The sequence below is a fragment of the Mus musculus genome, chromosome 13 (genome assembly GCF_000001635.26).
Source record: "Mus musculus strain C57BL/6J chromosome 13, GRCm38.p6 C57BL/6J".
In the NCBI taxonomy this organism is placed as follows: Eukaryota; Metazoa; Chordata; class Mammalia; order Rodentia; family Muridae; genus Mus; species Mus musculus.
The window spans coordinates 21,362,481-21,421,012 of NC_000079.6; the positions used below are offsets into that span (position 1 = coordinate 21,362,481).

At 42.2% G+C, this 58,532-nt stretch overlaps 2 protein-coding genes and 1 non-coding gene across 10 annotated transcripts; 1 reads left to right on the forward strand and 2 right to left on the reverse strand.

The window, feature by feature from the left end:
• Window positions 1-339: 339 nt before the first annotated feature.
• On the forward strand, window positions 340-9,822 carry Zscan12 (zinc finger and SCAN domain containing 12). 3 transcript variants are annotated; one of them, NM_016684.2, is made up of 4 exons: window positions 340-392; window positions 1,100-1,571; window positions 4,135-4,276; window positions 6,072-9,822. In NM_016684.2, exons 2-4 carry the CDS (start codon window positions 1,170-1,172, stop codon window positions 7,031-7,033), a joined length of 1,506 nt encoding a protein of 501 aa, NP_057893.2. In that variant the 5' UTR covers window positions 340-392; window positions 1,100-1,169; the 3' UTR covers window positions 7,034-9,822. The 3 variants fall into 3 exon arrangements, with proteins under 3 accessions (NP_057893.2, XP_030103106.1, XP_006516723.1); XM_030247246.1 differs by having other exon boundaries at window positions 366-695; window positions 6,072-9,808; XM_006516660.3 differs by lacking the exon at window positions 340-392 and adding an exon at window positions 400-890 and having other exon boundaries at window positions 6,072-9,808.
• Window positions 9,823-24,523: 14,701 nt separating this feature from the next.
• Zkscan3 (zinc finger with KRAB and SCAN domains 3) lies at window positions 24,524-40,275 on the reverse strand. 6 transcript variants are annotated; one of them, NM_023685.5, is made up of 6 exons: window positions 40,192-40,275; window positions 33,620-34,094; window positions 32,279-32,426; window positions 32,037-32,101; window positions 31,482-31,605; window positions 24,524-26,226 (listed from the first exon to the last, which is right to left on the reverse strand). In NM_023685.5, exons 2-6 carry the CDS (start codon window positions 34,034-34,036, stop codon window positions 25,319-25,321), a joined length of 1,662 nt encoding a protein of 553 aa, NP_076174.3. In that variant the 5' UTR covers window positions 34,037-34,094; window positions 40,192-40,275; the 3' UTR covers window positions 24,524-25,318. The 6 variants fall into 6 exon arrangements, with proteins under 6 accessions (NP_076174.3, NP_001139250.1, XP_006516853.1 ...); NM_001145778.2 differs by having other exon boundaries at window positions 33,620-34,097; XM_006516790.4 differs by having other exon boundaries at window positions 39,912-40,249.
• Window positions 34,098-34,158, reverse strand: Mir6942 (microRNA 6942). The gene has a single exon (NR_105907.1). It is a non-coding gene; the product is annotated as a microRNA 6942 (primary transcript).
• Window positions 40,276-58,532: the final 18,257 nt, after the last annotated feature.

The window sequence follows — 58,532 nt, forward strand, 5'->3', positions numbered from 1 at the left end:
CTGTTGCTTTTGTAGCTGTGGTCTTTTCATTCACACTCGTACTTATGAAGGCTGATTTTAGTGTTCATAATATCCTGTTAACTTACTAAATTATCCTTTTAATACATTTTTTCCCATTGACCAGAAGAATGTCTCTTTGAGACATCACTAATCTCAGTGATACTGAAACACAAACGCGAAACCGGATAAGGACCGGCATGCTCACTATGATTAGACAGAAAATCCCAACTTCTTTTGCCAGAGTAAGGACAAACCACTGAGTGGAACTCCGTGGCTCCCTAGAGTGGCTCTGGGAGCAACAGGGCTCCACCGCTTCCGGCCTTTGTGGGAGTCCGCGATGACTTCCGGTTCCTGGGAGGGCTGGATTCCCTTCCCTGCGCAGGAGCGACGCGGTGAGCGAGCTCGTGCTCCAGGCGGGGGGAGGGTGCTCCCTGCTACCTAGACTCTCGGCCTTAGAAAGATGCTTGGAACCGGGGGAAAGGCCACCCGGGCTGCGCTGCGGCTGCCTATGGGTCCCCCTGGGGCGCGGAGCTGGCCCGGACCTAGGCACGCTGCAGAACTTTAAGTTAGAGTCACAGAACTGGAGGGGCAGGAGAAAAGCAGAGCACCCTCCCCAACTTCTAACCTTTATGAGTGGTTAAGTTCCAACTAAAGCCAGTTGGGAGACTGTACTATGTATATGTGATTTGTGCCAGGTACGCAGAAAAAAAAATCAAAAGCAGCAAGGCAGGCGTACCCTACTCTTGTACTCTTTCCGTTATTTTTGGTGGTACTGTTAGTTGAACTTCCCACCCGCCAGGCAGCGGTTGCCCTTCCCCAACGCTATCTGCTAATTCCAAAATTTTTTGTTTATTTCAGTTAGTTGTTGTTCACTTTAGGAGTAAGTGGAGGTAAGTTTCTTCCCAAGCTTTACTCCCTGAAGTCCTGAAACAATTTGACATCTTTTTCACTTTTGTCTATTTTTGTGAAAGTCCACGTACAATCCAGTCAATACAGTAGATTAACCGGAGGGCAGCTTTTCAACTCTCCCACTTAACTCTTAGAATAGGCGGTATTTGCTTATTGTAGTTCGTGTTAGTAACGATGACTTATCCCTTAGGTCCACTGGGTAAGAAGATTTACCAAGGAGTTATTACTTGAAAGATTGATACATCTTTTATCTAGCTACGATGACATCTACTAGTGATACCAAGGTCTGTAAGAACCAGGGTGGACTTTTGGAAATAAAAATGGAGGAAGAATGTAAGTATACCACCAGACAAGATAGGAACCTACAAAAGAACACTTATAACAGAGACGTCTTCCGAAAATACTTCAGACAGTTTTGCTACCAGGAAACTTCTGGACCCCGGGAGGCTCTGAGCCGGCTGCGCGAGCTCTGCAGACAGTGGCTGCGGCCGGACTTGAACAGCAAGGAGCAGATCCTGGAGCTGCTGGTGCTGGAGCAGTTCCTGACCATCCTGCCAGGGGAGCTGCAGGCCTGGGTGCAGGAGCAGAATCCGGAGAGTGTGGAGGAGGTGGTGACTGTGCTGGAGGATTTAGAGAGAGAGCTTGATGAACTAGGATACCGGGTAAGAAAAAGGGGGGAGGGGTCCTCTTTCCTAAGCGCGACTGAATTTGTAGGCCAAAGTGAAGTATACCACTATTTTACAAAGCATATTGACATTTAGTTGGATCCAAAGGGGACTTTAAGTGTCATGGGAATTTGGAGTTGAACTTGTACGTTGTACATCCTAGCCTTGGGCTTGTAATCTTCCTGTCTCATATCCTTGGTGCTGAGATTACAGGTATGTACGTCCACTCCTGTCTGGTCTTAGTTTAATTATTCCTTTTCATCAGTGGGGTTGTTTTATTTCTGTGCTAAGCTACAAAGTTCTATCTGATGCTTAGTTCAGACACACAAGGCATATACTACGAGCGAAGATACTAGAAGAAGAGGAAGAAGAAGAAGGTATTAGATGGTGGTAATAGGGTGCGAAACAGCCTCTTGTAAAGACTATTATGTAATATAAACAAGTAATTGAGAAATGGGTGTTGAGCTGGGTAGGAGCACATGCCTGTCAACTAGCACTCAGATGATGGAAGCACATAGATTGGGGTTTGAGAACAATATGGGCTATACTGCAAGTCCCTGTCCAAAAAATAACAAGATTGGGGATATGTTTCAGTGCTAGAGGACTTGCTTAGTATGTGCAAGGTCCTGTGTTTAATCCACGGTGCTATGTGTTTAATCCAGTGATAGCTATGTACACAGTTATGGAGCTGTTAATACTCCCAAGTAGAAACACTGGTGGAGGATACCAGCTGTTAATCCCTCTTTGTCCAGATCTGTTGGTGGACAGCAAGACTTCAGTGGTGTGAATTTGATGGATTCTTCACCAGTGCTAGGGTGGGACTTGCCACCTGGTGTCTTAAGAAACCTCTCACTTGTGCTATAAGCAAGCTCAAGGAACTCTTGGTTGGCCAAGCTAGACTTAGCTGGGATCTTTATTTGGTTGGTCAGTGCCCTATCTGGAGTGAAAAGAAGCTTTCTCACATCTCTCCAGGAAAAACATATATCCACTGCCCTGATTTCTGTAGTAAACAGTTAAAAGATGGAGGTGGAGGTCACTATCCTGAATGAGTGAGATATGGGAGCAGAATGGAGAGTTAGATGGGAGGGTCCGTGTGGGGGATACATGCTTGAGGGATAGAAAGCCCATTTGTGTTGGAAACGAGAACTTTTGAGTAGGAAAGTTGAGATACAGTTTATGACATTGACCATAAACCCCTCAGTTTGAATTTTCTTCTAGTACAAAAGCTCTAAATCTTTTCTCTATAGTCTAAATAAGCTATAAAAAATTACATAAAAGAGGCAGAAAAAAGAATCATTTATAACCCTTTTTATCTTTGTCTTAACTGTGACAAGGCTGGTTTTCAACCAGTGGTAATTCCGAGCCAAAGAGGACGTTTGTCAGTTTCTTAGAGAAATTTGGTTGTTATAATTGATGAGCACAGGATGATTCTACACATGTTACAACACACAAGCCAGCTTCAGACACCAATCAATGCATTTGCCATGAGCATGTGAGAAGAGCTAAACTTAGGACATCACAGTACAAAGAGGATGAACCTGTGAAATAAAAGAAGTGCAACCTGGCATCCAGGTATAAAATAAAAGGGAGAGAGAAAAGGAGCCAAAAAGTTTAAAATAGTCAATGAATTCACAGTTACATGTAAGAGAACTGATAATATCATTCTTGACAGAGTTAAGGGCTGTAGGTGGCCATTCTGCAGGGGCTTTTTTTGAATGCACCAGTGAACATCATATACAAGCTACTCCGTAGATTCTAGTCTACTGAGAAGAGATAGAGGAAAAAAGATGTCAGATGTTGATATCAAAAGCACAGAGAAAGGGGTAGTAAAGTACTGAGGGTCACACCATTCAACAGACAGGTCATATCACAGGCCTTAAGTGTTACCAGGATGTACAGGGTAGAGGGAAATTTGTAGAGAAGATGAAAGAATTAAAGAACTTATATATAGACTTAGAGACCATTATAGAGATATTAGATTTTGGCAAATGGAAAGTCAGTGTCTAGCTTTGAGCAGAAAAGAAATATAAAGTAAATTTTAAAATAATCACTCTAGTTGTTATATTGGGTAAATTCTACATGGTGGTGAGGAGACCTGTAGGTCAAAAGTTGAGTTAATGGAAATCATTTTAGGAAGTTGTACCTATTAACTAGAGATGCAGTCAGTTGTAAATCGCCCAGTGTGGATGCTGGAGACCCTGTATTCTAGAAGAGCAGCAAATGTTCTTACCTACTGTTCTTCAGCTCCTTCCTCTAGAATTCCTTTTTCCTCCTCTCTGCTTTCTTTCCATCTTTCCCTTCACCTCTTTTCCATCTCCAATTTTTGAGCACTAGGCAAAGATGTGAAAATAACAGGAGAGCAACAAAATATAGCAGTATCAGGGAAAAGAAGGTTCCCTGGATTGAGTGACATTTTCAAATGACCTTGAAAAATGAGTGCGATCGAGACATGCTGATTGCTGTGAAAAAAGCCATCCGGGCTTGAGCAGGCAGGAGCCTGTGTGAACACTGTACTCTTTCTTGTTTGCTGCTCTTAGAGTGCTTCTCCCATTTCCCCCAGGCCTCAGTCCAAACTGAAGAACAGGTAACGTTTCAGGAGGTGAAGCCTTTGGCAACAGAGCAGAAACCCAGCGTGTCCCTTCAGTTTGTCAAAGCCAAGCCTGGGTGTGAACTTGCAGGCCGTGAAGCCCAGGAGGAGCAAGGTAAAGAAGGGGAAACAGGCTGATAGGACCCCAGGGCTTGTTGGGTGCTTCCTGCTGTTTCTCGTTAAAAGTGAGAGGGCTGCCCAGAAATCTGATGCTCACGTGTTGACATGCATGTGTTGTGGTTTGTCACCCTTTAGTCATCTACCCTCACCCCACCCCCCTTCTTTCTTTAAACCCAGAACCTCATGCATGCTAGAAAAGCACTGTATCTCTCTAAGGTGCATCCGCAGCCCCCTTTTCTTCTTACAAAATTAGCAGTTTTCTAAATTCTGGCTTTATTTTGTTTAGGTTTACTTAGTTTCATTCTTCTGATAGTTATAATCCCTTATTCTGACCTCTCTGCTACTTGTAGACTTTGATCTAATAAACAGTATTTTTGTCTTCCACTTGGACAGAAATAGTTCTTTTAGTAAATAAGTTTTTGTTACATGATGTCTGCAGCTTCCTAGTAGTCTGAGAAAAAAGAAATATTTACCTGACTGAAGGACAGTACAATGAACATGGTACTGGTAATGGTCAAGGTGGTGACCAGGTGGGGACTCACTGTCTTCCTCATTTCTTCTAACTCTGATTTTTAATTTTTTAATAGGTAGACTGTTCTATGGTTTAAAAGAAGGATTTATAAAAGTTATCCAGTGAAGAATTTCTGTGCCATTTAATTCATCTATTTTCCCCACTCCCAACTCTGAAGTATATTGTCACTTTTTAAATTTTTTCATGTGTCCTTCTAGAGATTTTTTTTTAAGTAAACATTTTCTTTTCCTTCACACTAAGATGGTGGACTTGTGTCCCTTCTATTTCTTAACAGCTGCTTAGCATTAAAAAGTATAGACAAGGGGCTGGCGAGATGGCTCTGTGGTTAAGAGCACTGACTGCTCTTCCAGAGGTCCTCAATTCAACTCCCAGCAACCACATGGTGGCTCACAACCATCTGTAATGGGATCTGATGCCCTCTTCTGGTGTGTCTGAGGAGAGTGGCAGTGTGCTCATATAAATCAATCAATCAATCAATCAATCTTTAGGAAAAAGAATAGACAAAAGGACAAGGAAGGTTAGGCAGCTGCTCCTGATGACATTTATCTTTGTTGTGTTCTCATAACAAATAGTGCTGCAATAACTAACAGTATAAATTCCTACCTGTACTTGCCGAAAGTTGTGTACTGTATAATGTTAATAGTTATTGTGAAATTGCTTTCCATTAACGATTTGGATAAATTCACACCAGCAATTTGAGATATCCATTTTGTGAGTACAGTGTAGTACCAAACTAATTAGGTAAATACAGTGAGTGAAAAATTATACCTTATGCTGGCAAGATGGCTCAGCATGTTAAAGTACGTGCTTTACAAAGCCAGCAACCTGAATTTATCTCCAGAATCCACAGTAGGAGAAAATAAACTTCTAAAAGTTGTCCTCTGATTTCCAACCATGTGCCATGACATGTGCACACTCAAACAGAATAATAAAAGAATTTAAAAATTATATGTGCTATTTAGCTCATTTTTGCCTGATAATGGAGTAGTGTCTCTCTTGTGATAAGCATTGCGTGTTTCCTTTCTTGGAAATCACATAGTTCCCCTCTGCCCAGTTTTCTCTTGCTTTATTATCTCTTTATTCATTTTGGGGGTGCATTATATATTTATTTCATCTTGTATCCTAGTGTAGTTTTGTAGTTTGTAGTAGAAACTCTGAGATCTTATGTAATTTTCATTTGAATACTTTTATGTTACTGATATCATAAGCTTCCATTTACTCCCTGGGGAGTGGGTAACCTGCAGGCTGCTTTTTGTAGTTTCAGGTGTTGAGACTGGCAATGAGCCCAGGAATGTCACTCTAAAGCAAGGCCTCTGGGAAGGGACGGAAGCAGAACAGAATCCTGCTAGCAGATTAGCAAAGGATGCACTTGAGTGTGAAGAAGCTCACAACCCTGGAGAAGAGTCTTCTGGTATTTCCCATGAAGACAGCCAGCCTCTGCGTAATGAAAATGGTGTAAATTCTCCTGCGAACTCAGAGTACGCTAAACACCAGAGCATCTGTCCAGGGAGAAAAGTGCATGGGTGTGATGAGTGTGGAAAGAGTTTTACTCAGCACTCGCGCCTCATAGAGCACAAGAGAGTCCACACTGGAGACAGGCCCTACAAATGTGAAGTATGTGGGAAAACTTTCCGATGGAGGACTGTTCTTATTCGACACAAGGTGGTCCACACTGGAGAGAAACCGTATAAATGTAATGAATGTGGCAGGGCTTTTGGCCAGTGGTCAGCACTTAACCAACATCAGAGACTTCACTCGGGAGAAAAGCACTACCACTGTAACGAATGTGGCAAAGCCTTTTGCCAGAAAGCAGGCCTCTTTCACCATCTCAAGAGCCATAGAAGAAACAGACCTTATCAATGTCTTCAGTGTAATAAAAGTTTTAATCGCCGTTCTACACTTTCTCAGCATCAAGGAGTTCACACTGGAGCAAAACCCTACGAATGCAACGATTGTGGGAAAGCTTTTGTTTATAACTCATCTCTTGCTACCCATCAGGAAACCCATCACAAGGAGAAACCCTTCACTCAAAGTGGTCCTATTCAGCAGCAGAGGAACCACACCAAGGAGAAGCCCTACAAATGCAGTGTATGTGGAAAAGCATTTATTCAAAAAATAAGTCTTATAGAACACGAACAAATTCATACCGGAGAGAGACCGTATAAATGTGCTGAGGGCGGGAAGGCCTTTATTCAGATGTCAGAACTCACAGAACATTAGGGAACCCACACTGGGAAGGCCCTACAAGTGTGATGAATGTGGCAAGACCTTCAGACAGGAGTCAGAGCTTGCTGAGCACTAGAGAATTCATTATAGAAGTGGTCCCTAAAAGTGTAATGGGCGTGGGGAATTGTTCACGTAGAACTCAGCTCTTACTCATCATCAGACTAGTCACAAAAGAGCAAGTACTCTGTGTGATGACTACAGGGAAGCTACCTCACGGTGTCGGCTGATGAAGAGTATTGTATTTGTAATGCTTTGTGGTGACATTTCAGCCTTTGCTGTTACGAGACCATAAATATTTGATGAGCTCCCTCTGTATACTGTCCTTTGTGTGTGGCTGTGGAGGAAGTCTAACTCCAGATTTCTTAGAACATTTACAACTAAGCCAGAGATGTGGAAGTCTACCATAGTTAAAGAGAAGGGCAGTGGAATTGATGCTCAGCGTGCTTTAGAATTAAAGTAGTAGAAAATATTTTTGAAGGACCAACTCCTTGTACACCTGCTCAGGAAAGATTTCTGAAATTATTTTTATTGAAAATAAGTGTTTGGTGGGTAGATCTGGAAGAGAAAAGGGAGAACACTTTTGGTGAAATAGGTGAGCAGAAGCAAGAGTGCAGGTAGTTTGGAAGCCAGCCTACTAGAGAGTTGTTTTAAGTGTTGAGCTGATGGGCATTAAATGGAAATAGCTTGAGGACAGAGTAGGAGGATGGTCTAGGAATGCTAGCCAATCAATGCTTGTGGTGCACTGACAGAGCACTCTTCTCCTTTGTCTCTAAAATATCTCTAAGTATACATGTATTGTAGAAGCGATATGGTCATTCATACTTGTTTATCACAGCATATCTCAAGATGCTGAAGCAGGAGGATTAGGAGTTCAAGGCCTGCCTGAGCTACATGAAACCTAAAGAAAAAGAAAGCAGGATGCAGGAGGCTGGAGAGATGGCTCAGCAGTTAAGAGCACTTGTTGCTCTTGTAGATAACCCGGGTTTGGTTTCTATCACCCACATGGTGATGGCTCAAAGCCATCTATAACTGGTTCTAGGGCATCTGATTCCTTCTTCTGATCTGTAGGCATGAGGGACAAGTGTGTATGTACATGCAGGCAAACCACTCCTACACATAAATAGTGCAGATGACAGCTGTTATACCACAGCGAGGAAGACCAGAAACCAAGTTCTTGTATCTGGCTTCCAATCCAGTCTGTGACATCCACTATACCCCAACATGGGCAAACATCAACATCACCTGTGGTGTCGTGTATTTAAAATGTCTGTGTGCACTGAATGAGGTCCTGGGTTCAATCTCAAAGCCTTGAAGGTTTACCTGGTCATGGAAGTATTGTAGTCCCAGCCTCTCAGAAGACTGAGACAGGATGTCTTGCCAGCCTTGATAAAACACAGTAAAAACCTGTCTCTGAGTAAGTGTTCCTGTCCCACTCAACATGCTCAGTATGTCTGAGGTGTCATTGTGACTCTTGATGAACAGGAACCACTACAGATTCCTAGAACATTTGTCCCCAGCTCCACAAGGTGAACACCATTAGGGCCAAACACTAGAATTTTGGTGTGGTCTTTCCGTTATTTCGCGTCTTAAGTATTTTATGGCTGGGGAAAGGGCTGGAGAGATGGCTCAGTGGTAGTTAAGACCACTGGTTGCTCATCCTGAAGATGTGAGTTCATTTCCCAGCACCCACGCGGCAGCTCAGACCTGTCCATAACTAGTTCCAGGGCTCTGATACCCTACACAGACATGTATCCAGGTAGAACGTCAACATAAAAATAAATTGTAAAAACAAAAAAAAAAACCCCACATATCTTAAGGTCTTTTTGTCCTAGTTCTGTTGATAACTGGGTTCTATATTCTTGAGATTCGGTGTAGCCTTTTGGTTTACATACTTTACTGAGTGCCTAAAAGATGTTGCTGCTCTCCAGTAGGAGGCTGCCACTCACCACCCTTGTGTTGTTGAGTCAGAACAACTGCTTTGGTTGAGAGCCTCTGGTGATTTAATTAGTGAGTGTTTGAAGTCTCAGGATACTAGAACTGTTGAGAAAAAGGTCTGGCTTCCTTCTTTGGTAAAAGGAAAGTTGGGTTTATTTGGGAGACGTGATGTGATTCACCTAACATTGGGTTGTAGACACAGGACAAAGAATCTACTGAACAGATTAATGTGAGCAGATTAATCCGTGGGCACCTTTGTCCATTCATTGGTTAGGACAATGTGATAGGACCGACTTCCATGACTAAATTCATGGAACATGCTTGCATGGATGTTATGCAGGTGCCTAGCGCTGAGCTCCACTCCCGCTCCTTGTGTTCTTTAAACAAAAGTTGCTGCCATCAACTTATTTCTACCATTCTTTTCACTGTCGCTTATGTGAGATTGTCTAAGATAGGAGATTTATAGGAGAGGTTATAGTCTGTCTCTGAGGCTTTATTAACCATTAGATAGTAATAGACTCTAACAGCCAGGTTCCATGTCATTGCCTTTATCTCAGGATGATGATGATGGAACAAGAAATGTTGTACACATAGTACCTCAGAATCAAACTTTCCATATCCAAATGACGACCCTGCCACAGACTAGCTCTCAGTGGTTAAGAGCACTTCTTGCTCTTTTCTTGCAGAAAACTGGCACCCACATGGAGGCTCACAACAGCCTGTTTGTAACTTGGTTTTGGGGAGATCATATGCCCTTTGCTAGAATTCTAGTGTGTCTTTGCAGTGTGAACATTCTCTGTATGGATAAAGTAAAATAAATCTTTTTTTAAGTTTCTAGTTTCTCATAATTATGGTAATTGGCTAATCTACAAAGTATGTGCATCTTTAAACATACTGGTTTGCATTTTTTTTCCACATTAAAAACTCTCTTATGTGGTAGCTTAGACCTATAATCTCAGATGCAGGAGAGTTGTGTGAATTTAAGGGTAGCCTAGGCTACATAGGAAGCATCTTTGAAATACTGTGCCTACAATATTATGATTATTTAATAACTATCCTGCTACTTTATTGATTAGGAAAATATATAAAAATCCAGTCATTCTTATCAGCAATTATATGACCCCAGCAAGGACTTACTGACCACCTTATTGAATTCATATCATTTCAGCAGCCAGAGTAAATTATCTATTCACTCATTAAGTAAATATCTCAGGAATCAGATATGTCGTAGGTATTCCATGGTAGAAATGGTGCACAGCCAGCCAGCTCTTGACAACATGAAACAGACACATTTCTGTTTCTACCACTAGTACAGCCAGATGCCCTAACGGTTTGATGTAAAACAAGGAAATTCTGAAAGTTGGAGGGAAGAAGGCAGATGAGAGACTCCAAAAAACATGAGTGGGTTGAGAGTTTTGTTTTTGCCACATTCATCATGTAGTATTGGTGCAGATCATAGAAGTGCTACATAAGCTGGGAGTTCCAGATCTTACAGCTGAGTTAACCCAGTTACTATATTTAAAAATGTTTTATGCATATAAGCGTTTGCCTATATATATATCTCTGTAGCCAAATGTGTGCTGATGCTGTAGAAATCAGAAACAAGCATTTGATCTCCTGGAACTAGAATTATAAGTTGTTTATGAACTGCCCTGTGAGTGCTGGAAACTAAATCCTAGTCCTCTGCAAGCCATCTCTTCTGGGTTTGGCTACTGTATTTTTAATATGAATGATTTTTAAAGTGGGGGTGGGGAGTGCTTACGTGCGTGTGAGCATGAGTAAATGTATATGTATATTTGGGTACCCATGGAGACGAGAAGAGGGTAGTAGATTCCTTGAAGTTGATAGCTGGAATTACAGGTGGTTGTGTGTGAGAACTAATGGGGCCTGGGGAAAGAGGGGGAGGGAGGATAGCCCATGCCCCGCCAGAGTTCCTCCTATGCTTTGAGCAGGTGGACACGGGAGGGCTGCCAGACGCTTTCCACTTGGCCCCGGGTGGGCACTGACCCCACTCGATGGGGGTTGAACAAGGGGCAGCCCCCAACCAGGGGCCCTGGGGTGACATCCAGTAGTACTGGGGTTATGGGAGAGAGGGCTGAAGGAGAGAGGTTCCCACGAAGGTGAGAATAAGTGCAGCGGGCCTTGATGAACAGAGACAGTCTATGGTTTTACAGCTTTATTGTAGGCAGGGAGAAAGAGAAAAGGTGGAAAGAGAGAGAGAGACCGGCCGTGGCCAAGAGGAAGAGAGAGAGAGAGAGAGAGAGAGAGAGAGAGAGAGAGAGAGAGAGAGAGAGAGAGAGAGAGAGGAGGCTAGAGAGGGAGAGGGAGAGAGAGGAAGAGAGTGTGGAATGGAAAGAAGAGAGTAAGGGGAGTAAGAACAAGAAAGTGAGGAGGGGGCCAAACAGTTCCTCTTATGGTATGCTGTTATCTTTACTGTTGCTAGGTAACTGGGGAGCAGTTTAGCCTGAAGGTCAGAAGCTTGGGACATTGTCTGCTAACCATGCTTCTCTTGTGGGGGCTGAGGGGGGCGGTAACTTTGACAGGAGCCAGAGTTCTAGGAGTATGAAGGAATGCCTACCGTCTCATGTAGGTGAATTATCACCACTGGGTCCCGGGTTCAGCTCTCAACTGGAAACCAGACTGTCTGTGCATAGCCCAATGCCCCACAGTTGTGTGCCTCTTAAAGTGGTTGCTGGGAATTGAACTTAGGTCCTCTGTAAGAGCAGCAAGAACTCAAGTGCCAAGGTTTCTCCAGTCTCCTATTTTTACAATTCTAAAAAGTCTCAATTTGAGTCGTCCCCCCACCAAGACTTTTGTTTCAAATATTTTAAATACTCCCAGAAAAAATTTTAGGATACATTTTTGAGAGCCTGTTTTCGTTTGTCTTTTGTAACAAGATGTATTTATTTAACTTTATGCATACATGTGCGAGTCTGCATGTGTATATGTGTACCCGTCTTGTTCCCACGGGAGAGCAGAAGAGGACAACAGTTCCTCTGGAACTGGAGTTACGAAACCTGTGTAAGAACAGCAAGTGCTTTTAGCCACTGAGCTTTCTCGCTAGTCTGTTTGTTTGTTTGTTTGTTTTGTTTTGTTTGTTGTTGTTGTTTTGGGGAAAGGATTGTAAGTACCATGTGCTGGCTGTGAACATGGCAAAGAATTGAGGATGCCCTTGAAACCTGAACCCTCCTGAATCTGCTTCCTGAGTGCTAGGATTACAGCAGGAGCTACCACATCCAGTTTCGGGTTGGTTTTGTTTTGTTTTGTTTTGCTTTCTCCTTGATTTACAAAAGTATTTAGGACTAGGGATGTAGCTCAGTGGTAGAATACTTGCCTAAAATACACAAGACCCTGGATTCAATCCCCAGTGTTCTTAAAAAGTATCCTGACTATGACAATATTTGGATATTTCACCACTCCATTTCAGCAGACTTCCTCTATATACCACTTTCAGTAATTAACAGACCAGCCGGACAGAAAATGAGCCATGATACTGTGATGGTTTGTATATGCTCGGCCCAGGGAGTGGCACTATTGGAGTAGGTGTGTCACTGTGGGTGTGGGCTATAAGACCCTCATCCTATCTGCTTGGAAGCCAGTATTCTGCTAGCAGCCTTCAGATGAAGATGTAGAACTCTCATCTCAGCCTGCACCATGCCTGCCTGGACACTGCCATGCTCCAGCCTTGATGAAACTGGACTGACCCTCTGAACCTGTAAGCCAGCCCCAACTAAATGTTGTTTTTATAAGAGTTGCTTTGGTCATGGTGTCTGTTTAAAGCAGTAAGATCATAACAGAAGTAAAGAATGCTATTAACCTTCCAGGAAATATACATGGAAGGTTAACAAAGGTGCTATATGTTGAACCATATTACAAACCAAAAAACCAAGCAAAACAGGAATTGAATTCACAGTTGATTACAGTGAAACAAGACTACAGAAATAAAATGGGAGGCTCATGCATATTTATAAGCTAAGAAGACTACTTCTAAATAATGCCCGAGTCAATGAAAAAGCCTCTCATAGGAAAACTATTCCTAAACAAACTTAAAACTCAATGGATTGCAATATGTAAGGCAAGGTTAAAGGCTGCTCAGGGCAGGGCTGTTCAGCAGGATTGCTCAGTGGGTAAAAAGCATTTGCCACCAGGCCTGACACCTAATTTTGAATACCAGAACCCATACAGTAGAAGAAAATACTTGAATCCCTCAAGTTGCCCTCTGGCTTCCGCTCATGTGCTGTGGCGCACATGCATATATGCCCCCACACAAAATGCTATCTAAATTAATTTTTCAATATTTTTAAGTTGTGTGTGTGTGTTTAAGTTATATGTGTGCCAGTGTAGTTTTCTGGGGAGGCCAGAGGAAGGGGTCAGGTTCTCTGGAATTAGAATTACACACAGTTATGAGCTACCTTATGTGGTTGCTAACAATTGAACTCAGGTCCCTTGAAGTCTTAACACTAATGCATCTCTTCATCTCTGAAACTTGCTGGGAGAGACAATAGAACACTGAATATTTGTATTAGAAAATTCTAATCTCTATAAGTCCTGTATCAATAAACAAAATGACCAATGGCACAAGAAACATTAGGTAGCACAGAGAATGAAATGATAAGTATTTGTGAACCATGTCTGAATGCTTGTATCTAAAGTGTAAAAGAATTTACCAGATAACTGTTAACAAGTTATTTAAATATAAACAAAAGCTGTAAACACATCCTTCAAGGCAGAGTATATGCCTGACCAGTTGTCATTTTTGGAATCATTCATTCATACATTTCACCTCCTATGCACTGTCACAAGGTTGCCTGAAATCTTCCTCTTTGCAAATTTTTTCCTAACCACTTATCAACTGAGTTCACATGAGAAGAGGGAGAGGGGAGAGTAGAGAGATTTGTGCAATCACTGCATTAAACAGCAACTGTCAGATGTTGTTGTTGTGCCCTGAGCAGGAATGTAGACAGAGCAGACCAGGAGTCCTGTGAGCTGGTGGTCCTGCACAGCTCTTACCCTGAAACTAGGTCAGAAGACAGAGATCCAAGGTAACAGGATCACACCCATACCAACAAGCACAGATTTGTACTAATATTCCCTTTAAATAGGAAGCCAGGTGTGGTGTATGTCTGTCATCACACTTGGGAGGCTGAGACTGGTGGATTACAAATTCAAGACCAGCTTAGGCTTTATAGCAGATCCTGTCTCAAAACAAAACAAAACAACCACATAGTTTCAACAAACATATTGAAAATTAAGATGTTAGAGAACTGAATTAATTATACTGTTGGTGAGTTAACCTCCAAACAGAAAAACATACTATTGGGTCAAGGAGACTTTTTTCATATCCTGTAATCTACCAATGAAATATGGTACAACCAAAGGAAAGGACTTCTTCCTTTTCCCCACCAGTTAGCCAAGATTATGTTCTACCAAATCCCAGGGTACTGTCATATACCTCTCCTGTCTGACTGCATCTTTTTTCCAAAAGAGCATTGTGATACTACTGCCCCAAGTTTGGCATTAAAATTTTTAAGAGAAATGCTGATATTAAGTCATAAGGAAATAGACCTTTTCTGGGTTGAAAGTTACCCTAGAGTAAAACCTTAAATCTTGAGTCCCTTTCTTACAGTGCATTAAATTCTCTAAGGGTAAGAGGGAGGGAGGGAGAAAGAAAGGGAGGAAAAGAGGATGAGAATTATAAAAAGACTGGCTTACACAGTAAGAGGCTGGATAATTAAATAATGATTTATACACTGGGGAGGTTAAAAAAAAAAAACCCAGCTCCCAGTCTAAGAAGTTGGGTGCCTTGGTAGTTCCAATCCAGCCAGGAATTCACTTAAGAGTTAGTGGTGGGCTGGTGAGATAGTTCAGCCGTTAAGAGCGCTGAGTGCTCTTCTGGAGGTCATGAGTTCAAATCCCAGAAACCACATGTTGGCTCACAACCATCCGTAACGAGATCTGACTCTCTCTTCTGGTGTGTCTGAAGACAGCTACAGTGCACTCATGTAATAATAAATAAATCTTTAAAAAAGAAAAAAGAAATAAAAGAGTTAGTGGCATTGAGGCTGCACTGAAAGGTTGTAGATGTTGGACCTTGATTTCAGTATTAAAGTCACTGTAACCATTTGAATGAGAAATGTTGCCCAGAGGTTCAGGTATTTGGACACTTTGGTCCTCAGCTGGTGGAGTTATTTTTCTATTACTGTTATAAATCACCATAGCCAAGGCAAACATAACCTAAGAAGAGTTTATTTTAGACTTACAGCTCAGAAGGATCAGAGTCCATTACCATCATGGTAGAGAACTGTGGCAGCAAGCACCAGGCATGGTGATGGAGCTGAACCACAAGCAGGAATCAAGTGAACAGAATGGTCCATGTCTTTAAACTCTCATCTACCAATATACAGCAACATGCTATTTCCAGCATAGCCATACATACTGATACTCCCCAAATAGCTCCTAAATGAGGAACAACTATTAGATGCATTGCTATGGGGAACATCACATTCAAACCATCACCATGTACTGTTTAGGAAGGGTGTGGAACCTCTAGAAGGTGGAGCTTTGCTGGAGGAAGTACAACACTGGAGGCAGGCTTTGAGAGTGTATAGCCCTGCCTCATTTACAGTTAACTATCTGTTTCGTGAATGTGTTTGAAGATGTGATCTCTCAGCTTCTTGCTCCAGCTGCCTCCTACCATGCCTTTCCCACCATTACGGGCTCTCCCTCTGGAATTATAAGCCATATAAACTCTCTTACATTTATACAAAGAAATATTACTCATTCACTAAAAGTGAAAAGAAATTTTCAGGTAAATGGGTGGAGCTAGAAAAAAAATCAAACTGAGTGAGATAAATCAGACCCAGAAAGAGAAGTGGCATCTATTTACTTATACTTGGATATTGGCTGTTAAATCACTGATAAGCAATTTATAATCTATGTAACTACAGAGGTTAGGTAGAGAGTGAGAGACTATAGGGGAATCTCATTAGGAAGGGGAAATAAAATTGATAGTTATGGATGGATGAGGTAGAGGGGCTGGAATGGGAGAATCAAACAGGGAGGGGGAGGGGATAAAAGGATAAGGGAGAGAATATGGGGAGGGACAGCAAAGGCCCAATACAGTAGAACCTTTTTATAATACATACATACATACATACATACATACATACATACATACATACATACATAATATGATCTAAATAAATGGCCAAATAATGGGGAAGACAGAGCCCCAATTATTGGACATCTTCGGTCACCAAATGAAGCTTTCAATGCTAAAAATAGATTGCATCTAATTGAGTTATTAGTCAAAGGGGCCCCATGGGAACCCCCAAGCAACCCAGGCTATTTCCAAGGTTATTGATCATACAAGCTTATGGTTAAGGCCTTATTGCTGAAGAGGATTCTTACACAATTCATTGTACATGGAGAAGTGAGTGGTTACCTACCTAGAGCCATCCCTTGTACGGACTAGTTCATAGTACTAGTGAGCCATGGCCTCAGCCATGGCCTTGTGGAAAATTTGTAGCTCACATAAACAGCCCTGAGAGAACATTTGTGGTCAAAATAGAAAGAATATTTGTGGGTGAAGAGGGCACTGTGACCGTTGGTTCCAGGAACTGAAGATTGCCACCTGAACTTCAGAAAGCCCCCTCCGTCGAAGCTTCCTTTTTCTTATGCTTATATTGCCACCCCTGAATAAAGTTTTTTCAGAGCTTGATCAGGCAACTGTCTTGCTCTCATTCTTTGTGTTTCTTGTCCCTCTCATTCTCTCTCCCCTGCCCTAGGTCCCTGCTGATTATCCCTGCACTAGGTTGGGGCACTAGAAAGTACTCTACACCCTACCAAAGGACAAAGGTAAATATCAGCCCAGCTATGAAAATATGCAGTGCAATGATGGTTGTGATGGTTTGAATAGGTATGGCATCCACAGATTCATATGTTTGAATGCTTGGAGCATAGAGAGTGGCACTATTAGGAGGTGTGGCTTTGTTGGAGTAGGTGTGGCCTTGTTGGAGGAAATGTGTCACTGGGGAGTTGGATTTTGAGGCCTTATATATGCTCAAGCTACACCCAGTGTGTATACAGGCTCCTCCTTGCTGCCTGTGCATCAAGAGGTAGAACCCTCAGCTCCTTCTCCAGTACCATGTCTGCCTGGGCACTGCCATGCTTCCCACCATGGTGATAATGAACTAAACTTCTGAAACAGTAAGCCAGCCCCACTGTTTTTCTTTAAAAGAGTTGTCTTGGCCATCATATCTCTTCACAACAATGAAACCCAAACAAAGATAGTGGAACAAAGCTTGTGGGAGTAACCAACCAATATCTGACTTGATTTAAGACCCCTTTCATGAGATGGGACCCATACCTAATGCTGCTTGGGTCACCAAGAACCTGATACTAAATAGCTCAAAGACCTAGAGTAAAACCAACAGCAGCAGAACTGTTCTACTAAAAGAACATAGCAATAGAATGATTCCTATTGACATTCTGCCATACTCATACATCTGTGCCTTGCTCAGCCATCATCAGAGAAGCTTTCTTCTCTAGCAGATGGGAACAAATACAGAGACCCACAGCCAGGCACTATGCAGGGAGACCTTGGCTTGGAATACTCAGCCCTAAATGGGATGTCTTCATCAAATCTCTCCCCTCAGGGTTCAGGTAACCCTATGGAAGAGGAGTCAGAAAGAGTGTAAGAATCAGAGGGGATGCAGGACATAAAGGAAACAAGGCCTTCTAGACATCACGGGGCTGTGCATGTATGAACACAGAGAGGCTGAGACTGCACAGGGCTTGCATGGGTCTACACTGGGAACCTTCTAGACATCACGGGGCTGGTGCATGTATGAACTCAGAGAGGCTGAGACTGCACAGGGCTTGCATGGGTCTACACTGGGAACCTTTTAGACATCACGGGGCTGGTGCATGTATGAACACAGAGAGGCTGAGACTGCACAGGGCTTGCATGGGTCTACACTGGGAACCGAAAGGAGAAGAAGACACATTCTCCAAATCCTAGCCAAGAAGCTATTCTAACTGATAGCCATTTGAAAGTGAAAAATTAGATTTTTCCAAGAGTGTTTTACTTGGGAAACAAATCATTCGTTTTTTTTTTTTGTTTGTTTTTGTTTTTGTTTTTAACAGATCTTGCCTGAGTTTATTTGTAAAAACAGCATAGGTGTGCCACAGCAGTCCATCTGTCTTCACACTGGCAGGAGCCTTTTCTATGGGGTCTTCACAGAGGCCAGGGCATCTTTGGGAGCCTGGGCCTGGGCCTTAGCTGGAGCTTTGACCCCTGCCTTGATTTGAACCTTAGGCAGAGTCTCTAACCCTTGGCCATGTAGCTTTGAATCTGCTTCCCAAGCTTGGGGTGAGCGATGAAAGCCAGGCGGCTGAGTTTGCGGCTGGGACCCTTTGGCATCTTGGGCTTGATGGCCTGAGGCTTCACCAGGGCCTTGATGGCCTCTGCGCATGCACTCATTGCCTTTGCATTGTTAACCTGCATCTTCTTCAGGCCTTTTTTGTTGTCCTTCTTGGCAAAGCGCATGTTCCTTAGGAACTTGGGGTCAAGCCCCTTAAGAGATTCGTATCTTTGTGACCTGGGTTTCTTGATGCCATTTCTGTGCCATTTGCAGGACTGGTTGTGTGTGGTGTAGTTCTTGGACTTGGCCATGTCTGCACGGTAACTCGTGGCTCGAAACAAATCACTCTTAAGGAAGGCTGCCTGCCCAGCAGTAGATGGCCAATACAGCGTGAACTCAACAGCATTGGAGGTTCTTTGTCTCATAATGTTGTCAGGGAGTTTTTCTTTTTGTGTTGTTTGTTTTTCTTACCTCATAGGTCCTTTTCATATATATTATGGCTTCTAGTTTCGGGTTTTTGTGGGATTCCTGAGTGTGCAAACATGTGTCTTTTTTTTTTTTGTTTGTTTGTTTCCAGAGTTTGGCTTTATTTTGCAGTACAGAAATCATCTGGAGCCATTTTGGAACAGGCATCGTTGACACTGAGGCTCTGTCAGATCAATACTGCATTGACACTGAGGCTCTGTCAGATCAATACTGCATTGCAGCTTGGTCCGGTGGAGGAGCCGTGCCTGGGATAAAAGGGGCTTCTGTATTTTACCTGCTTTACCTTAAGGCTCCTCTCCTTTCTCAGCAACTGTTGTAGGTCTGAAGTTTGGCTAAAAGGTTATATACCCTCATAAACAAAACACGTGGCTCTCTTCTACTGGCCCTGCTGTGATACTTGACATAACAAAATAGAGAAAACGTTGAACGTCTTCAGAAACCAAAGGATACTCAATTTAGAGTCCCAATTTCAGGGTGGCACAAATTGTATGGGTCCAGCTCTTGGATCACACAATCGCAAAGGCTACACTGATTAAATGATACAAGTTCTCTATCGATATCAATATTTGTTTTAGAACAAAATGCAGTCTGGTTAAACTGAACAGAACCAACCAATTCTGACTAGCCATTCCATGAAAACAAGTTAATACATGATATTAGAAAGTGAAGGAGCATTTACTGGTATAGCACTCTTCAATCTCCATTTTGATCATAAAAGCAGGGCTTACAATATTGATTTCATACAATATACATTATTTGCCAAATTTTAAGTTTGTCCTAATTATTACATAATATGTACTGCTGTTAGTCTTCTCCATAAATGTCATTCTTCCCGGTAGAGAAGAGAGCGAGAAGAGAAGGCCCCAGGAGAGAAGGGAGCGAGAAGTCTGGCCGCTCTGGGCCCCCCAGGGTGGGGGAAAAGGGAAAAAGCGAGGAGAGGAAAAACGGAGCTGAGGAGGCGGTGAGGCCGGCCACCACCTCAACGGGAAGAGAAAAGCTGGGCGTGTCTTTTATTTATTTGCATTTATTTGTGCCTTTTCTTTGACTCTTTTTCTTGTTTGGTTATTTAGTCATATTTAGATTTAAAAATTTTAGTCATATTTAGATTGTTTTAAATTTATCTTATTTTACTATTCTTTAGACACCTGTTTTTTAAACAAGAGACAGAAAGTGTGGATCCAGATGGGAGCGAAGGTAGGGAAATGGAAGGAATGGGGGAGGGGAACCATAATCAGAATATAGTGTATGAAAATAACTTTAAAAAGAATTAAAAAAAAAAAACCTCTCTTCTTATGGTGTCTTTGGTCATGGTATTTTATCACAGCAACAACAACAACAACAAATAATAAAGTTACTCACATCTGGAAAAATCCTCACAGACACACAGATAGAGATGCCTTTCGCATCTCCCTGATTTTAATTTCTATTTTATGTGTGTAAGTATTCTTTCCTCAGGAGTAGATGGGAGTGGCAGCAATGACAATTTAGTCTTGGTCTTAGAGGCATCTCTTTGTATACTCAACATCTAAGATCAGCTATCACATGCAGGGTGTTATCAAAACCGATTATACAAGGGCATGGCATTCTGCAGCTGAGACTTCTTGTCACCCTGAAGATAAACAGTCTTCATGAACTTGTGACTGTGCCTTAGGTGAGGCAGAGAGAATTAATCCTTGATGGAGGAAAGCACGTATCTAATTAAAGCCTTGTAATAGGCAGGGAGCTGAGTGCAAAGTAGTCTTGGTGCTTAGAAAATGAAGTTATGTTTAGGGTAGGAGATAGAGTTTAGGTCATCTTGCATAAATCCTAGTCTGTGTGGCACCTGCTGGAATGCTGGTTGCCAGGTAGCTATGATACATGTTAGTTCTACTTTAAATGGACAAGACAATGAAGATACAAATGGATTGTACAAGGAAGAGAGTTTAGTTCTCATGCTCTTGTCCATCTTTGATTCCTTTTAACCTGTCCCAAGGCAGGTCTCAGAATGTTTTTTTTTTTAATTTATGTATGTATGTAAGTACACTATTGTTCTCTTCAGACACACTGCAGAGGGCATTGGATCCCACTACAGATAGTTGAGAGCCATCATGTGGTTGCTGGGAATTGAACTCAGGACCTCTAGAGGAGCAGCCAGTGCTCCTAACCACTGAGCCATCTCTCCAGCTCCCACAGAATGGCTTTAAAGATATAATTTGCTAGGAAACAGGTAACTTTCATTTCTGAAAACAAGAAAAGAAAAGAAACAGTTTTGTCTTAAGCATTAAGTACCTGGAAATTTTCTATCAAAGAGGGAATAGAATTGGGAATAGAATTTTGTGAATTCTGTTTAGAATCTGGTATACTTTGGCCTCTGGTAACTTATCATATCTCAGCCTCACAGTGATTTCTACCCTGATCTAGAAGCAGGGAGATGACAAACAACCTGGCTGGGCTCAGTCAGGAAAGGTGGGAGCAAGCCACAGGTGGTAATACACACCTGTGAGCCCAGCACCTGGAAGGTGGAGTCGGGAGGATCTGGAGTTGAAGATCATCCTTGGCTACAAAAAGAAGTTGAGGTCAGTCTGGGATACAAAATACACACCAAAAAGGTGTAGCAGCACAATGCAAACTGCAGCACCATGAGGGTTAATTCCACATGTCCTTGGTCATATTTTGGTCAGACATCACTCTGAGAGCATAGTAAGGGTAGTTTTGAAGATTATCATTTGAATCTGTAATTCAGTGAGTACACTGCCCCAGATCCAGTCCTTCATCCAATCAGTTAAAGGCCTGAAAGAACAAAAGAGCTAACTCTCCCTAGAAAAGTGACACCATTCCTGCCAGTGTCTTGAATAGGACATTGGCTTTCCCAGTCCTTGGATGCAAACTGAACATTGTCCTTCTTGAGTCTGGAGCCTTTTAGCTTTTGACCTGAAACTCACACCCTTAGTCTCCAGATTTATAGAAAGCAGCCTCTATAGGCACACCACCCAATTCTTTAAAGATATGTCCCCTCCAACACACCCGTACATTGTTCTGATTTTCTGCAGGGTCCTAATACATGTTCAGAAGTTTAGAAATCCTGCCATGCATTTTTACATTTAAGAACTCACAAAACAACAATGTGGCTTATTACTGAATTATAAACCATTTACATAAGGATTTGTTAAACCTGGGTCTGTAGTATGGAGAGCTCTTGGTACTGCTTCAAGGATATCAGCAAGAATATTTACATTGGGCTAGGACAAGAGAGTAGGCTCAGACAAGAATTTGACACTGGGCTAGGACAAGACTCAAGATGAATACACCTGGGGAATGTGTTATGTCTTGTCTCATTAAGCCCCTAAATACAGTAATCATGGGACCTTTGTTTATGCTTTAGAACTGATCCATTCTTTGCATGTACCCAGAATGATATAAAAGCAGAATGGGAGAAATTAAACCTGTCTCAGCATTGACTGGGGTCATGTTATAATGTTGTCTAATTGTTTTTTCTTTTTAAAATTCTCATTTCCTCCCTCAAGATCCTGTTGACTGACTGAGCTGGCTTGGTCACTGTAGGTCTCTGAAAACCTTGATGTACCAAACCTAGGGAACTCATAAACACAGAGTCCTAGATAAGTCTGTGAGGGAGTTAGATAATAACTTGATTCCTAGCTTTTTATTTTTTCTAATGTATTTGGTGATGAGAGACCCTAAGAGGTTTTCCAGTCCCACACCCTCCTTACAGCTTCCCCCTCCCACCTGGAATCAAGCTAGGCAAGTTCCATTCCAACCCACAGGAACATTCTTGAGTAAAAAAATTCTCAGAATGTACTGATAGTTACCTGAACCTCTGGAAAGTCCCAGGTAGAGTTCAAATGTGTGTCATGCTTGCTAGCCAATAGATTTAAAGGTCAATATGCTTAGTCAATAAGTTTGAACTGTAACTTTGCTGATGTAATCTGTGCCCCTAAGAAAGTATAAAAACTCCTTTTAATAGCCATCCAGGGTCACCTTCTTAGAAACTGTCCTTTGAAGGTTAACCCCAACACACCAGAAAATAAACCTCTTACTTTTGCATTAATCTGTGTCTTGCTGTCTCACTCAGGGGCATCTCGAAGTACCACTGACAGAGGGTCAGGATCTTACAGCAAGAGAAATATCATATAAGCTAAATCATAGTGGAATCAAGCTACAAAATTTGTTCTGTCTGAATTCCACAATCTCAACACTGCTATTATAACCATGGAAAACTGCTGACACCAGAAATCAGTCGAGAAATTTGAATGGATACAGTAATGGTAGTATTTCTAACAAGTGATAGGCTAATGGAAGTTTGCAAGAAAGCAAGCAGGCATCCCTGAGATCTCTGTAGAAGCAACTCCATTTGAAATATATGTAATAAATACTTTCACATTACTGACTTCAACTGACAAAACTGAAATGTCCAGTTAAGAAAAAGAAAAAAGATGGGCTGGAGAGATGGCTCAGTGATTAAGAGCACTGACTGCTCTTCCATAGGTCCTGAGTTCAATTCTCAGCAACCACATGGTGGCTCACAACCATCTGTAATAGGACCTGATGTCTTCTTCTGGTGAGTCTGAGGACAACAGTGTACTCACATACATAAAATAAAGCATACTCACATACATAAAATAAAGCAATCTTAAAAAAAAAGTCCTACATTAAAAAAAAAAAGATGATCTGCAGAGTGTCTAAGGGGAGTTACTGGAAGTGAACATAAAGTAATTACCACGTGTAATGGCATTGGTTTCAGGTGATTCAGTCAACATTCTGGATTCAAAAGCAAGCAATTTTAATTTTAAATATTTTTTTGTGTGAATTCATTGGCTTGCCAAAGTGTGGACTTAGTGGGGAATAAGCTTTGTGCAGCTTATTATCAGTATGTGTTATAGGTGAACCTTTGAGAAAAGTAGAACATTAAATGCAATGTTCTTAAAACTCTCTTTTAAAAGATGCTTAGATGTATTTTTAACTGTTTGTTTTGCTCCTATGCATGTCTGTGCACCAAGTGTGTGTGGTGCCCTCTGGGGTCGGAAGGTGTTGGATCCCCTGGAACTGGGTTACTGATGGTTTCAGGGCACTGTGTGGGTACTGAGAATTGAACATGGTTTATCTCCAAGAACAAGCACTTTTAACTTGTGAGCCATCTCACCAGCACTCCACTGAAATGTTTTTCCTTTTGTTTTTGTTTGTTTTCAGACAGGGTTTCTCTGTATCTATGAATCTCCTGGAACTTGCTCTGTAGATCAGGTGAACCTCAAACTCAGAAATCTGCCTGCCTCTGCTTCTCAAGTGCCGCAACGAAGTGAGACTACTAAAATACTCTTCGATAAAAGACTGAGAGCCAAGCCAGAGTGTTTATATAGTTAATTCCCTAGCAGTATGGTAGGAGATAGGCAAACATCTGCTGATAGATCGTTCTTCCTTAGGAATCTTGTCATACAAGGACACAGCGAGCTAGCAATGTCACTGCTTATGGAGTGTAACTTATGAAACCCCCCTCCCTATACTAAGCAGTGTGGAACACAGCACATCAAGAGACCAACTGCTGCTTACTTACTCAGTAGTGAAGCTCCGGCCAACTCTTGTCCCACACGTACCAGATCCTTTAGTAACTCTGCTGTATCATATGGACTGTCTTAGCGCAGTGGTTATGAGATGCAGGAGCTCTTGGTTAGACCCAAGATAACCACCCAAGTAAGAACCAACAGGCTGAGCCTTAGACATTGATCACTTTATTCTGAAACTCATTTTCACACTACATGAGTAGGAAAGGTTTTTTTTTCTTTCTTTTTTTTTTTTTTTTGTTCTCTCAAGAGTAACAAAATTAACAAGAAAAAAAATATTAGTGGAATTCCATGGGTGGCACATTCACAATGATTTAATGCTAAGAAAGCTGTTTAAGGCACTCTCACAGAATTCCTAAATTAGGTAAAGGATTAAAGGATTTTAGCACAGTAACCTCACCTTCACCTCTGCCCTGCCAAGTTGGGGTACTTGGCAAAAAACAAAAACAAAGCAGTTCTACATTGATTCAATCTAAAACATCATTTTTTTTAAAAAGATATACAAATGGTTTTGGTGAGAATTTCCAGATAATGGGTTTTTAGAGCTATGTAGGAAATCTCACCAGTATATTTAATAAATGTCTATTAGCACCTGTATACAAGGCACAAAGCAGGACATAAGAGTTCCAAGTCTGACCACATGTGAAGGGCCCAATAGCCTAATGAAGGATCAGAGCAACACCCCCAAAGCATAACCATTCCCTCAAGAGATATGAAGTGCAGGACAAGGGAAGGCAATTTGACAGTCAGGAAGCCCATTTAGTTCCAATGGGTGAGGACTCTTGTAGACAACTCTTCTATGAAATTAATTTTTTTTTCCTAGTCACCTTCTAGAATGTAGAAGATAAGTCTTAGCCAGATTCCTAATATCTGAGAATGTACATTATCAAATAGAGCCCCAGCCTATGACTTCTGCAGTCATTAAGAACTACAGAGTGGCTTCAGTTCAATGACAGTTGAACACCAACTTCGGAATGTACAGCAGGGGTCACTGTGACAGAAGTTTTCTTCCCCGTGTGTCTTCTCTGATGTTGAATAAGGTATGAAGGTCGGGTGAAGCCTTTTCCACAGGTTTGGCACTCAAAGGGCTTCTCACCAGTGTGTACTTTTTGGTGTTCAATAAGGCTTGTAATCCTACTGAAACTTCTCTCACAATCATTACATTGATAAGACACAGGAGTTTCAATATTTTCCCAATGGCTTTCCACCCTACTCTGACTTTCCCAGTAAGGTTCTGGAACAAAAAAATCTTTATCCCCAGTATGGGTCCTCTGATGTCTCAGAAGATGTGAGCTACGCCTAAAGGCTTTGGGACACATGTTGCACTGGTATGGCTTCTCCCCAGTGTGAATTCTGTGATGTTCAAGGAGGCTGCAGCTCTGAGTGAAGGTTTTCCCACAGTCATCACACTCGTAGGGCTTTTCCCCAGTGTGGGTTCTCTGGTGTTTGATGAGATCTGAGCTGTGACTGAAGGCCTTACCACATTCTTCACACTCATATGGCTTCTCACCAGTGTGAACTCTCTGATGAATAATGAGAGCTGAGCTTCCAATGAAGGCTTTGCCACACTCCTCACATTCATAGGGTTTCAATCCAGTGTGGATTCTTTTGTGTTTACTTAGGCCTGAACTCTGAGCAAAGCTCTTCCCACATTCACGGCAATAGAACCGCCTGGTTCCTGTGGCACTCTTCTGTGCTGCCTGTAACTTGCCTTCCTGCTCACTGGCTTCTGCACCTGTAGGAATCGGGACAGTGTCTTCACCCAGGAAGCACACTGTCTGCTCAGGCTTTTGGTCCCTGTATTCTTCAGCTCGAGGCAAGTCCCTAACCTTAGTCTGCATGTCCTGATCTGAAACACAAATGCCAATAATTGTTAATTATGCTTTGCATAGGAACACTGTGATGAATAGCATAGAGACAATAATCATAAAGGTCTATGTGTTCAGCAAGGTTATTAAGCATTTAAGTGTAGAAATCAGGATGGAACAAAAAGGAGGATAACAGAAGAGCTACTGAGGCATGAAGGCAGAAATGGGGTTGTTGAAAGAAGGACATAACCAGGAATAATGGGAGTGGAGAGAAAGTGGTTGGTGAGAACTAAGGATTCCTGTGGATACACAGTGAGGTTGTAGGGGAACCCTGAAGGTGTAATAATAGGAAGGCAGCAAAGACATGTACCTAAGATTAAATACTTCACTTTCTCTTCTGGAAAGAAAAAGAGCTAAGCCCTTCAGAGGCCAGAATGTCATTAGCGAGTCATAGATCTTGAATACTGAATTACAAGATTTGAAGCTATACTGCTGGATTTTGGCTTTGCTTAAATGTGATTGGTTTTATGCCCCAGTGCTTTCCTTTTGGAGTAAATCTTTTGACTTGTTCTTTTTTTTTTTTTTAAAGATTTATTTATTAATTATGTGTACAGTGTTCTGCCTGCACATATGCCTGCCGGGAAGAAGAGAACACCAGACCTCATTACAGATGGTTATAAGCCACCGTTTGGTTGCTGGGAATTGAAGTCAGGACCTTTATAAGAAGAGCCAGTGTGCTTGACTTCTGAACCATCTCTCTAGCCCTTGACTTGGTCTTAACTGCACAGGAACCAAAAGTTAAAGAGATTCTAAATTTTAAAATGTTGAGTTTTTTTTTTAAAAGACTTTGACGTTTATAAAATTATGCTGTTTTAGGTTGGAGTATTAACATAAGGCCTTGGGTATAAACAAGAAAGGAAAGGTTATGGTTTAATAATGGATGTATTTGACAAGAGTCAACTAAATTATGCTAGTGACTTTTTGTCAATTTGACACAAACTATAAGGGTATCTCAACTGAGGAATCTCTTCCATTTGGTAGGTCTGTGGCAAGTCTGTGGGGGGCATTTTCTTGTTTAATCACTGATGTGGGAGGACCCAGCATATTATCAGTGGTGCCATCCCTGGTCAGGTAGTCCTGATTGTAGAAGAAAGTCAGGTAGTGTCTTAGGGTTTTACTGCTGTGAACAGACACCAAGGCAGAAGAGCTACTGAGGCACGAAGGACCAAGGCAGCTCCTATAAGGACAACATTTAATTGGGGCTGTCTTACAGGTTCAGAGGTTCAGTCCATTATCAAGTCAGGAACATGGCAGCATTCAGGCAGGCATGGTGTAGGAGGAGCTGAGAGTTCTACATGTTCATCTGAAGGCTGCTAGCAGAATACTGGCTTCCAGGGAGCTAGGATAAGGGTCTGAAAGCACCCCACCCCACAGTGGAGCAGGCCAGTTAGCATTTCTCAGTGGCCTCTGCTTCAGTCTGTGCCCTCAGGTTCCTGTATGAGTTCATGCAAGGACTTCCTTCAATCAAAGACTATGGGATAAAAATAAACCCTTTACTCCCTCAAGCAGTCATAGCATTTGGGTCATATAGTATTTATTACAGCAACAGAAAAGAAACTAGAACAGATGTAAGAAAGACCGAACACAGGAAGCAACAGAAAACAGGGCAATTCTGAAAGGAATTCTGCAGTGTTCACATCTGTTTGTGATAAAGATTGTATTGGTTGGTTTTGTGGCAACTTGACACAGCTAAAGTCATGAGAGGAAACAGCCTCAGTTAAGGAAATGACTCTAGGAGATCCAGCTATATGACATTTTCTCAATTAGTGATCAATTGGGGAGGGCCCAGCCCACTGTGGGTGGTTCTATCCCTGGACTGTCAGTCCTGGGTTCTATAAGAACGTAGGCTGAGCCAGCTGAGCAAGCCAGGGGAAGCAAGCCTGAGTAAGCTACTTTTGTCCATGGCTTCTGTATCAGCTCTTGCCTCCAGGATCTTATGCTGTTTGAGTTCCTGTCCTGACTTCCTTCAGTGATGAACAGCAATGTGGAACTGTAAGATGAGTAAACCCTTTCCTCCCCAACTTGCTTTTTGGTCATGGCGTTTTATTGCAGCAATAGAAAGAAAATAAGGCAAATTGGTAGTAGGATTTGGGGTATTGCTCTGACAGACCTGACCATGTTTTTGGGAGGATTGTGGAAGAATTTTGAGTTAGAAAAGCCACTGAGTGTTGAGAGCTCAGTGTGATAGGCCATTTTGTTATTTTGAATTAAGATTCTGCCATTCTGGTCAGATGGGGTTTAAGAGTCAGCCACAATTAAAAGGAGACCAGCACGACTGAAGTGAAACCTTTGCTTTCCTGGGACAATTGATGCTGGTTAGCTGAAGCTGAGAAATTAGCAGTGGTTAAGAAGAGACCAGCATCACTGAGGTGACATCTTCTGGGAAGTGTTTTCTAAGAATCAGCACTTAGAAGGTATGTTCCAGAGGTGGTTAAGGTTGTATTTATTGCTAGCAGCGGGACTTGGTAATGTGTAAGGGTCACCCAGGTGGTACTGGTTTTGAAGGCATGAAGGGGTCATGGAGAACAGCTGAGGCTCGGCACTGTGAGAGGCCAGGACAGGCCATTGGTGAAGGTGCAGCCTTGGTAGCAATTGAAGGTCCAGGGGATCATGCAAAGAATTTGAAGCTTGGCACCATGAAGAGAGTCTATGAGAGGCTATTTGAGAAGGTGCAGCCTAGTTGCAACAGAAGAACATTTTGGAGATGTCAGTACCATGGAATGATCACCAAGAAAGCAGCAGCAGTAGAATGGAGCCAGCTAGAGCCTAGAAGATAAGTTGTGAGTGATGCAAAGGGTAGAACCACAGAACTGATTCAAGCCCTTCTGGAGGATCCCAGAAGACTGAGTAAATCCCAGATAATTGGATGTTGAGTTATTTATACTGCTGGTTTGGTTTTGCCTGGTGCAAATGGTTTCTGTCCCCTGTCTTCCCGCTTGGAGGAATTTCATTTAATTTTGATTTTTTATTGGTGCTCACATCTAAGACTTTGGACTTTTAATTTTATTTTTTATTTTTTATTTTTGGTTTTTCGAGACAGGGTTTCTCTGTGTGTAGCTCTGGCTGTCCTGGCACTCACTTTGTAGACCAAGCTGGCCTCAAACTCAGAAATCCGCCTGCCTCTGCCTCCCAAGTGCTGGGATTAAAGGCGTGCGCCACCACGCCCGGCTTAATTTTATTTTTTAAAGATTTATTTATGTATATGAGTGGTCTACCTGCATGTACAGCTTCATTCCAGAAAAGGGCATCAGATCCCATTATAGATGGTTGTGAGGCACCATGTGGTTGCTGGGAATTGAACTCAGGACCTCTGGAAAAGCTGTCAGTGGTCTTAACTGCTGAGCCATCTATCTCTCTAGTCCCCTGGACTTTTAATTTAATGTGTTTGAATATGTAAAGACTGCAATTTTTAAAGTTATTCATGAGTGTGGAGGTTTAGATATGGTTTGTCCAGGAATGGCACTATTTGGAGGTGTGGCCTTGTTGGAGTAGATGTGGCCTTTTGGGAGAAAGTATGTCACTGTGGGTGTGAGCTTTGAGATCTCCTTCTAACCTTGTGGGAGCCAGTCTTCTCCTAGCAGCCTTCAGATGACAAGGTAAAACTCTCAGCTTTTCCTGCACCATGACTGGATGCTGCCATGCTCCCACCTTGATGTTAATGGACTGAACCTCTGAAGCTGTAAGCCAGCCCCAATTAATGTTGTCCTTATTAGAGTTGCTTTGGTCATGGTGTCTGTTCAAAGCAGTAAAACCCTAACCAAGACAAAGATTTTAATGTTATATCTTGGGAATGAATAAGAAAGGAAGGGTTGTAGCTTAATAGTGATATGTTTGTGTGTCATCAGAGAGGAAGAAGCCTAAGTTGAGGAAATGCCTCCATGAGATCCAGCTATAAGGCATTTTCCCAATTTGTGATTGTTGGGGGACTGCCCAGCCCATTGTGGGTGGTGCCATCCCTGGGCTGGCAGGCTGAGTTCTATAAGAAAGCAGGCTGAGTAAGCCATGGAAAGCAAGTCAGTAAGCAGGATCCCCTGACGCCCACCCTCCATGGCTTCTGTGCCAGTTCCTGCCTCCAGGGTCTTGCTCTATTTGAGTTCCTGTCCTGACTTCCTCCAGTGATGAACAGCAATGTAGATATGTAAGCTGATTCGACCCTTCCCTCCTAACGTGCTTTTTGGTCATGGTGTTTTGTCGCAGGAATAGAAACTCAACTGGGACAAAGACAAAAGTAGTTCTGGTAAACTGTGACTTGGCAGTGGCAGGCACACCAGAAGAGATCATCAATTCTCTGAGAAAAACTGAAGGCCCTACCATGCTACCAAGCATGTGACATTTGACAAATCTTGTAACCTTTTGTGTCCTTGCTTTAGTGTTAGGGCCTATGGCTGGTGTCTAATGTTGCTTCTAACCCTGATTCCATAACCCATGTCTTGTGGAGAGGCTCCTCAGTCTTTTTACTAGTCATGGATAGGAACAGGAAGGGAAAGGAAAAGATCTTTTTTTTTTGCAGTTCATTGAAGCCATGATTTCATGCATGCTCAGCAAGAGTGCTGTCCCTGTGAGATGTGCACCTTCAGCACTCAGTATTCCCTGAGCATCTCCTCTCAGCCAGAACAGTACAGGGGATTCTATGCTTTATCCCATTCGCTGTCACTGCAACACTGTGTATGCTACTGGTTCTTGTCAACTTGACAAAAACCTAGACTTACCTGGGAAGAAGGAATCTTAATTGAGAAGATTCCTCTATTAGACTGGCCTGTAGGCAAGTTTGTGGGGACATTTCCTCGATTAACTGTCAATGTGGGAAGACCTAGCTCATTGTGGCAGTGCCAGTCCTGAGCAAGTGTCCCTGAAGTACACAAGAAAACAGACTGATTAGGCCATGAGGAGCAAGCCAGTAAGCAGTACTCTTCTGTAGTTTTTGTTTCTACCTCCAGGCTCCTGCTTTGAGTTCCTGTCTTGACTTCCTTTGATGGTAGACTATGGTGTGGAACTGTAAGTTGAAATAAATCCTTTCTTCTCCAAGTTGCTTTTGGTTATAGTGTTTTGTCATAGCAATAGAAACCCTAACTAAGACAAAGGATAAAGAACCAGTTATAAGCAGGAAGGAGCTGTCAATAACAGTGTTTCAAACATAATGAACCCAACAGCTTCCAACAGCCTCATGGGGAAGTAGGTTCTACTATGTAAAAGATAGCAAGAAGCCTGATTAGAAATTAGTACTCATCAGTCTTACCCAGGGAAACCAGGCTGCCAGAGTGCTCCTGCATTCCATCTTTGTAGAGGTTCATCTGAGATGAATCCTGCTCTGTCCATCTGGGGGAAAGGACTGGGGCTACATCTTCCATTTTCAGCAACCCCTAAAAGAGTAAAATTCCACCAAAGAGATGGAATAGGTAAGTATCTGGGTTGCAAGCTCACAACCTTTCTATCCCACCCCCAAATGGTGAGACCTCAAGAATGTTGTGTGAGGGGCTCAGTGGTTAAGGGCACTATCTATTCTTTCAGAGGACCTGGGTTCAATTTCCAGTACCCACATGCCAGTTCACAACTGTCTGTAGCTGCAGTTCCAAGGGATCTGACACCCTCATACCAATGCACATAAAATAAGATTAAATAAATTTTTAAAAATGCTATTCAAAGTTAAACAGTAAACAAACCTTGAAATGGACAAGGAAATTCACATCCCAACTAGGAACTGGGTGGAGAATTGAGGCTAGGGATGGAGATGAGTGTGGAGAAGCACACTACTAGTAAAGAATGCTGAGGAGGGAAAACAGCTCCGATTCACCTGTAATTCCGATGTGAGCCTAGTAGCTGTCACTCCATCTTCTCCACAGTGCCCCACATGAGTGACTACGACAAAAAGAAGCTCTGGGTGAGACTCACTCTAGCATCAGCCTTCTTGCATTGTAAAACCCAGGTTTAAAAACTTGACTAATAAATTTATGCAAATACAAGTTTATAAAATGTTTTAAGAAGGGAGGGGGGAAACCCAAAACCAAAATACCCATAAAGCCTAGTAATACTAACCTCTGACTTCTGAGGGCAGGGATCCCAAAGACTCCTGCTTCAGCAGAGGCTCCACGGGCTCCATCTGGCTACTTTCTGAGCCCTGAGCTGATGTCAACAGCACTGCCTTGGAGCAAAGGAGTTCCTGCCCATCGTCATCATCTGGAACCTGGAAGTCAGTCATTCAGTTTTATTTTCTATCTACTTATTAGACATTTCCAAAGACATTTCCTATCAGCTTGGCATTGTATCCAAATTCTACAAATATGTACTCATTTAATAGAAACAATTCCTTCATAAGGGTACAACTTATCCAAAATCATGCTACTAAATGGCAAAGCTAAAATGGAAAGTTAGGCAAGTATTTCCACAGCTCATTCAATGCTTATTATACACATACAGATTTATGAACCACTTTAGGAAAATGGTGATATAAACCCGTCACCTGCAAATTTCTTATCAGAAAACTGAGGATGGTATTTCTAGTTTAGTCTAAAGAGTGAGTGAAACCAGTAAGCTACATGAAACCACCCATTAAGGCATGGCCTGTCCTGCCAGACGCAGGTTTGCTTCTAGATCACTAAGTCAGTTTCCAAGCCTTTCTCTTCTGCTGCTCAGCCTTTCCACATCTTTTATACAGGATAAAGTTCAGAGAATTCTGGCAACTTCTCACTGTTACAAAAGTCAGGAAATAACTCCCAAGTGCAGAACCTTGGCCTTGGTCTTTGGTTAGAAGGCCATGAGTTCTCCAATACAAAAACACTAGGGAATGAAAAAGGAAATTGTCTGCTAAAACAGGCCAGAGGTGGAAGTTAAACCTGGCCTCTTTTCTACCAGAGGTTTAAACAAGGAACCCATAAATCTGGATAGTAAAAAAATAAAACCGCAAGCCCCAAAATAACCTTTTTAGATTCTAGCTTCTAAGAAAACCATAGAATTCCCCCCACTGTCAACCAGAACTACCAAGGGACATGGCATACGCACCATATCACTGCCAGCAAGCCACTGTAGATGTTGTTTCATGTGACAAGCCAATAAAACACCTACAAAGCCGTTTGTGCCAATTCCACTGCTCAAACCTGTCCTCCTGTCTTACTCCACACACAACAAGAAGTACATATGTAACCTTTCACCACTCTGCTCGACACATTCTACCCCAGCCTCACTAGGAATGAGTTCTTCCACAATCCTTTTCTTTTCCTTTATGCGATTAATTATCCTGAGGGGCCCAGGTCAGTTCGCTGGTTGCCTCAGGTTTCCAGCATAGACAGACTTTGCGGGCTCTAAGCAATGCCTTCCTTGGATCTTGCTTGGTTTCTGAAAGGCACAGGACACGGGTCTAACTAAACCTGTTCCTTCTACCTGTGGAGGTGTGTCATCCAGCTGCCTGTCCAAGTACTCCAGCAGCGCCACCACCTCCTCCCCGCTGTCGGGGTGCTGCTCGCGCACCCAGGCCTGCAGCTCCCCTGGCAGGATGGTCAGGAACTGCTCCAGCACCAGCAGCTCCAGGATCTGCTCCTTGCTGTGCATGTCTGGCCGCAGCCACTGTCTGCAGAGCTCGCGGAGCCGGCTCAGCGCCTGCCGGGGCCCGGCTGCCTCTGGGTAGCGGAAAGCACGGAAGCGCTGGCGGGAGCGGTCAGGCCCAGGACTGCCCAGCCAACTGGTCTCCTCTGCCAAGGGGGAGGCCTCTTCTTGTTCCACCTTTATGACCAGTAGCTCCATCTGGTCCTCTGCAGAGTGTGAGTCCAAGGTTGTGCTTTCCCTTGATTCTCTAGCCATCCCGAACCAAGCAGTTCTCCCGTTTCACTGTAGCTGTGAGTTGTATTTCTGTAAAAGACTACTGAGAGGTGGAGAGAACCATAAGCCACTATAGTTGCAAATGTTCCCCTCCTCCTAGGCCCAGGACTCCAAGGAAACTGCCAAAGAGCAGCTGAGGAGATCCCCACGTTCAAATGTCTCTGTGTCATCTTGTGGGACTTAGAATCATAAATGTCTGTGAGGGTGTTCTGGAGAGACTGAATGTAAGTCAGAAGACCCTAATGACTGTGGGTGGCATGATTCCATGGGCTCGGGGCGCAGTCAAGGTGATAGCAAATGGGGAACCAGCGTACCTCTCTGTTTCCTCACTGGACAGAATGTGAGTAGCTGCTCCCATGATGGATTGTACCCTCTAACTGTCAACCAAAATAAACTTTGTTTGCTTCTGTTGGTATTTTGTCATTGCAACAAGAAAGTAATGTAACTAGTGCAGAGCAGAGGCCATTGCTGTGATAAACTTGACCATGTGTTTCTTACAACTGTGGACTGGTTTGTGGAGAGAACAGTTTGCAGCTGTAGGGTAAGACCCTATGTATATAAGTAAAGCTTACTAGGCCATTCTGGTGGGAGTTTGGAATTCTAGAATGCCTGAGCAGAGGAGGCCTAGCTGGTAAAATCTGTTTGTTACATCCTGGCAGAGTATCTAGCTGCATTCTGTCCTTGCTAAGAGAACTTGAGAGTGAATTAAAAAACAATGGAGTAATTTAGCAGAAGAAATTTTAAACAGGATAGCATTCAGGCTGTGCCATGACTAGTGTTCACTGCTCTTATTCAAATCCATAGGGAGAGACCAAAAGTATATGAAAAATGTGGTTTGCTTAAGAAAAGATTGTGTACTAGTGTAAGGTTAACAATGAGGTGAATGTAGATTTAAGCTTGTGTAATTGTCAAGCTAGCATCATAAAGAGAAATCTTGTGTTTTACATCTAGAAAATAGGAAAAGCTCCATGAGGGCAAGATCCCACCTAGCCAGTCTGCTATCCTTCAGGACCAAAGGCCCCCTGACTCCAACTCTCGTTTTCTTTCTGCCAAGGTCTCAACATAGATATAGATCATAACGCCTTTGTACCCAAAAAAGCTTCTTTCAGTTCCTGTGTTCCACAGCTGCTCAGGTAATCAGGCTGAAGTTACTGTTTGTGTCTAGAAACTCTCTTGTCCCTGGGTTATGGGACCTTTTTTCTTCTGTTGCCTCTTTATTGTCTCTTTAATGCCCTCCTTCAGTCTGATTAGGTATGTAGACCCCAAAGCTAAGATTCCTGATCTCAATTCTGGTTTGGCTCAAGCCAAATGGGTGACTTTGGTAAATCACTCATCTCTGTGCCTTGATTTCCTCATATGTTAACAGGTTAGGGACAACAGATAGAAATGTGAGCACTGGGAATAGTGGTTAGCATGTGATGAGTAGATATTACTGCCAACTAATAAAGTACATAAAGTACATAAAACAGTTTACGGCCTTTCTCCTTTTAAGTAAGAATGGGCTTTGGCATTCTGTTCTTGACCCCCCTGCCCCATATTCTTGAGTCTCTTGCAAGATTTTATTTAGCTCCTATTTCTTAAAGACTCTTGATCCCTATCTTGAGTTGCTGCCCAGATAGTTCTAAGTGGAAATTTTACAAACAAACCTAAGTCAACATGCTTCAAACAAGGCTAATTCTCTTGCTTTCTCCCACTTTCCCATTGCAGCATTCTCTACATGTTGCAGCTCTACCCATAGGCATCCTCATAATCATGTAACTGCCTCTTCTCAGTTTCAACATAAATCATCTACTCCAATCTGCTCTACCCTAGAATGTCTCTCAGATCTGCTGTGTCTCTAGCCTCACAGCTATTTAGCATTATCATTTCCAGCCTACTCAACACAAATACATGCTTTCCTACCCTATTCTCCCAAGCTTCGAACAGGCAGTGATCTAAAATTCCTAACCAGGGCATGTATGTTTTCATTCAAGCTAGTACTAGTTTCTACAACCCCCTGCTAGAACTTTGGGAATGCCAAATAAAACCTGTCAGCCAGGCTTGATGGAGGATACTTGTAATCCCCAGCACTCATCAGACAGAGACAGGAGGAGAGCTGCATGTTTAATGCCAGCCTAGTCTACATAGTGAAATCTAGGGCAATTCATGGTATATACTAAAACTATCTTTCTAAATAGATTGTCTAGCCCACTGGATTGTGAGTTTCTTGAAAACAAATGTCCTCACCTTGTTTTTCTATTTCTCAGATATTAATATATAGCAGAAACAGAATAATTACTGTGTTAGAGAAAAGACTAAATAAACACAAATGCCTTTTTTTTTTTTCTAAAATTCATTTCAAGGCCATTTTTCTCAAGTTCAGACATTTTAAGTGAGGTTACCTCTATGGTATAAAAAAGACAGGACTACCTGATAGCTATTAGAATGGTTAGCAGCACTCCTGGTCTGTGCCCACTAGATGACAATAGCACCTCCAGAGTTGCTAAATGTCACCTTGGGAACTAAAATCCACTATTGGGAGAGTCCAAATATAGGGGCTAGGAATACAGCTTAGTCACTAAAGTACCTGCGACACACGCTTGAGGACCTGAGTTCAGATCCTCAGCAACCATGTATAGCACCACAGGGCGGCAAGCACCTGCCATTCCAGCACTGTAGAGGGATGTGGACATGAGAGGAGCCCTAGCGTTGCTGGCCAACTCTTACCCAACTGGTGAGCTCCAAGTAGAGTGAGAGACCCTGTCTCAAACATAGATAATTAAATAAGAATAAAGGTGGAAAGCAATAGAAGACATTTAGTACAGATCTCTGGCTTCCATGTTCACACATGTGTGCATGTACCAGTATAGACACATGTACAAACATTGGAACACAAACATACAACTCACACAAATGTAAACTTCAAAACTGGAAAACAGGCTGATACATCTTGGTGTTATAAGCTTATAGAAAACTTAAACCAGAGAAGGGAGTTACCTGGTAAGAAGGTAAGGACAAAGCCTGCCTCCAGAGTACACAGGCAGGCAAGCTTATTTCCATGGTTGGACAACCGACAGCAGATGGATGGGCAGATGTACTGCAGTTCTCTGACCCATACAGAACGAGTAAAGGAAGCACCCTCCCTTTCCTTCACTGTGTAACCTTAAAAGCTCTAAGTGTTAAATGGGCATTCAGTAGCTGCCCAATGTGCCTCACAAGGCAGCCAAAGTTGGCATAGTCCATGACAGAGAAGGCTGGCTGAGAATCCCACCCAAGGCAGAACATAGCCACCGCAATAAGACAACATTTACATACAAATGCTCTTTCCCTATCTCTATCAGATGTATGACCTTGGAAATGTCACATCTTAAGTAGTCAATGCCTCAGTTATTCACAGCTTCCCAGAAGCTGTGAGACCTAGGCAACCTAAAAGGGACAGAAGAGCTGATTCCTTTGAATCAGGATTCAAACTAGATTTTAAACTAGGACTGACTGCAAAGTTCTGTGGGTACACTGAGACGGCAGGTCATCCCTCTTTACTCAGTGAAATGAGATGGGAACAGGTAAGCTAGAATTACTAAGGGAAAAGACAGTTCCAAGTCTGTGCCCACTTGAATTTCTATTTCTCACTCCAATTTCCTATGATTTATGAGATAACACGGCTGACAGAAGTTCAGGAACCTCAACTCATTCATTGTTTTTTCTTTTTCCTCTCGGCAATCTTCCTGCCTCAGCTCCCAAGAGTGGAGAGTCCTGCTGTGAACCATCACACCTGGGTGAACTCTTACGAAGAATCCAGAAATACTTCCTAATTAGCTGCCACAAGAGAGCTGAAATAATATAATTTTAGTCAAATAAGTAAACCTAAATTTAATCAAGCCTCTATATCCATGAACTCATGTACAGGAAAAAACACAAGAACAAATTAAAAGATTAAAGTTATAGTATGCAAGAGAACCACTGGGAAGCTTCGAAAGCCTCCTAATAGTTGGACAGTCAAGGAGAATTGAACTAGCCTCTGGGGGTGGGTCACAGGCCTCAGTACCTGAGAACTTAGTGTGTGATCCAAAGTGCAGCCAAGTTTGAGAACTAAGAAGCTAAAGAGAAGATCCTCTCCCCCCCCCTCAAAGTATCAGTAGAATAAAGCAACTGATGTGAGAATATTGAAAACCCAAGTTCTTCCACAAATAAATGTTATTTTTAAAGAGGAAGCAAAAGGAAGGTGGACTATCATAGATTACAAGGGACAGCAATTCTATACGTACTATGTAGTTTAAATATAGTATGCTCTAACTGTAAAAAGATACTTTTGGGTCAATCAGGAAAGCATGAATGCAATATTAAGGAATTACTATCAATTCTGTTCATGATAGTATGTCTAAATTAAAGCTCCTACTTTATAGCACATTGCTGTACCTGCAGATGAAGGGATCTGTTGTCTTGGCCTCTAGTTAGCTGTAAAAAGAATGAAAGAAAGACAGGGGAAGGAGAGCAGGAAAAGGAAGGAAAAGGGAGGCTGGTAAGGACGGATGGGGGAAAGGCAGGAAAAGCATGACTGAAGAGGACTATAAGATTTATGGCTGAATGGTGGGCCTACTACTGCAGGTGAGATGGAGTTTCTCTCTGATTCACATTCAAATCTTTACTAATGTCATTTTAAATAGTAAACAAAACCTTATCTTCTTTCTTTCCTGAGTACAGGCCAAAGCATTTTGTTGGGATCAAGGAAGAAGAGTAGAGCTGAGGCTAGAAAAATGAACACTGATACATTCTTAATAACGGCTTCACACACTCACGTTTTGTCAGCTTGCCTATCTGGAGTCTCACCAGCTGGGCAGAGTACAAAGGTACAGGATCAGAAGACTGTTTACCAACACAGGCGTTTGCCAAATAAGTAAACCAAAGACAAGGGTTTTGTTTTTGTTTTTGTTTTTTGTTAAGTTACAAATAGAGAAAAGAATGCTTCAGGGATCCCTGTATACCCTCAGGAGGTTAAAGATCCAATTCCTTAAGAAAAAGAAGGAAGATGAAAGGACTTTCAAAGACCACAAGAGGCATCAACTCAATGACCATGGCAAACTGTGTATGGTCAATATTAGCTTTAAAAACCTGCAAAAAGAACAAAGGGTGTTAGTGGGAACTCAGGATCAGATCGACTTATCTCTAATCTATCGCCAATCTACCTATCATCACTTCTAACTATCAGCCGTCCGTGTGGTTCTCACACTGGAGAGGAATCTCGCTGAGGGTCAGAAAGCTGGCAGGTCGGCAGCAATGTCTGCTTACAACAGGGTCCTAATCCTTCGCGGTTAGACGCTCCTCCTGTTTCTCAAGCTCCTCCTCCCACCAAAAAAAAAAAAAAAAAAAAAAAAAGGCATCCCCAGGATTTTAAACCTCTGTGAGCCTGACCATTACAAGACACTACACAAACCACTTTTACTCTTTGCTGTGGGATAGGCTCTTTTCCAGAATGTTCTATTTTCCCTCCTAAAATACAGAAATCATTCATTATAAAGAGAACTGATAAATAGTACTAACATTCAAAAGACAACAGCCAGTACCAAGGCTGATCGATGAAGAGAAAGTGCTGTCCTAGTTAGGAAAAGCAACAGGAATAATAACAGCTATCTTTACACTGTGCAGATTACCCCGTGCCTGGTACTATTTTAAGCACCTTTGCACAAATGAAGCCATTTATTCCTCACAACAATCCAGTAAGTTAGGCGACATCATTATCCCCTAAAATAGCAAAACACAGAAAGGTTAAGGGACTGGGGGGAGAAGTCACAAAGGAGCTGAGGCCAGATTCGACCAAGCAACCCGATTCCAAAGTTCTGGCTCTCTTCCAGTACCCCAGAATAAAGACCTTGGAACTGACCTTGTCTCCAGGAAAAGCAAAACTGTGACGTCTCCCATTTTCAAAGCTTAAGTACAAGACCCGAGAATCCCATCGCCAAACGCCCTGAGACTGACCAGACACCCGGAACCGGCCTGAGGCGAGGCGCCCGAGGCCCTGTCGGGCGCTCGGCCCAAGTGGCCACCGAGTTTATCTTCTCGGCGCCACTAGGCCGCGGAGGAAGATGTTTTGTCCCACCCCCAACCCCCACAAGCAGCCGACCCCTGCGGGAGGACGGTAACAGGACGGGACCCAAACCCACCCGCGAACGCAGCACCTCGTAGCACCCCGCAGTCACAAAAGTGTCGAAAGTCCGACCCCGGGGGGCGGGGCACAGAGCACTTCCGGCTTCTCTAGGCACCAGCGACACTCTATGATCCCCCCCTTCTCCCTCCTCTTAGTGGTTGCTTCGTAAAAAGACTTTTAAAAAGAAATTCTTTTAGCTGAAGTAGCAATGCAACATTTTCTCTCCTCCCTTTACTTCCTCCAGTTTTTTCCGTCCTCTTGGTTGCCTCGTAAAAAGACTTTTAAAAAGAAAAAAATTTTAACTGAAGTAGAATTACATCACTTTCCTTCCTCCCCCTAGTCTTTTCTCCTACCCTCTCACTCTCAAGCTGATAGCCTCTTTTCTTTGTTATTGCTACATTCATGTGTGTTTGTGTATATGTATATATGTTGTATATATGTATGTGCATGAACAAGTATATATCTATATCTATACAGATATAGAGATATCTGTATCTATATATGTACATATTCCACTGGCTAAGTTTTTGTTTTTATATGTTATTTGTGTGCATATGATTTCAAGGTTTCAAGACTGCATTGGACAGCTAATAAGAGGGCTCATCTTAGGGAGAGACTAATTCTCCATTTCCCAGCAGTCAATAGTTGCCAGTAGTTCTTTGGTTTGGGGTGGCACCCTGTGAAATTTTACCCCCTTCCATTGATATTGATATTGTCTATTGATACTGCAATTGTTTCAGTCTTGTGTATGCAGCCATTTCTTGGAGGCTGTTTCACAGCTGACATCCTAGATTTCTTACAATTTTTTTTTTGCCTCCTCTTCCTCCATGTCCTCTGAGCCATAGATGCAGGAGACATGATGTGGATGTATCTGTTGGGGTTGGGACCACCATGATCTGTCAGTCTTTGTTCTGTATCCAATTGGGTTTTTAGTGATGGTCTCTATTCTTTATAAAGAAAAGCATCTTGGATCACAGGTGGTAGCTACATTATCCAGGAAAGATGACTCTAGCACCAAGAGACTTTCAAAATTTGTTTTTTCCAAGGACAACTAAGGGAAGATAGCAAAAGAATGAGCTCCTATATAGCCTTCCTGAAATCTCTGTGATGTCAAGAAAAAGGAAAATTATATGTTCTCTATCGTCATAAAGAAGCCCTAGGGAAATGCATAAGAAAATGTTTGTTTAGAAACTGCATGAAAAGGGAAAATAAAAGTGAGAGGAAATTAAACTATTAATTATAAATATATAACAGTATTTTTGTTTTTGTTTTTGTTTTTGTTTTCCGAGACAGGGTTTCTCTGTGTAGCTCTGGATGTCCTGGAACTCACTCTGTACACCAGGCTGGCCTCAAACTCAGAAATCTGCCTGCCTCTGCTTCCAGAGTGCTGGGATTAAAGTCATGCGCCACCACGCCCGGCAACATATAACAGTTTTCAGGACCATTCTGAATGCCCTTTATAGAAAAAGCCAAGATAATTTAATCTTCAACTTATAATTAGCAAATTTAGCAAAGCTACTAAAATTTCAAAATTGATATTGATAGTTACATTTTTATAACAAACACAAATAAGAAAACATCACCTTAAAAGATAATCATTACAGTAGCAAGAAAATATAAAAGAGACCTCAACAGAAACAGAAAGGCTTTATTTATTAAGGATAGATAGTTGAAAGCCAGAGAAATTGGCTCATTCCTATGATCCCAGCATGTGGGAAGCTGAGGAGGAAGAGCCACTTCAAGTTACAGCTCCAAGTTCCAGGCCAGCTTGGAGTTCTGGATTACAGGGTGAGAGCCATCCTCACAAAACAAAACAGCCCCACTCATGGTCATGCAAGTAAACACAATTAAACCCAGTGGTTCACACACACAAAGAGACATCATGTTGTGGTGATCCCAGCCACAGAATTATTCTCATTGCTACTTCATAGCTGTAACTTAGATGTTATGAATCATAATATAAATATGTGATATGTAGTATATCTGATATGTGAACTTGGTGAAAGAGGTCCCAAAGAGGTCATGACCCACAGGTTGAAAGCACTACTATAGACAGCATTGCTTCTATTTTTGTGTCATAAGTACGCGTGGTCTTATTTATCTATATGAAATCTAGGAACTACAAATGAAAGCATGCAATATTTGTCTTTCTGAATGTGAATTCATTTGCTTAGTACGATTATCACCAATTATATTCATCTCCTATAACTTTTGATATAACTTTTTCTTTACAGCTGAAAAATTCTATCTATCTATCTATCTATCTATCTATCACATTTTAAACCTATTTCTCTGTTGAATGGATGGCTAGTTTAGTCTAAGAACTTAGCTATTGTGAATAGTGATGTAATAAACATTGATATGTAATTATCACTGTGTTATGTTTACCTGGAGTCATTTGGATAATGTTCAGCAGTGGTATAACTGGATCATATGGTCCAGTTAATAAAGATTTTCTCTCATTCTAGGCTGTCTTTCTCCTCAATTATTTCCTTTGCTATACAGACACATTTTAATTTCTTCCTTTCCTCCTTTAAAAAAAAAAAGATTACACACACACACACACACACACACACACCACCACCACCACCACCACCACCACCACCACTGTCCTCAGACGAACCAGAAGAGGGCATCAGATCCTATTACACCATGTGATTGCAGAGACTTGAACTCAGGACCTCTGGAAAAGCAGTCAGTGTTCTTAATTTCTTTAGACAGCATTTGTTAGCAGTTGGCATGTATTTCCTGGAAGACTGGCGTCATCCTCACAGTCATCCTGCCTCTGAAGCTTTTCTCCTACTTTTCCTTCTAAGAGTTTCAGCGTTAAAGATCTTCCAATAAGGTCTGATTCATTTAGGGTTGGCTTTTGTACAGGATCAGAATAAGGATCTGCTTTCATTCTCTTCCATATGCAGTATTGAGATCACACACACATCACACTGAAAACAGTTCTTTAGGAAAAAATGATGAGCACCTGAATGGCAAAGCTCACTGGAAATTAGACTCCTTTTTTACTTTCACTGTATTTTTTTACATGTATGAGTATTTTGTCTGCATCAACGTCAATCCACCATGTGAACGTGTGGCACTGGAGAAAGCCAGAAAGGAATACTGGATCTCCTGGAACTGGAGTTACAGGTGGCTGTGAGCTGCTATGTAGGTGCTGAGAATCAAACCCAGGGCTTAGGCTAGAGTAGCAACCCTCTTAGCTCTTGAGTCATCTCTCCATTCCCTATTACTAGAAAAATTTAACCAATAAATACAGAGGCTTAAAATGTGGCTCAGCGGGTAGAGTTCATCCTTAATGTGTGCAGAGCCCTGATTGCAGTCCTCAGTTCCACAGAGTGTGGTGATATTGCTTGTAATCCCAGTACTTGGGAGATAATGCAGAAATTTAGGGTCATCTTAAATTGAGCTACATATTGAGTTTGAGGCCAGCCTAGGATATCAAAAAGAAATTCATAAAAATAAGTAGTACAAGGTCATACGGTCTAAGAAATAATGTGAAAATATTGTAGATGTATATCAGGTATTTACATAATTAAACTGTTACTTTTTAAATTTTTGCTTGTGATGCCTGAAAGGCTTTAAAATTTGTAACACATGTCATGATTTTTCCAGACTAAATATGCATTTGGTACTCTGTTTATAATTTTGATTTATTTTTCTTAGATATGGTTTCAAGAATAGTATTTTATTTTGTATTATAAAATGTATGAGAATGAGAGACTTGTGTTCATGACTATTATATACAGTCCAAGAGCAAACCTTTAGCACAAGACTGTATTAAACAGACTTTGAATAATTAATAAAATTTAAAAATCAACTAATAGCATAAACTTGTAATTTCCATATTTGGGAAGCAGAGGCAGGAGTATCAGGAGTTCAAGGCCATCTTGGGCTGAAAAGTGAGTTTGAGGTCAGACTGAACTAACTATATGACAGTCTGTTTCAAGGGCACAAAGACATCAGCGTTAGCTTCTGACTCGTGTTGTCTGCTCTCTTCTCTAGTTCTGTGGTTACTACCTTGATCCCCGCTTACACTGCTTTCATTAAGGACTTCATTGCAGTTTTTTACTGATCCCCCTGCTCCCATTCTTACTTCCTTATAGTCTGTTTTCCAAAAAGCTGCTACAATAACATTTCTGGGTGGGAATTTAATCATATTACCTAGATTCCTCTCTGGGGGATACAGGAAAAGTAAGTGTTGGTGCTCTTTGCTGCACATTCTACTTTCTAGTCAGTCAGAATTGCTCAGTTTTTTAGATGCATCAAGTATCTCAACACAATCTTGCTTAAACATTTGAAGTATTGTTAAAGCACTTTTAATACTGTTAAAGCACCATTAAAATAATGATAGGGCTTTATTATTACCACTTCTTTTAATATTTTCAATCATATTGAGAGCTGGGACTATTTAACTCATTTATTAATAGCTGTTTTACTTGGTCCTAGCTACCCTGAGCAAGGCCTGTTAGCCACAGCCCATTGGTCTGAGCTAATGTCAGATCTATCTGCCTTAAGCACTTCAAGAATGCCTTAAGGAAGCTACATGTCAACTGCAGCTGCTTGCTCAGAAGGCACTCTCCCAATCCCAACGTTTCTGTTTGTGCAAGAACGTTTTAAGTACCACATGCTTTGGTGAACTCTGGGATCCATTTCCACACAGGCCAGAGGGAAAATGCTTTGTCTGGTGACCCAACAAAAGAACTGTACTGTAATCGGAGCAAAACAGTTTTTGAATCAAAAACAGCCCTGATGGGTACAAACACCTTTGCGTCATTCTAGCTCTTAAGCAGGCTGTTCAGCTTACTGTTTCCGGTCAATCAGGCAATCCTAACATCCTCTCAAGCATCCCCGTGGGATTTTCTGTTTGCAGGGCCCTCTTTCTCTGCTGTCCATGTCGTAGGACCATAACGGAGGACTTTCGGGTGCCATTTCAGGATCCGGGATAGGAAATTAGCAAAAGCCGGCCGTAAGTACTACTCTTAGTCTCACCTTTGTGGCTTTAACCTTGATGGGGAATGAGTATCATCAAGTTTTAGTCAGAAACTAGTTAAAGAGTTAACATATCCGTATGCAGAGCTGAGCAGGAACCTGCTTTAGAGACATACAAAAGGAAGGCAGAAACGGCAGGCTTTTCCGTTGATTTAGTTTCCGTGTGGGTCCAGGTGGAGCCTACTTCTCAGCAAGGCAGTTGCTAACTCACCTGCCAGGCACACACAGGATTTTCTACTCTAGCCGAATCACAAGTTTTTGTTTTAACTCATTTCACACTGCAATTGCTTGCTCACATACTTGTCTTCTTCCACAGCTTCTTCCTAATGCTGAGACCCTTTAATAAAGTTCCTCATGCTGTGGTGACCCCCCTCCCCCAACCACAAAGTTATTTTGTCGATATTTCATCATTTTGCTACTGTGATGAATCATAATGTAAATATCTGATATGCAGGCTATCTGATAGGGTACCCCAGTGAAAAGGTCGTTGGCTCTCCAAAAGTGTTGCAGCCCACGGGTTGAGAATCCATATTCTATAGTATGAACCCACAAGAGAAATACAGGAGGCTCTAGGAGGGAAGGCAAAAACAAAACAAAAGCAATGCCCGAAGACGAACAAATTTACGTTTTCGCCGCCTCTCTTCTCTCTTTACACTGTCAATTTAGAGTCAAGGCTGGGAACAGATCTGACCTGAGGAGGAATACAGGCTGGGAACTAGCAGTCACTTCCAGTCCCACAGTTTTTGTTTTCGTGCCCCTACCAGCGCGCCCTACAAACTCAGCCTCCAATGGTGGGGTAGCGATTTGGGCCTAAGCTTGACAGCCTTGCGTCATCGAAGCTCAGTTATCTCATAATTCCCCGAGAAAAGCTGCTTTTAGAAAGAGGGAGGGAAGGAAGGCTTAATTTGGCTCCTGGCCTCAGGACCGATGACGCACTTCCTGTCTTTGACGGGGACAGCTGTTAGGGACCTGGGAAGTTGAGTCCAGCGGGCTTTGCCGACTCTCCGCTTTCCAGGAGATTTAAAGTCCTTATTTGGAAAAGGGGTGGGGGTGGGGGTGTCAATTGCGCCGGCGCGATCCAACCCTGATTCCGGGCTCCGAGTCTGGGTGAAATCTGGAGGATGCTGGATCTTCCTGGCTCAAACCCAGTCCTGAGACACCTGAGACAGTTATAGTCCTTGATGATTAATTGATTGTGCTGAGAGTGGAACCCAGGGCATCTTCTTAGAGTAGGCAAGCATTCTACCGCCAAACCGGATCTCCAGCCCTTATTTCTATTTTATGATGTTGGGTATTGAAACCAGGGACATGCTAAGCACCTTTCTAAACAGTGAGACCGTTCTACCAGTGAGCTAGACCTTTAGCCATACTATCACTCTTTTCTCATAAGCGGAAACACGGGCAGCATTTGTTTCATATAATTTTCTTTATTGTAAAATAAACTACAAGTATCATGACATGTCATCCCCCAGTATATTTTTAAAAGAATTATTAATTTTTATTTATGTGGTTGAGTGTTTTCATCTGTGCACTGTGTGCTGCCTGGTGCCCACGGAGGCCGGAAAGTGTAGGGTACCCTGAAACTAGTGTTACAGACGTTTTGTAAGCAGTCACATGGGTGCTGAGCATGGTGTCCTCTGCAAGTACCACTGAGCAAGCTCTCCAGACTTTAACGCATGTCTACGGACATTTCCCTACATTCATCATATCATTAGCAGACACAATTAGAAGCAAGAGCGTTCCCTAATACTATCTGATACCTAGTTTACATTCAAATTCCCTCTGTCAGATTTCTTTTACAATTAATTTATTCCAATTCGGATGCAATTGTAGGCCACTTGTATGTAGTTTTAAAATCTCCTTCACTTATAACTCTACCCCTCTCCCCATTCTTCCCATTCCATCAGCTTGTGGAAGAGCCATTGGCTTGTCTGTATATTATCATCTTAATAGATTTGCTTTGAGTCTTCCTTCAGGGTATTTAAGTTATTCCTCTATTTCCTTGTAATTGTGACCCAGTATACTTTGGGGATTGTGTTGCAACATAGGTGATTGACATTATTGTTTTTCCATTATTGCTAAGTACGCCAAAGCTAATGAGAAAATGTTCTTATACTTTTCTGGTTTTAGTTCACTCTGGGAAGACTATGGGAACACATCAAACTGCAGTTGTTTTGCTGCCTGACACACAGTGGGCACTTAGTAAATACTTATGAAATGGTTTCTTTGTGGATTACAGGTAATCCATAGCAACTGGATGTTAAATGTAGGAAGGATCTTTCTAGTTTTTACAGGAATAGACCTTGAAAACACCTTCTAAGCTACAACATTTCCTTGTGTGCATTAGAATTGTATCCAGGAGTCTTAAGCTAGTCCCAGTTCCAGAAACATCTATTGAATGAGGGCAGTGCATTTGTTTCTTCCTTCAGTTGTATCAGTTTTTCAAAACTGTATCTTTTAGTCGCTTTACTTAAGTGGAAGTCTTTCTGGATGAATTGCGATAGCTTAGGTTCTTAACTTTCTCTCAACTCTTTCCAACTCTTTCTGGCTTGCTTCCACTCTGGCTTTTGTTCTCATTGTTTCCACGCAGTAGCAGAACTTCTCAATACACAAATACAGTCTGGCACTTTCTTTTTTAAAGTCTTTAGAATTTCCCTGATCATTTATAAAATCCAAGCTCTCGTGTTTTTAATGTCTTCCCAGCCTACTGCTTTGTCACTTTCCTCTCCTCCCATGGTCAGAGACGTTCTAGTGTCCTTTCATTCCTTTGGCCTATGGCTTTGAGCAGGCTCCAGTGCTCTTCCTGTCCTCAACCCAATGTGCAGGTCACTTCTTTTGCACTTAAGAATTGAACTTAATTGATCCCCAAGCCCTCCTCCCCTACTGCAATTTTCAATGAAACAGAGTCTAAAATTTTTAGCTTTTTATTTCACTCTAATGAATCTTTATGCATTTGTGTGCACATACTCTGGTGCTCCTCTGGAGGCCAGACATTCAGGAATTGGCTATTTCTCAGTACTAATTCAGTTGTGAGGCATTGGTGGCATTTGCTGGCCTTCTTAGGAATCTTGTCAATGTCCTGTATCACACATTTTCTTATTTGTTCATACTTATGTTTCATAGCTAAGCCACCAGAACCCCTGCCTATTATTAGCAACATGATGTGTAACCTTGAGTGACTTCTCTTCATGTCATTTGTGTGGTCTGTGATATTGTATCCTCATTTGTCTTTTCTCACCAGGCAATCCCATTATTTTAAACTAATCCTACTGCACTGCATTTAGTACTTGCTTCTAATCCATAGTTTTCAATGTTTCAGGCCCAGTGAGGTTTTTTTTAAGCTCCCCTTTTGTCCTTTTTATAGCCTTCATTACCTTCAGCTACTATATATTGCCAGATATTTGAATCATTACACTTTGTGTTCTCACTCTCTCCTTGGAATACATATTTTATTCCAAATTTTAACAATAATCAGATATACAAGTATACAAACTACACAATCAAAAGTATACTCATTTTCCCCATTTGTTCACATCCTCACTCCTGTATTTCAGTTCTCTGTTGCTCTGACAGAATAGTGTAACATCACTGGGCCTTGGGCCACAGCTGGCCAGTGGTGGGCAGGGCATATATGTATGTTTGCTGTCAGTTGTAGAATGACCACATAATCCTACAGGTCTTAAGTTAGGCATACCCATATGTCTGTCAACATCTCCATTTTTAGCTGGTCTAGGATGGTCTCATCATTAGTGGGGTAACTTATCTCTTCTTGGGTCTCAGATCAAGAAGGGTATATTCCTGAGTATAACCTTATGTCAATTTGAGAGGGGGAAAAGTAAGCCAAACGCAGTTACACAAGTGCCTTTCAAGTCTCTGGTTTACCAATAACACATAAGCCAAGTTAAGTCATATAGTTGAGCTCAGAGTCACAACTCAAGGGTGGAAGGTATTACAAATACAAGACTATAGGGAAGGTTCTAGACTTAAGACTATTAATCTGCCCTTTACCATATGCTTTCCCAAACATATGCAAGTAATACCTACTTATACTTAAAAATTATTTTTATTTTCAGACTGGCTCTCACTACATAGCTCTGGCTAGCCTGGGACTCAATATGTAGATTAGGTTGGCCTCCAAGTCTCAGAGATCTAACTTCCTCTGCTTCCTAAATGAAGCCAGGATTAAAGGCTTGTGCCATTGCACCTGGCCACTTTTAATTAATATAAATTTTGTACATTGTTTCCATTCTCTGTATTTTATCACTACTTTTATTTACCATTGACATAGTATTATATTGTCAGGTTCATGCTCCATAGGAAGATTGAATCAAAGAGTCTTTAATCATATTTTTTCTTTCAATTCACTGCTGTGAACCCTCTAAATTAATCCCAGAATGGTTTCACCACAGGGACAGGATGTCCTTAAGAGTGTGAAGATTCAGGAAGGTCCTCTCCGGGACCAACAAAGCTATTTTCCAGTGAACAGCTTTTCTGGCCAAGAGGCTTCACGACATTTTAGGGATTCTTGTTACCAAGAGACTCCTGAACCTTGGAAAGCTCTGAGCCATTGTGGGAACTCTGCAGACCCACACACAGCAAGGAGCAGATCCTGGAGCTGCTGGTGCTGGGGCAGTTCCTGACCATCCTATCTTAGGAGTTGCAGGCCTGGCTCTAGCAGCAGCACCCAGACATCAGGAAGGAGGCGGTGGCTAGTCTTGAAGACCTTTGCAAGCCCAGAAAGGAGGTGAGATGAGGATTGGGGTTCTAGACACTTAATACTGAACGAAGAGCAGAGTTTGCTTGGCTTTGGTTACAAGCCTGCGTTCCCTGTTTCTGTGTAAACAATCACCCCCTGAATGTTAATAGCTTATAAAAACAAGTGTTTGGTGCTGGAGAGATGGCTCAGAGGTTAAGAGCACTGACTGCTCTTCCAGAAGTCCTGAGTTCAATTCCCAACAACCACATGGTGGATCACAACCATCTGTAATGGGATCCAATGCCCTCTTCTGTTATGTTTGAAGATAGCAACATAAATAATAAATAAATCTTAAAAAAACACAAGTGTTTGAGTTTGTGTGAATTGGTAATCTGGCTGCTGCTTACAAGAATGTCATGAGATTTTGAATGAAGATGTCAGTCAAGACTAGTATAGCCATCTGATAGTGTAAATAAGGGTGACAGATTCTTCTGGAACAGCCCCGTTGTGTGGTTGTTGATAACTTCAGGTTCTCTCTGTCCATCAGCAGGAAGTTTTAGTTCTTTGCCACACTGACTCATTCCTAGGTCTTCCACACAGAGAATGATCCACGATAACATTTCCATTTGAATGAATGAGTTTATTAAATACTTAGCAAGTAGAACCAAGGGAGCAAAACATTAAGCAGCAGATAACCAACAGAATTCCAAGACACACCACCTAGCAGAAATGGCTGGGCAATCATTGGTTAGCGTCTCTATCTTTTGTTTTTTTAAAATATTTATTATTGTCCATGTGTATTATGTGTGTGTTTTTGAATTAAGACATGCATATGTGTTTCGGGAAATATTAAAAAAGGAACCGTCGTGTTCCTGTGCTTGTGCCAGCAACTCTCTGCCCCGGGGTGGCCTGGCTAGTCATGCACTCTCAGGCAATGTCCAACCTGTTTTATCTCATGAAGACTCTCGGGCTCAGAGCTCCTGAAACGTCTCCACCCAGCTCGCTAAGTTCCCACTGGTGGGTTGTTACTACGCCAACCCCCACGGCCTATGTGGCACACCTCAGGTAAACCTATGCTTTGCTGCCATACCTTTTTCTCTTGAACCTGGATGAGCCACCTCCTGAAAGAAAATGCAACACAAACTTAGTTTAGAAAAGATGGTAACTCAATCATTGGGCATATCAACTAAATCACGATCTTGTAAGCCTTATTAATTCTAAATCCTCTGGTGGTGAATCCTGATGGATCTGCCACTGAAACCAGGAGACACTGGTAGCTACATCCTGTCTTCACAATATCCCTGTCCAAAAGGACCTAACTCTCTCCTGCTTCCACTCTTCCTCCAGCCAACCCAGAAGCCCCACCTACTTGTCCAGTGATTGGCTCCTTTATTCATTAGGGAATTGGTTCACAAGAAGTCACCTGAGTATGTGACTTACTCCTTGTCTGCAACCACTCCCAGGAGAGCTGTTTGTCAAAATACAAACAGCACCAGGCCCATCCACAACACACGTGCAATGGTATATGTGTGTGTATATAGGGCAATGTTTTGGGAGTCATTTCACACCTTCCATCTTGTTGAGCCATGATCACTCTTGTTGCTTCTATTTTTTGTGTACTCCATGCTAGTCGGCCTGTAAACTTCTGGACAATTCCATGCCCAGTTCCTATATACATCAGTGGGATCAAACCCAGGTTATCAAGCTTGCATGGCAAGTACCTTTACCCTCTGAGCCCTCTTGAAACTCACAGTTTATTCCCATTAAGAATCTGCCACAGTTCTCAGGACGACATAGGTGTCATCCAGAGCTCTCATTGTGCTGTCACTTGGGGTGTGAAGGGGGTGGCTTGGAGTTGCCCAGCTACCCAAGTTGTATTATTTTTTTAATCCCTTGGTTGGTTGGATTACTTGCCTCATTCACTAGCAGAGTCGTGGTAACTTGCTTATTGACAAGAGGAGCAGCTTTAATAATCCTGATCCAGATCCTTGCCTTTAAATTATCAGCCACCCCCACCCCACCCCGCCCCAGTAAACACTTCACCGGTTCCTTAACTTGTTTGCACAGTTTTTAAGGCGTACCATAGGTGACTAGGTGAGGGCCGTGAGTTACCAGTCAGGTCTTTGCTCCTTGCACCCCTCCCCCACCACTCCCACCTCACAGCCTCTTTCAAAATGAACTTTTCTTGCAGATACCATGCCCTTCCTTTTCCTGTGTCTGTAACACATGTTTCTCAGCAACGTGACTACAAATACATCATCTCTGATATTTTTTGTAAGGGCCAAAGTTATGTTTTGTAGATCACGGTATGATGTGGTGGAAGGGGGTGCCTCAGCAGGACCATGTTGAGTCATCCTTCTACCCCGGGGTACCAGACATAAGACGGGTGTAGTATAGGGTAGAGATTATTCAGGGGCATGGGAAGGGAGGTTGAGAAGGGAGTAGAGATAAAAAAAGAGAGGGGGACAGAGAAGGAGAGAGCGAGAGCAAGTGAGCGAGAGAGCAAGAAAGAGGAGGAGAGAGGAGGCATGGCAACACTTGGGGGGGGGGGTTTCAGGGACAGGGAAGGCGAGAGAGGGAGAAAGGGCTCAGAGAGGGAAAAGAGGCAGAGATAGCAGAGCTAAGAGAGGCCAAACAGTCTCTTTTATCGCAAGCCAGGCCTACCTGACTGTTGCTAGGTAACTATCCGGGACAGCCTAGTAGGAATGCTGACATGTTGACAATCTCCTTTTCTAGTTGAACTTTTTACTGTTTTATTCAATTTTGTTCCTCAATAGTTTCCCATCTGGCTGGAAAGGTCATATTATTTCTCCCTGTAGCCATTTGCAAAGCCCGAGCTACAGGGTGTAGCTTAAAATCTTTGAGCTTGTTGGATCATTGACTGCTCACGGAAAAAACAGCCGAGCCACCATGCAAAAGGGGAGGTATTTCCAGCTTGTGATTTCCTCAGCTAAACTGGACTGTTTCCTGCTTAGAAACAGTAATGGCATTTTGAAGATTCTGACAACTTTTCCAATTATTTTCAGCATGGCGAATGATCCAGCATGGCTATGCTTTTGGTTTCAAAATGAGAGCGAGATTATTAAACATAAGCACGCAGAAGAGAAGAAAACCACAAGCAGATGACTAGAACATGAGAGCAGAACAGAGCAGATAAGAAAAGACTGAGATGTGCAGTCACACGTGGCTGGTTGGAGCCTCTGGTCAACAAATAAGGTCACAGGCAGAATTTCTTCCTGCAGTGAGACTTCCCACTACTGGCATCTAAAAAAAATCACATATATTTGTTTCTTAAATTTTTATTTTAGATTTATTTTATGTGCACACGTGTTTTGCCTGCACTTATGTGTACCATGTGTATGCCAATTGTCCACAGAGGTCAGAAAGGGGTTCCATCCCCTGGAACTGTAGTTATGTGGTTATGTGTTACCACATTTGTGCGAGAAACCAAACCAGGCTCCCAAGGACATGGTAGCTTAACTCTTAAGCAATTTGTTGTCTTTTCCTCTTGCCTCAGGGACAGGGATGAGGCAGCCTATCCTTCCCCAGACAAGAGGTCTTGAAGGATACTTCTAGACAAACATGCTTGGGCCTGAAGTGGAGGAGCCAAGCCCTCCTTCAGAACCAGCTTTTTTTTTTTTTTTTTTTTTTTTTTTTTTTTTTTTTTTTGAGCTCAAACAGCATATAGCAATTTACTAAGGTAAATTATATGTAATAAGGTATATTGCAATGGGATCGCTTGTTATCATGGCATGTCAGCTAGTTTTCTCCAGTGGAGACAAAGCAAGAGGGAAAAGCTACAAAGCTTTTAAAAATTACTGTCATACAGAAGCTACGTGTCATACCTTCTGTCATATTTCGGTAGAAATGAGCCACGAGCACTCAAAGACAGGGAAATTAGACTCCCCCAATGCTCGACCCCTTCCTGTTCTTTCTGGTGCCGAGGACTGAACCTTAGCCTTGTAGAAGCTAAGCAAGTGAATGTCAGCTGCACTATATCTGCATCCCGTTTTATCTGAAGACAGTCTCACTACATTCTCCAGGTCGCTTTGAATCTGAGTTCTTACTCAGCCTTTATGTAATATATTTCAGGCCTGTACCACCGATCTCCACTAGATTTCACTGTTTAAAGGGAAATGTAGCTAATAACTTGACCTATTTAAAATCACCACAACCTGTTGGCTCATTTTTGTTCTCTCTTTCCTGTTCTTGGTGGGATATAGGACTTTGGTCCTTATTTTTTTTTTCCTTTTTCAAAAAAAAATATGGCTGCATATAATCCCTAGCATCAATCATTAACTCAGGCTCTGCTGGATCTCTTATAAACCCACGGGCTCTAGATCAGAAGTGTGGGCATTCTAACACGCCCTCAGAAGATGTGGTGCCCTTGAAGGCCAAGCAGAAGTCAGCAGTCAACCGGTCCAAGGTGACACAGCTCAAACATGAATCCTTTGGCATCCCCCAATTGCAAGAACAAGATAAGCATTGTACGTGTCCATTCAACTAAATTCTGGTGGCTTTCAATAGGGCTTACTGAAGGCTGTGGTTCTGAGGCCACATTACGTGGGCGAATTACACACTGCTACTAAGTAGACAAGTAGACAACCTTCCTGTCCTTAAGCTTTTGCATCTCTGACATTGGAAAAATCTAAGTATCTTAGGTAAAGAGTTATCTGAAGATTTAACAAGCATGGATGACTTAGAATAGTGCCTTTTATGGGGTGAATATTCTGTAGGGTATATCTGCTTGTATATATCCTCTTTTTTTGTCTTGATTTTTCTTCAGCCAATTCAGCTGTAGAAACATGGTAAACATTTCTCTGATATCTCTATTTAACCCATCCTTACATTATGTAAACTTCAAGTTTTGAATTCCAAGGATGCATCTTTCTGACGTGGATCCATTTATTGTTTTTTTCTGGCCATTGTTCGAGGTGCTGAAACTATATCTGTAAAGCAAGAAGTCTTAAAGGAATCAGAGTGTTTGGGGATATTGGACTCCAAAGAGATGCTTCTGTGGATGCTAGAACAGAGGAACTTGTAAACATAAGAGGATGCAAAGGCAGCGTCAGCACCCTGCTGGAGAGAGATGATGCAGGCGCAATGAGTGTGGGAAGAACTCCACTCAGTGCTCAGTTCTCCTTCAACACCAGAGAATCCACACTGGGGGAAGCCATTATGACTGTGAGGAGGACTGTGGGAAGGCTTTAACCAGAAATCAGGCTTGAATGAACATCAGTGGAGCCACATTGCAGAGAAACCACATCATCCAAGTTAGGAGTGTGGGAAAGCCTCCAGTGCCTGCCATATGAATGTAAATCATGTAAGCCTTTCCGCCTTTGCTCACACCTTGTCTAGCATCAGCGAATACACAGCAGAGAGAAGCACTACCAGTGTAATGAGTGTTGCAAAGCCTTTATTCAGAATGCAGGGCGTTCCAGGCATCGTCATAGTCACACTGGTGAGAAACCTTCCCAGTGTAGTCAGTGCAATAAAAGCTTTAGTAGCCAGACACTCCTTATGAATCACCAGAGAAACCACATTAGAGAGAGACTGGTAAGTGTGACAAATGTGGAAAAGCCTTCAGTCAGCACTGATTTTTTTTTTTAAAGAACACATACAGTTGCTGAATTGGATTCATTCTTTGGACTTGTAGTCTTTGGATGTGAGGGGGTTCAGTAAAGAAACTGCCAAGTGGGAGTGGGTGGGTAGGGGAGCAGGGTGGGGGGAGGGTATAGGGAACTTTCGGGATAACATTTGAAATGTAAATAAAGAAAATATCTAATAAAAAATACAAAAAAAGAGAAAATAATCAGGCTAAAAAAAGAGAAAATATATGGGGAAATCATTAAGAGATTGGGCAAGGCAAAGATATATTAGCTATGACAATAAAAAGCTTGATTTTTCCATAGCATAAAAAATTAATAGATTGAACCTCATCAAATTTCAATACATTTTATGCTTCCAGACATACCATTATAATAATGAAAAACCAAGCCAGAGAAAGGGAGAAAATGTTTGCAAATCACAGCTCTAATAAAGGGTGTGTATTTCAAAAAAAAAAGAAACCGCCAACATGACTACTCTATATGGTTAAATTTTTTGTTTGTTTGGTTCGTTGTGTGTGGTTTTGTTTGTTTGTTTGTTTTTGTTTTTGTTTTTGTTTTTGAAGACAGGGTTTCTCTGTATAGCCCTTGCTGCCCTGGAACTCACTTTGTAGACCAGGCTGGCCTCAGACTCAGACTCAGAAATCCACCTGCCTCTGCCTCCTGAGTGCTGGGATTAAAGACGTGCGTCACCACTGCCGGCTAAAATTTTTACTGTAGGAGAGAGAGAGAGAGAGAGAGAGAGAGAGAGAGAGAGAGAGAGAGAGAGAGAGAGAGAGAGAGAGAATAGCCAGAGGCATCTAGGAGTCCAGAGCAGAGAAAGAACTAAACTGAACAGAGTCAGCGGACTGGACATGGCCAGGACTATGTGTCTATCTGTGAGAGAAGGGCGAGTAACCAGAGATAGAAAACACGGAGAGAGTATGATAATGTACTGTTAGAATTATGAGTAGCGAGAGAGGAGAAGCCTGAGCTCCATGGGGTTAGGCTAGAAGAGGAGGTGAGAAGGGCAGGATTCTAGCCTGGACTCTGACACGTGTTAACAGCTGCTTGTGATACAGAGTATGCCTGGAGGCCAGCATGGGCTTTGCCATGCTGATAGGCACTACAGGGAGCCCTGCGCCCCTTCTGCCAGAGATAAGGGGAATGACTCCTTTTGGCACATGGGAACCGGTTTCACAAGTTCCAGAGGAACACTGGCATTTATCTAATTTTCTGAACTCTTATAGTACAGTTTGCTTATTTCTGAATATTTCGAATGCAGGGCTTTCCTGGCATCTTCACATCCACAGTGGTGAGAAACCATCCCAGTGTAGTTAAAGCTTTAGTAGCCAGACACTCCTTAGAAACCACATTAGAGAGAGCCTGGTTAGTGTGACAAATGTGGAAAAGCCTTCAGTCAGCACTGATTGTTTCTTTTCTGACAACACATACAGTGGCTGAAATGGATTAATTCTGTGGACTTGTCGTCTTTTGATGTGAGGGGGTTCAGTAAAAAACTGCCAGCAGGACTACTCCATGATTAAATGGTTAAAATTTTTACTGTAAGGGGGGTAGGGGGTAGGGGGTAGGGGGAGGGACCTGACAATCCTCTAAATGTAGCCATCTTGGAAAACAAGATTTCAAGTGATCTGTTATGTTCTAATTTTTTCCATTAATTAATTTATTCACTTTACATCTGATCCCAGCCCCACCCCTATTTCATCCCTCCTACATCCCCCTTCTCCTCAGAGAAGGGAGAGCCCCATGCCCAAGCCTGCATACTAACCCTCCCTGGCACATCAAGTCACTGGTGGAGTAGGTACAGACTCACACTGATGCCAGACAACGCAGCCCATTAGGGGAACAGGATCCACAGGCAGGCAACAGACTCAGGGACAGCCAGCCTCCCACTCCAGTTGTTGGAGGACCCGTTTGAAGACCAAGCTGCACATTTGCTTCCATGTGTGTGTATTGGGGCCTTGGGGCCTAAGTCCAGCCCATGTATGCTCTTTAGTTGATGGCTCAGACTCTGGAGGGCCCCCAAGGATCTAGGTTAGTTGACTCTGTTGGTTATCTTGTGGAGTCCCTAATACCTCCGAGTCCCTCAGTCCTTTCCCCAACTCTTCAGCAAGTCTCCCTGAGCTCCATCTAATGTTTGGCTGTAGGTCTCTGCATTTGTTTTGGTCAGCTGCTGGGTGGAGCCTCTCAGAGGACAATTATGCTAGGCTTCTGCCTGCAAGCATAACAGAGTATCGTTAATGGAGTCAGGGCTTGATTCTTACCATTTTGTTGTTGTTGTTCTTGTTGCTTGTTTGCTTTGGGAAGAGTTGTTCTCGAAAAACCAGATATTTGAGTCTTTTGGATTTTCTGTCTCTGAATCTTCCAGTAAGCTTTCTTATTCTCAGTTTTTTGTTTCATCTCTAATGATTTCCCTTAAAATACCAAATCTTGAAATAAATTTGAATAGAAAAGTTGTTCTTAACTAATATTGAATATTGAACAACTATAAGTATTTGTATGCATTTTGTAAAGATAGGGTGAGTTTAAAAAAATAATATAAAGTTGGGTATTTTTCTGTAAGACACACATGGACATAATGCTTTGAGGTTAAGAATTACCCATCTTTACACAGGAAATCATTGCTATGGTCTCCCTTAACAATGTGATGGGTGCAGCCTGACAATTGGGGATTAAGAGGGAGTTCAGGGATTCTGGAGTCAGCTGAAGCAAAAAGGGAGTGAAGAACTGGGGACACGAAGATGTAGAGAATGGGAGACAACACAGGTGTGGTTTTTCCAGGGAACTTTCATTTCATACCCTCAAATCCAGAGACTTATATTTTAAGTATCTACATTATTTTTCATGGGTCTAAAGTGTTTTTTTAAAACTCTAGAGAGATTTAGACAAAGTCCGGATTAGCGTGGGTTCCCATGCTGTGCCTGTGGTGGGGGCCTATAGTCTCTGCCCTCAGAAGGCTGACGTAAGAGCATTGCTTGAGTCTGTGAGTGCAAGACCAGACTAGGCCACACTGTCACCTTATCTAAAAACCATGTAAGATCAAAACAGTTCTCT

Coding starts and splice junctions, on each gene's coding strand:
- Zscan12 (NM_016684.2), top strand. CDS start 1,170: ATGACATCTACTAGTGATACCAAGGTCTGTAAGAACCAGGGTGGACTT. Junction 1,572..4,134: donor TTGATGAACTAGGATACCGG/GTAAGAAAAAGG, acceptor CATTTCCCCCAG/GCCTCAGTCCAAACTGAAGA. Junction 4,277..6,071: donor TGAAGCCCAGGAGGAGCAAG/GTAAAGAAGGGG, acceptor TGCTTTTTGTAG/TTTCAGGTGTTGAGACTGGC.
- Zkscan3 (NM_023685.5), bottom strand. CDS start 34,036: ATGGCTAGAGAATCAAGGGAAAGCACAACCTTGGACTCACACTCTGCA. Junction 32,102..32,278: donor CCTGCCCTCAGAAGTCAGAG/GTTAGTATTACT, acceptor TTTTTGTCGTAG/TCACTCATGTGGGGCACTGT. Junction 31,606..32,036: donor GGCTCACATCGGAATTACAG/GTGAATCGGAGC, acceptor TTACTCTTTTAG/GGGTTGCTGAAAATGGAAGA.